At 30.6% G+C, this 71,528-nt stretch overlaps 6 protein-coding genes across 16 annotated transcripts in view; 3 read left to right on the top strand and 3 right to left on the bottom strand.

The window, feature by feature from the left end:
* The window catches only part of LOC131181315 (bZIP transcription factor 30-like), a 2,056-nt gene extending 1,348 nt beyond the window's left edge, over window positions 1-708 (top strand). The window contains exons 3-4 of the mRNA XM_058149343.1: window positions 202-334; window positions 655-708. Of these exons, the coding sequence (XP_058005326.1) occupies window positions 202-334; window positions 655-708 (187 nt within the window). The remainder of the gene's footprint in view (window positions 1-201; window positions 335-654) is intronic.
* A 13,423-nt stretch (window positions 709-14,131) lies between these two features.
* Window positions 14,132-17,904, top strand: LOC110649208 (peroxisomal membrane protein 13). The gene is made up of 5 exons (XM_021803690.2): window positions 14,132-14,340; window positions 15,071-15,307; window positions 15,595-15,890; window positions 17,114-17,206; window positions 17,369-17,904. The coding sequence occupies exons 1-5, from the start codon at window positions 14,316-14,318 to the stop codon at window positions 17,579-17,581; spliced, it is 864 nt and encodes a 287-aa protein (XP_021659382.2). The 5' UTR covers window positions 14,132-14,315; the 3' UTR covers window positions 17,582-17,904.
* A 1,113-nt stretch (window positions 17,905-19,017) lies between these two features.
* On the bottom strand, window positions 19,018-22,782 carry LOC110649207 (F-box/LRR-repeat protein 12). 3 transcript variants are annotated; one of them, XM_021803689.2, is made up of 3 exons: window positions 22,595-22,782; window positions 20,424-20,568; window positions 19,018-20,344 (listed from the first exon to the last, which is right to left on the bottom strand). In XM_021803689.2, the coding sequence occupies exon 3, from the start codon at window positions 20,213-20,215 to the stop codon at window positions 19,082-19,084; it is 1,134 nt and encodes a 377-aa protein (XP_021659381.2). In that variant the 5' UTR covers window positions 20,216-20,344; window positions 20,424-20,568; window positions 22,595-22,782; the 3' UTR covers window positions 19,018-19,081. The 3 variants fall into 3 exon arrangements, with proteins under 3 accessions (XP_021659381.2, XP_021659380.2, XP_058005938.1); XM_021803688.2 differs by having other exon boundaries at window positions 19,018-20,568; XM_058149955.1 differs by lacking the exons at window positions 20,424-20,568; window positions 22,595-22,782 and having other exon boundaries at window positions 19,018-19,991; window positions 20,072-20,218.
* Window positions 22,783-28,881: 6,099 nt separating this feature from the next.
* On the bottom strand, window positions 28,882-33,829 carry LOC110652263 (GPN-loop GTPase 3). Of its 4 annotated transcripts, none has more exons than XM_058149951.1 (10): window positions 33,697-33,829; window positions 33,168-33,293; window positions 32,846-32,954; window positions 32,669-32,750; window positions 32,269-32,354; window positions 31,492-31,595; window positions 31,272-31,402; window positions 31,075-31,168; window positions 30,697-30,752; window positions 28,882-29,082 (listed from the first exon to the last, which is right to left on the bottom strand). In XM_058149951.1, exons 2-10 carry the CDS (start codon window positions 33,210-33,212, stop codon window positions 28,986-28,988), a joined length of 804 nt encoding a protein of 267 aa, XP_058005934.1. In that variant the 5' UTR covers window positions 33,213-33,293; window positions 33,697-33,829; the 3' UTR covers window positions 28,882-28,985. The 4 variants fall into 4 exon arrangements, with proteins under 4 accessions (XP_058005934.1, XP_058005935.1, XP_058005937.1 ...); XM_058149952.1 differs by having other exon boundaries at window positions 33,168-33,234; window positions 33,697-33,793; XM_058149954.1 differs by lacking the exon at window positions 33,168-33,293 and having other exon boundaries at window positions 33,697-33,828.
* Window positions 33,830-36,947: 3,118 nt separating this feature from the next.
* On the bottom strand, window positions 36,948-46,131 carry LOC110652264 (ribonuclease 2-like). Of its 3 annotated transcripts, XM_058149950.1 has the most exons (9): window positions 45,848-46,131; window positions 44,679-44,707; window positions 44,149-44,222; window positions 43,694-43,795; window positions 43,566-43,569; window positions 42,350-42,441; window positions 41,655-41,816; window positions 40,050-40,146; window positions 38,042-38,334 (listed from the first exon to the last, which is right to left on the bottom strand). In XM_058149950.1, the coding sequence occupies exons 1-9, from the start codon at window positions 46,114-46,116 to the stop codon at window positions 38,279-38,281; spliced, it is 885 nt and encodes a 294-aa protein (XP_058005933.1). In that variant the 5' UTR covers window positions 46,117-46,131; the 3' UTR covers window positions 38,042-38,278. The 3 variants fall into 3 exon arrangements, 2 of the variants coding, with proteins under 2 accessions (XP_058005933.1, XP_058005932.1); XR_009150035.1 differs by lacking the exons at window positions 42,350-42,441; window positions 43,566-43,569 and having other exon boundaries at window positions 36,948-38,044; window positions 38,196-38,334; XM_058149949.1 differs by lacking the exons at window positions 42,350-42,441; window positions 43,566-43,569.
* Window positions 46,132-56,995: 10,864 nt separating this feature from the next.
* Window positions 56,996-64,204, top strand: LOC110650733 (mediator of RNA polymerase II transcription subunit 19a). 4 transcript variants are annotated; one of them, XM_021805850.2, is made up of 7 exons: window positions 56,996-57,456; window positions 60,436-60,499; window positions 61,439-61,728; window positions 61,896-62,126; window positions 62,435-62,494; window positions 62,680-62,823; window positions 63,793-64,204. In XM_021805850.2, the coding sequence occupies exons 2-6, from the start codon at window positions 60,469-60,471 to the stop codon at window positions 62,728-62,730; spliced, it is 663 nt and encodes a 220-aa protein (XP_021661542.2). In that variant the 5' UTR covers window positions 56,996-57,456; window positions 60,436-60,468; the 3' UTR covers window positions 62,731-62,823; window positions 63,793-64,204. The 4 variants fall into 4 exon arrangements, with proteins under 4 accessions (XP_021661542.2, XP_021661545.2, XP_058005931.1 ...); XM_021805851.2 differs by having other exon boundaries at window positions 57,001-57,456; window positions 63,798-64,204; XM_021805853.2 differs by lacking the exon at window positions 62,435-62,494 and having other exon boundaries at window positions 56,999-57,456.
* The last annotated feature ends 7,324 nt before the right edge of the window (window positions 64,205-71,528 follow it).

The following is a 71,528-nucleotide window of genomic DNA, read 5'->3' as shown; positions in this document are numbered from 1 at the left end:
ATATTTTTTTAAAGAAAATTAATTGCAATATATCTGTATATAAACTCTGCACTCACATAAAGTTGATCCCATTTAAATATATGAATTTTGTTTCACATGAAAATGATTTATTTCATTTGTTTTCTACGCTTGAATTCATTTTTCACTTCAAACATAAACACTTGAATTCATTTGTTTGAGGTAATTTGATATTTGTTACAGAATAATTACTAATAGAATGTCTGCTGTGAGGGCCAAGGAGAAGAAGAGGCTCTATACATTTATGCTTGAACATCAACTACAGACTTTGCAATCTGAATCAGCCGCATTAACTGCTCATTTCGCCTTATTGCAGGTAATCAAGACAGTAATTTGAATTATTCTTTTTTTTTTTTTATAAGCAATGGAATTATTTTATTACTAATTCAGGAAAAACTTAGCATAGTCGCTTCCATCTATACACTGATTCATAGGTCGCCCAGATATACCTAACTTAAAAATTGGTATTCTAAATGAAATAATCTGGATTATTCTTTCTCTATATTACCCACAACTGTTATTAACAACTATATAATAACCTTCCTAATTGATTAGCTTCATTGTGGAAGTTTTATTTTATGTATTTATGAATGATGAGCAGACAGAAAGCATAAGCTTGAATGCTGAAAATTTTAGACTGAAAGAACAGACAGGCCTGATTTTGCAACAGATGCGCTTGCAAGACAGTAAGGAATTTTTTATCTTTTCTTTTCTTTAATTATCTGTAAATGTATGTTATTTTTTCCTCACATTTTCTTGCATTGGATTGATCCATTCTCCATTTTTTCATTAATTTTTATGACAATTAAATTGGCTTAATATTGTATTATTTTTTTAATTTTCATCCAAAGTTTAAACTCAAGAACTCATAATCTTATAAAGAATCTAGTGCCATTATAAGATAAGCCAGAGTTGAATTAATATTGCATTAAATATTTCTAAAAATAAATAATAATACATTTTTTAATTATGTATCATAATAGAACTGAATGAAGAAGTAAGAAATGAGATTCAACATTTGAGATTGCTGGCACAAATGGGTCAGAATCAGGGAATGATGTTGAACAACAACAGTACGAGTGGAAATTATGGACAGAATCTGAATTTCCAAGTACAAGTTCCAAATCCATATCAGCAGCTTCAAGAGCTGAATAATGCTGGCCAACAGTTTCCATGGCAACTTCAACATTCAGATCATGAGCATTTTCTTCATCAGCAGGAGCTGCAAGATCAGAATCCACCATTTATGGAAGCAAACCCTAATATTCCAAATCCCATTCCTCACCACCAAGATGATCAGGAGAGCAGTAGTAGTAATAATAATAACAAAAATGAGTAGTGCCTTGTGGTTTCGCTCATTTCTAGTATGACTATGGTTTTTGAATAAGGACTAGAAAATCTGAACTGGATTTCTTTACTGTGGGTGTATTCATATTTTGATTGAAGTTTTAACTTCAGAACATTTTGCTTTGGTTAATTATCTAATAAACACTAAGCTTTGAATGATATATATATATATTCCTTATTATATGTGCTTTTGAGTAAGTTATAAACACAATGGTTTGAATATTTAAATGCATATTTACTCAAAAATTTTTATTATTGGTCCTTGAAAAGGAAGGCTAAGTAAATGGTCACAAACAATGGCCTTATGATGGCTAGGAACATTATTATTTGAGTGCAGGCAATGCACTCAGATTTGAAAACTTGATTTAGAGTTCCTAGAAATTGAGAGACAAGGAACAACATTTTCTTCCATCCCTCAATTTCTAGGAATAACGTTTATTTGATTTTTTCAGTTTGCTAAACTGAATTCAACCGATCGATGTTCACCCCAAGTGTTGAATGCATTTATAGATCATACTTCTATGCGTCTTACATACTATTGTATATCTTGTAATTATACCTTCATTTTCTTTCTTTATTCCAACTGTAGAAGTAATCAGAGCACTATTAAGAGACCAAGACAAGATTTCATGATAGCAATCACTTGTAATTAATCTTGTGTGTTTTGAGATGCAAAAAGTTATAACAAGTTGGTGCTATGTCATGTTATTTAATTTTATGTTTCTTTGGCTTATGTGCATGTGTGATCTTTTCATACACATGAGAGCAACTTAAATTTCTCATACAAACACAGTTAATTTAATTTTAAGGATTTTAATAATTAAGCATATATATGTCCCAAAGAATAAGTGAGAATTAAGACTCCAAGATCTTTATTTTTATTAATATTTGAGGTAATTTTTTTTATAAGAATTTTTAAGAAAATTGAAAATTAGATTTTCTTGTTCATATGTGCCAATTTTCTAAATGAAGAATTGGAAAATTAGTAATATTTGGAAAACAGTTTTGAGCTGTTTTCTACTTATTTCCTTAATAACAAATTTTATATTTTTCAAATTAAAAATTATGACTTTTTTATAACCAAAATTATGTTATATTTTTTAATTTCTAAAATTAAATAATTATTTAAAAATATTTATGTACTTCTAATAATTTAATATATAAATTAGTTATTAAACTATTAGAAAAATTTAGTGCATTTTTTTTAACCTATTACACCCTTGAAATTTGATTTTTGACCTATTGTATTCATTTTTTAATTTTATATCCAATTAGCATAATTTTTTAAATTTATTAATGAAAAATATTTAATATATCACTTTAAATTTTTTTCATTTTCTAATGGATTAAATTTAATAATTTATTTAATTATTTATATTAAGTTTGGAAAATTGTGCTTCCTGATTATTTAAAAAAAAATTAACAATATCATAAATAAAAATAAAAACGTACAAGGTAATAAGTTAAAATATATTTCATTTATTTATTTTTATTTATCGTATTTAAATTTTTTTATTAAAGTATTTAGAATACTAAAAAATATAAATTATTTTTTTAATTTTATTTTTATCTTTATAAAATTTAATAAATATTTATATAATTTTTAAAACTAATAAATTAAAATAATTAAATGAAATAAAAGATAATTTAATAATTATTAATATATATTTTTAAAAAAAAATTCAGATTAATTTTTTAATCATTATACAAAATATAAATATGACAGATAGAGTATATGATTAGTAATTGAATAGACTTTTCTCAAATAATTTAGAAATTAATTTGTGCATTTGGTCTACTGTTTAATTAATGGCTTTTAACTTAAATGAATTAACTTGTTTACTTAAATTTGACTGGTATTGATACTTTATATGATAATATATGGAAATTGCTGCAGGGATATAATAAGAAGAAAGAACAAGAAAAGTAACATTAGTAGTTTTGCATTTCTTATTAGATTTTTAGCAATTAGCACAAATTAATTATTAGAAAAAAAAAACAGAGGGAAAGAGTACGTTAAAAAAAAATTATTGCAACAGATATGAAAAAGTTAATAATTTTTATTTTTTAATAATTAAAAGATTTAAGATTGATTATGTAAGTGAGTAATATAATTTTAATTACTTGATCAAGTCATACTAATGGCTAAATTTTCACACACACACATATATAAGTTTAGATTAATGGCTAAATTTATAAAATATAGGAAGTGGGAGGTCTCGAGGTTAAGTGCCTATTTGGCATTGAATTTGGAGTGTCTATTGTTTTTATGAATAAATGTATTATTTTAGATACTGTTGAAAAAAGTAGTTTGAAAAAAAGCTATTTAAAAAAATATTTTATTATTTTAGTATTTTTATAGCTAAAATTTATCAAATTTAATTTTAAATTATTTTTAATATTCTCTAACTAATATATTTTGTAACACCCTCACTATTGTAGCAATTTCGCACATTCTACTGTTCCGGTGATCGATGTCGGTCTGTACAGTTATAACGCTTGGAAAAATATTTAGACTAGAGTGAGGAACCATAATTAACTCAAATATTAATAAAAAAAAATTTAGAAAAAATTTTAGAAATAAAATACAACCAAGTTAAATGAGCCAGTGCCCTTGTGATGGGTAACCCAGTGGGAAGTTGCGGTCTTCGCAACTAGAAGCCCTAAATCCGGGAGAAAATTCATAAATAATTTTTGAGACTTCAGAGAAGAATCATTGAGGTTTCTATGGCATTTGAATGCCAAAAAAAGGTTTGAAAAAATTTTTCAATCGGTACAGACAATTTTAGTCAGTTAAGCCAAACGGATAACATTTTGGTCATTTCGTCTTCAGAGATGATTTTTGACTGACTTGTCCAGTTAAGTAAATAATTATTATGACATAAAATATGAATAAATATTGTTAAAAATTAAATTAAAAATGAGTAGAAAAGAAAAGAAAAAGAAATAAATTAAATGGGAAATATGACATCACATGATGTCATTAGTTAGGTCTCACCCAATCACCTTGCAACAAGCCATTAAAAACCAATTAAAAAGGAAATAAATGAGACAAATTGACAAACCAATCTGCATCTTCACCATGGGCAGCCGTAACAAGAGAAGAAGAGAAAGTGAGAAGAGAGAAACTTCCATTGGAGCACACTTCAAGCTTGTGTTCTACCCCAAAACCACCTCAAAACCTTATACACTCTTCACAAAAATTAATCCCTACATCAAGAGTAACATTTTGATTATCATAAAGTGAAGAAAATTCTAAGGTTTCAACAAGCCAAGAGAGTGCTCAACAAGGTTAGTGTCTATACTCACTTCTATATCTTTTAATCTTTGTTAGGAAGACAAGTTAAATTAGAATTTGTTGTAAAATTAAACAAAACAATTATATTGAAGTGTGTATGAAAATTCGCAGCCATGGGAGAAAGATGAGATTTATTGATTTGTATGACTTGAATTGTTTAGAAGTGGTTTGTGATAAGATAACTTGAGTTAGATGTTAAACTATGTGTGTTGGATGTTTTAGATGACATAAAAAGCATGAAATGGACACTTGAGAATTAGGGTTTGTGAAAAAATTGGAGTTTGCTTATGAAATGGTTTATTAACCTTGTAATGGTCAATTAGTGACCATTTGAATGTGTGTGAGGAGGAATTGAAGTGAGTAAGGATAATGGAGTTGAGTTTAGGCATGCTGCCCTTGGTGACCTGCAGAACTGGTTATGAGTCCAGCAGGTTTTGGCAGCTATAAATGGAGTTGTATAGGTTCAATTGGTGCATGACAAATTGGACATAAAACTAGACATATAATGACACAACTTTGGTGAATAAACACTGCCCAGAAAACTAAACCAAGTTGACCTAAAAATTGTCCTAATCCCGGTGACTTGTATTCTGCCTAGGCAAAATGACTAAGTGAATAGTATTTATTCACTTGGTCATAACTCAGTGTAGAAAAGTCCAATTGACCTGAAATTTTACCAACAGAAAGCTGAGACATAGACCTGCAACTTTCATGAAGAACACAAATCCTAATTCTAACCATAACCTAGTCAAATTGCCAACCAAACTTAGGTCACCAAATCTGGCAGAACCAAATTGCCCAGAAATTCTGGGTACAGGTCAATCCGGCTAGTTATGGTAAAATGATCATAACTTGAGCTACAATACTCTAAATGCAGTGATTCAAAAAAAGAAATGTATCTAGACACAATAAGGAATAACTTTCATGAAGACAATTTTGCCAAATTCCTACTGTACAAATAACTAATGGAACAGTAAATTTAGTGCTTGAAATCTGAAAATTGTAAAGTAACCAACACTAAGCTTTGAAATGGTATTGACAACCAATACCAACAACTTTAGAATGCAAAATGTGGTATCTTGGAGAACTTAAGTTCAAGAAATTTATTATATATTAAAAAGTCAACAATTTGAGTGAATAGTAATGTGAATAGTAGTACAAAGACACAAAGTGTAAGAACTATATTGTTAAAGGGAAATTAAGGCCATAAATTTAAAATCCATGAAATGTTTATGGATTGCTTGAAACATGAAAAGTAAGCCACCTAATTGATGTGAATAGGTAGTTAGGGCTTATATGCCCATCACAAATAGAATTCATAAAATGAATAAATGAGAAAGGAAAAATATTTTGAATACAATGGTACATGTGAACCATTGTTTTGAATTATGATCAATATGAATAACATAATGAATGAATAAATGAACTATATTAATGTATGAATATGACATTAGTTCTCATTATTGTAGAAAGGAAAAGTACTTTGAGTACAATGGTATAAGAGGATAATTGATGTAAATTGTGATCATATAAATGATCAAATGAATGTATAAATTATAATTGAAATTTATCATGAAATAATGAAGTCATAAAACACAATATATTAATATTTAATGATATTATGTGCCCTTGTATTGCCTAGACATGTGTGTAAGATTGGATAGTTTGGCATGCCAATAGGGTATTGTTTTAGCAGTACTGCGAAAGGCTTTATGCCTGTATTCATGGCTTTATGTCTGCACTCATGGCTTTTATGCCCGATTATGTGTTATCATGACTTTTCAGCTATACTGACTGCATACGTGGTTGACGTTCTGTGTCCCATGGTATGACAGCCCGAGGCACCGCGGTGTCCAGTGCCAACGACCTGTTATCCAGTTTAGTTAGTCTGTCATAGGTTACTTGGACAGTCTAATTTATTAAAATAAGTTATGAATATTAGCAATTAAAAATGCTAGAAAGCAAATAAATGAGAAAAAATTTCTGAAATAAATTAGATTAGCTTCAAATTTTTGTTTCTTAGAAGGGTCTAAAGTAAATTAAATTAGTTCTAAAAATTTTAAATATTTTGAAATGATTATAAACAACTTAGAAAGTATCAAGGAAGTGATAAAAAGACTAGTAGAAGAATTATAACTTAAATAACATTACAAATGTGACTTTCATAAGAATATAAGTATAAGTATAAATTTTAGATTTATTTGTACATTATATAAATGATTATTGTAAACTTATGAAAGAAGCGATTCTAGAGAGAGCAACATAAATTACGAAATATATATTGTATGGAAAATTTCATATGAACCCAGTAAAATTCTTGAGGATAGAAAATATGCTCCAATTATTTTTACTTATTATATTATTGTACCACTAAGCAGCAATGCTTAGCGCGATGGATTTTTTTCCTCGCGCAGGTATTGAAGTTAAAGCCCGGTGAATACCAAACAGAGATTTTGGAGTTCTGATCTGCAGAGTGTTCAAGGTTGTCACCTCCTCAGCAATGCATGTAGATAGGGCCCATATAGATCATATTATATATTTTGTACATTATAATCAGTTATTATTTGTAATGTAAACTATGAATTGTATGTTGAAATATAGATTATAGAACTATAATTAATTTGTAGATCATGTAAATTATGAATTTATGTAATCAGTCTGTAAATCATGTAAATTAATGAAACTTGAGAATTTATATATATAAATTATGCATGAATGGAAATGCATGGAAATGAATGTGAAATTAATATATATAAATGAGATGTGAATTATGAGATGGCTATGAGAATAATTAATGAGATTTTTATTGTAAAATATTATTGAAAATTTCAAGCAGGTGAATGGTGAAATACGCCAACTAATAAAATAGGGGAAACTCCGCTGGTTTCTCCATAGAAAAATAATTGATATTAAAATATAACGAGATCAAATTATTAAAAGAATAAAGTAAGATAAGATAGGGTACTCCGGCACCGAATGTAGCACACTTTGCTCAGCTACACTGTAGTAAGATGAGGGGTGTTACATATTTAAAAAATAATTTTATCAATAATAATTTTAATGATAATAGTCTAAATTTATTTAATTACTTATTTCAAGATAATTCACCTAGAAAGAAAATGACTTTCTCCGGTCAAGTGGCTCATTAATTATTACTTTACTTATTGGTTTCCATTAAATTAAAAAAAAAGCATTTTTTAAAATTAAGAGCAGAAATGCTTACCAAAATGTAGAAAATAGTTCAAATGCAAATTTTTTTTTAAAAGGAGTAGAAATGCTGGCCAAAATACGTCAAATAGTATTTTGTGCACCTCTCTCTCTCTCTCTCTCTCTCTCTCTCTCTCTCTCTTTCTCTCTCTCACAATTCTCAACTTGTCTCCATTTCGAGAAGGTAAGAACAAGCTAAGAACTCAGTTGCTTTGGTTCATACTGGAATTATCTGTCTCAGCGGCGGCAATAGGTCATTTTGTTTGGAGAGATCTTTGGGCTGATAGATATGCCCTTTCGGTTGCTTTGGTTCATAGTGGGATTATCTGTCTCAGCAGCTGCAATAGGCCATTTCATTTGGAGAGATCTTTGGGCTGATAGATATGCCCTTTCTTCTCAAGTAAACTCATCGTCTCCTATTTCTTTATACTGATTTCTTTTCTCTCTCTCTCTCTCTCTCTCTCTCTCTCTCTCTCTCTCTCGCAATTGGCTTCACAAAGTCTTTGATTGTTTATGTTTTACATATGATGGACGAAGCAGACTTTTGATGCCCTTGAAGCTAGAGTTTTGAATCTCGAGTCTATCTCTTCCCAAAACTTAAATCCGACTCAGGTTGGTTTGTCTTTTACTTGCTATGCTTCTTTTTAAACCGTGAACCCAGAAAAGATAAGGGTGGAAAAAAATTTTGAAAATTAGACAAGATTTTAGATTATGAGTTGTTTCGGCATCAATCTAAGGGAGAAATCTTCTAGTTCTCTCTTCATTGTTTCAATAAATTTTGATGAATGCAATTTTGATGTTGTTGTAGTGTTAGAATTATGTTATGTTATGAGATTACATTATGTGCTGAAGTTGGGATTTAGCATTTATTTGTAGCTTGTCCTAAGTGACGGAAGGGGAAAATGCAACATGATACCAACCATAATAGGCATTAATCCTTTGCTCTAATTCAATTTGAAGAAGACTAATGGCTTTTTCTCCCATTTGTAAAATTACAATTTTCCTGCCAATCCTTTCTGTTAGTGAGAGAGTTATCAACAAATTGATGGAAATGGAGCAAGAGTCTACCAATAAGTAAGAATTAGGTTTCAGTTAAGAATACTAATAACATTACTTCTTGTTGTATTTTTAGAAAAGAAAAAAAAAATAAAAAAAAGGATGTGGTTTTTATTGTTGTTGATGTTTTTTTTTTTTTTTTTTTTTTTGGGGCGGGGTTGCGAGGGAATGCAATTTTACATGGATAAAGCTACATACCCATGTTTTCAAACCTTAGACTAGACTAGTTGGTTAAACACTTAAACTGGGATAACTAGAAACAGTTATGGGTATATTCATAGAAAACAGCTAAATACCTAAATGGCCAACAACTGGGCAAACCTGAGCACCCTAACAATTAACAAGTTAACTTGTGAACTTGGTGAACTCATATAAGAACTGACCTATGTAGAGTGATGTCTCACTTTACTAGGAAGCAGCATATGAGATCATTTTATCTTACTTAGCAGAAAATAACACTTTCTTTGGGTTGCGGTGGAAGGGTTGAACTTAGCTCAAGCAAGCTAACTTCGTGCACTTGTTGCCGTTAGGCATCCATGATTCCATGTACTGAAGCTAAAATAATTATATTTATTGTGTACATACAGTCTCTGGTTAGAATTTTTCTTTTTTTAAAAGTATTCTGTATGGAATCCTAATCAACACCTTAATTATTTAAAGGTAGTTTAACTATTTGAGGCGGAACTGTAGTAAAGACTATAACCAAAGGTCAATTATTAGTTAGAAATAGTTTATGAGCGAGACATCTCACAAAGTAAGTGGATCCCACATGCCCGACAGAAATGTGAGAGAGTTGTTCTTAGATAACAGTTTCTCACAATTTGAACACTTATGAAAGTTCAATTTAAACACAAAAACTTAAAAGAATTAGTCAGAATTTAACTACGCAAAATATATATCCTTTTTGGTGATAAATGGTAGTTCACCGTATGAATAAACAAATAAGCTGAAACAATTATACTTGTTAAATTTTACTTTCTACCAATTTCATCAAGTCAGCCCCTGATACAACTTCAGTTGTATTTTTGAGTTTTGACCTTTAGTTCTCTCCACGACTTAGTTCCAATGAATGGGCAGTTTTTAAAACATTAATTGATACTATAGAAAATTTAGAGAATGATGTGTGCATGTATGCATTGAAAAGGGGTGCAGGAGGCAGAGAGTTGGTCATTTATTTGTTTATTTTGACTCAAGGTAGGGGATTAGAATATTAGGGTTTGAACCCAGCATTACAAATCTAGCCACTTGGCTATTGATCTAATGGCAAAGTTAGTTGTTTATTTAAGAATTGCTTCATTTATAGGATATTTTTTGCGCTTCAATTTTGAGTAAGATGTTTATTGATCGAATCATACTTTTCTCTCTGGCAAGTTGAAGGCTAGATCTTAACTGAAATGACTTGGTGACAATTCTATTGGAGTCCTTTGTTGCTCAAGCCATTTGAGTTTATATTGTTATGTTAGGTTAGTGTTTATAGTTTTAAGTCATATTCATGTTACCTTTGAAATACTATAAGCCCCTTGGTTTTTCAGAAATGTTGCATGGTTGAATAAAAAAAAAAATCATGTTTCATAGTTTTTTTACCTTTTCATATTTTCTATATATTGGAAATTTTAGTTCAAACATGTGACCCAAATTATGACAGCAACACCAAACTTTCCACAACATTAATGGCTATAAACAATGTAGTCAAAAGCACTCACTAAAGCACAAAGGCATAGTGATATATAGAAAAGCACTTTTACATATGCAAAGCGAAGAACATTTAGTGAAATGAGGGCTTTTTGTTCTAAAAGTTAAAAAAAAAAAAAAAAAGGTACAATGAGCCTCAATTTCAAGGTCAATGTTGGAAGATGTTGAGATTGATTACTTTGATGGGAAATTTAGTGAAGATCTCGAGTTATAATTATGAACTTGAATGCTAAAAACTTTTAGATGTTTGATGATTTTTTAAAGGTTTAAATTTTATTTAGAGAAATATATTATTAGTTATTCCTTTAATAATTTTACGCTTCTTTCAATGATGTGGGTATTTTTTTTGCCCCCTAAATGATGGGGTGACTTATTACTTTGATTGCGCTTTATGCTTTTAACTATCTTGACTGTAGAAAGGAAGTATATTACACTAAATTGAGATGCATTAGGAAGTTGGAAGAATCCCATCTTTGTTTTGTAATGAATTCTAAATGTTCAGAGTACAAAAATGATTAGGTAGATGAGTATGAGTGCAAAAGAAGACAGGTGATGATCATAACTTTTTTATCCAGTGCACTTTCCAAAAATACATGGAATAGATCTTTCTTGTTGAACTAATTGCAACATTTTCGGTAGCTGAAATATCTAAGAGAAGGTAAAGTTAAAGGCAATCCACCCAACCATTTATTGTCTTGCATTGAAAACAAGCCTATATATAATTTTTTTTTGAATTGTTTGTGCACTAAAACTTCCCCTAGCTAGACAAGTACACATACGTTGTTTTCAAAATTGAATAGTACCGGTTGTTCGGATCGATTTAATCAGAAATTGGATTAATAACAAATTCAATTTTGATAACAACTTGAAATTTTAAAAATTAAGATTAACTTAATCAACTTGGCTGTGTAATCGACAAATCAATCAATTCGACCTAGTTTAAATAGTCTGATCAGCTTACTAAAATAAGTTTTTGAAACTTATATTCAAGGAGACTATAGCCTTATTTGGCATTGAGGTACTAAGTCAAAAAACATTTTTTTAGAAATAAATATAATTTTATATACTGTTAAAAAAATAATATCAGAAAATTTATTTTATTATTTTGGAGTTCTTATTACTAAAACATATCAAATTTAATTTTAAATTAATTTTTAATACCTTCCAACTAATATATTTAGAAAAGTGTTTTTTTTCATAATACTCTTAACAGTAATACCAAATAGGTCCTATATAGAGCATAAATGGCTTGTAACTATTTATGTTAATATTCGACCTATTTAATGATGTTACCATGTATTTAAAATCCTTGCATACATGTACTACTACTCTACAACTGGTTTCCTAAAATCAATACCCCATCCGATATATAATATATGTCTGTCTACTTTTAGCTGTGATTTAAAATTTTTATATGATAATTAAAAAAGTAATTAAATCATTTAATTATAACAAAATTCTCTATAATTTGATGAAATTATCCTTTATCTCATTTAATTAAGATAGAGAAGAGGAAATAATAAAATGAAATAAAAATTACAAAAATAATTATTGTACTTGATAAAAATATGAGAAAAATTAATAAAAAAAATTAATACATCTAAATTTTCTCAAAATGATAAATAATTATATACAAAATAACTTTTAAAAAGTCACACAAATAAATTAGATAGATGTAATATTCGTTAATAAATAAATAATACTCCTTGCCCTTCATATTTTTTTCTATGCATCAAAATTGTGAGATTCTATTCAATGTGGAAAATGCCAAGCATCCATCGCTAGGGAGTAAGGTAGTGACCAATCATTTTTTTTTTTTTTCTAATTTCTTAAATACTGTTTTAAGTACATTTTATTATACACAATTTAATTTACACCCCAAATACAAATAAAATAGAGTTGATTTTGACAATTTAATTTAATCTACATCTATAATTAAAGGGGCTTAACAGCTAATACCCCATTTTATTTTGCAACATTTTATTTGTTTTATATTTATTATTAAAAATATATATTTGAAACATTTTTCATATTTTGCATTTTCACAATTATTATTAAATCTATATACTTATATTTATTCAAAACAAATAAAAAAATTATTGTTTATATTTTCAAATTAAAATTAAAGATAAAAAGATTATAGAGAATTTAAAAATGAGAATAAAAAATACAGCATCTCATTTTTCAAATTATGATTATGTTTAATAAATATTAAGGATATTTGCTCCACTATTACATGCAGTTGATAATGGATAAATATTAAAATAATTAAATTAATATTTTTTATTTATTTTTTGAAAAAATAATTAATAAATATTCTATCAGCTGCTTTTTTTATTAGCTCTATAAATAAAATTGTTCATAAACTATTATACCATGTTTTCATAAACATTTTATTTGTTTTATATTTATTATTAAAAATATATATTTGAAACATTTTTCATATTTTGCATTGTCACATTTATTATTAAATCAATATACTTATATTTATTCAAAACAAATAAAAAATAAAAAAATTATTGTTAATATTTTCAAATCAAAATTAAAGATAAAAAAGACTATAGAGAATTTAAAAATGAGAGTAAAAAAATTCAACTATCATAATTGGCAATTCAACATCTTATTTTTTAAATTATGATTATAATTAATAAATGTTAAAAATATTTAATTCAACAATTAAATGTTGTTGATAATTAATAAATATTTAAATAATTAATTAATATTTTTAATTAATTTTTAAAAGGTAGTTGATCATTAATAAATATTTTATCAGTTACATTTTTATTAGCTTTATAAATAAAACTGTTAATAAATTATTATATTTTTTTATTGATTATAAAATAACTCTAATATTTAAAGCATACGCGTAAAAAGTTGATGGATCAACTAGAGCCTTTTTTAATGCTCCAACGACGTCCTCTGATATTATTAAAATATCATATAAAAAAGATTAAATAGATAATTATATTTTTTATTTCTCATTTTTTTACAAAATTTTATGATAATAAAAGATAAAATGATTTATTTAATATTATCATTAAAATATTATTACAATATTTATATATATTAATAAAAAAGTATTATAAATTAATTTAAAATTAAATTCAATATATTTTTTGAAAATATTAGATAATTTATTAACAAATTTTAGAATAATATGTTTAAAATATATATTTTTAATTTTCGTATAAATCTAAATCAAAATCAAAATTTTTTATTTTTTATTTCTTTTTAAGTTATTGAATTAATTTTTTTAGATTATTTATTATTTATTTATTTTTATTTTAATAATAAAATAATTTATATAACATAATAAATTAATAATTATATGTTTATCTCAATAAACAATTAAATTATATGGTAGATTTTATTAGTTATTTATATATTAATATCAATAAGATACAATTTTATTAAATATTTAATATAAATTAATTATCGATTATTAGTTATTATAGCTATATTTAACATTTAAATTATATATATATATATATAAAGTTAAAAAACCGGTGGAGGAAACTGAAGGTTAAGGTGGCGGTCAGGGGTCAAAACGCGGCACCGCATGGGATAAAGAGCATCGCCAATCGAAAATTCGGCAATATTATTGATTGTTCTCTCTCTCTCTCTCTCTCTCTCTCTCTCGCTATCTGGGTGTGAGGTGGGCGCAGAGATAATCGAAGTCCATAATTTTCCATCGTCCATGGACTCTACTTCCCAACCATCAGGTTTCTCTCTCTCTCTCTCTCTCTCTCTCTCTTCACCTTCTGCTTCGCTAAAGATTCATGCTCTTTTAGTTTTTCTTCTTTAATATCTTTTAATGTAGATCTAGATTAATTATTGTGGGGTTTCAATTTGGCGTTTGGAGTCCTTGTTAGGGTTTCTCTGTGTATTAGATGGTCCATCTCTGGGCTCGATTCTTCGCTTGGATATCATAGGGTTGTTACTTACCTTATCTCACGCTTACTTACCCCAATTTTCTTCGTTACCAGACTGATAATTCTCGTTTCAAGACTTTTGGCCCTGAAAATTAAGGAAATTCATTGCTTTATCGAAGGATGACTTGCCTGAATTTTCTTCGAATCAGATTGAGACTTCTTGTTTTTTTAATGAATTTGGCTGGCAAATTAAGGAAATTCCCAATGATAATGGAGAATACCAATTGATTTATCAAAAAATCAGTAATTCTAATAAAAAATTAATCTCCTAATTTTATTTTTCGTATCCACGTTGATGGGTGTTCCAGAACCCACCTTAGCTATTTGACTGTTTGATGTAGTTTGCCATTAGGCTTTTATAAGGGTAAGCTGTTTTATAATTGTATATTGTTTGATACGTGAGTACTGATCCTGATTTACTTCTCATAGAAGTTTGGAGAACTGTATTTTCTTATTCACTAGCATTGTTGGGTCATAGATATGTTCAACGGGTTGCGTAACTCCTTGCAATATATTGCAGGTAGTAATGCTCCAGCTAAACCTTGGGAACGAGCAGGGACCTCATCATCTGGCCCAACACCTTTTAAACCCTCATCGCCTGGCAGCACCAGTGATGTAGTTGAGGCATCTGGAACAGCAAAACCCGGCGAAATGGTTCCAGCTGTCAATAAGAATACAACTGTGAATGGAAATTCTCTTGGTAGGCCTGTACCGACTAGGCCGTGGGAGCAGCAAACATATGGGAGCACATATGGAGGTATTTTTTGATCTCTTTAAAAGAGTGTACATCTGCTGGCATGCGTTCAGGCATGCTTGTTGTCTTTATCCAATTTTGCTCATTCCTAAATGCAATGGAAACTAGGCAGAAGAATATATTTGAGGACTTTATTCAGTAAATGAAAATGCATATCACCATTAGAATATCAGCCTTTTTGGGCTGGGAGTGATCTGCAGCTTTCTTGGTGTGCTAGTATAGATGTAGCTTATTATTTTCTATTTCCAATGCAGGCTACTGTAGCTTATTATTTTCCATGTCCAATGCAGGCTATGGCTCTGGTCTAAATTATAATTCTGGTTATGGTTCTGGAATGTATGGTTCTTCATATGGTGGAATTGGAGGGTATGGTGGTGGATTGTATGGAAATAACATGTATAGAGGAGGTTATGGTGGTCTGTATGGAGGCGGTATGTATGGTGGTGGGGGAACGTACAATGGTGGTTTTGGTGGTCCAATGGGTGGTTATGGAATGGGCATGGGCCCATATGGTGATCAAGATCCGAATAACCCCTATGGTGCTCCATCATCTCCTCCTGGCTTTTGGATTTCTTTCCTTCGAGTGGTAAGGAAACTCTCCTTTTTTGTTGATCCTTCTCTCTCTCTCTCTCTCTCTCTCTCTCTCTCTCGTCCTCTCTGGCATCAACTTCTTTGAGTTGTAAGGAATATCTCCCTTGTTTTATGGAAAAAACATCACCAGTTCAGTGCCTGAGCCCTGAGCTTGTCATAAAGAGAAAAACTTACACTTCTTGGTGACATTTCTACATTCAACTTTAGATAGTAGTGGATTCTGCAACTAAGTTCTAATTTGGAGCTCTGATATACTTGAGATGAAGGAAATTTGAAAGGATGGTCCATAATATTTAAATGATAGTCCCTTGTTCTCGTATCTTTTGACAGACTTGTGCTTTTATGAGCAAGCCTCCAGTCTGAGTAAAGTTACTTATCATTGCTAGATCTTGCATTTCCGTGCTTTGTTTCATTACTGTTATCAATTGCAAATACAAAGATCATTTTACCACATGTATAGACAAACCCGAAAAAATAAAAAAAAAAAGGGAAAGAACAGGTGGGAATGGGTTTGACTACAAGTAAACATGGAGAAAATGCTTGCCCACATTCTCTATTTTGTTTGAATGCAGAATATTTCATTGAGAATAATTTGATGGACCATGATTAGAGTTTGATTATTTAAAGCATGATTTCAAATAGTATCTTTATGTGCTATTACACTGTAACAAGTTGACCTAGTCTGTCATCCCAAGCTATTCAGAATGTGGGAGTAACTTTTTGGAGCTTTTTATTATATATAAAAAAAAAAAACTAAATTTGATAATCAAGCTGGACATATTGTTTAATTTTGCTATCTAAACTACTAATAGCGGTAAAACTTGTCAAGCAATAAATAATGTTTTTCGAGCTTGGAAATATATATTTGATTCAGGTTGCAGGCATGAAATGCTTGCTAAATATCCTAATTTCCCATTCTCTTGGAATATAGAATATTTTTTATGGGATTTGTCTAATTTATCCTGGATTTTTATTGTTTCAAGCACAATAGTCATGGTATCTTGATTTTCTGTTCATGAATTTTTGTTGTATCAGACTATTGAGTTTGAGGGGGCAAATCCTCTAGGCTTAAAAAAGATCCTAAATGAAATCTTCAATTCAGATCTATAGCTTAATATTCTATCTGAACTAATAATGGAGAATCTGTTTATGGAATAAATAGTGTTTTTACAACCTGCAAATGTAAATTTCTAATCATTTGGTATGCATTGATGGCAGATGCAAGGCGTAGTGAACTTTTTTGGCCGGATATCGATTCTGATAGACCAGAACACCCAGGCATTTCACATGTTCATGACAGCACTGCTTCAGGTTCTGCTCTTTTTAACTATTATTTACCTCTCCATTCAGTAATTTGGACAAAAAATTATAATAAAATTAATGCTTCAATTAGTGTAACTGAATGTAATCTTGACTGAGCTGTGGCATCAGAATTAAATGTCACATATTGACACATGGTATTGTCTTGTGCAGCTCTTTGATCGCACAGGCTTATTGTATGGAGAGTTGGCCAGATTTGTTTTGAGATTGTTGGGAATCAAAACAAAGCCCAGGAAGGTTCAAGGACCAGGGCCTGATGGACTTCCTGCTCCTCAAAATCCCCACCGGAATCAAAACTACATTGAGGGTCCTAAGGGTGCTCCAAGCGGTGCATGGGATAATGTTTGGGGAGACGGTGCTAATTAAGCCAACAATTCACACCTCGTAAATGATAAACAAAATAGAATTGAGTGCTGTGGTACGCAAGGAGATCATATGGATGCAAAGCTGCTTGGTTAGCTCACTAAATTATGTCTGTTGTTTGCTTGAAATAAAACTCTCTCTCTCTCTCTCTCTCTCTCTCTCTCTCTGTGAAGATGGCCAGCGTCCACCATTTGTGCCAAAATCTTCCTGCTGATGTTGTACCAAAGTCATAGCAACCCCGAAATGTTGGAAAGGAAAGATGTTTGATAATTGGAAGTGACGATGTAACATTATATATTTGAATAAATGATTATTATTTGGAGCAAGACTGATAGCTTTGTGTGCCTTTTAAGTACATATATTTAATGCAAGTTATATGTGAAGAGTGGTTTGAGAGGCCTAATATTGCCTGCATCTTGTTATGCAATTAAAGTGGCGACAACTTTATTGTCTAGGAACTCTTTCCAGCGGCTAGTGATCCATCTCAAGTATCTACTTTTGAAGTCTTGCCCTGGCTGATCATGCAGGTTGTACAGGGAATGGGGCGCATTTGTAGAGACTGTGGAGTTGGGACTGCAGCTTAGAGTTGTGGTGGTGTTGATGTTGGTTTTTTTTTTTTTTTTATCTGATTTTGGAGTTGTTTATTTAGTAAATTGCTTGTGCGTGTTCAGCATTTTCAGACAAGCAATTACCCTCAAAGATTCAACAAGAATCTGGTGCAGGAAGCTCTAAGGCTGCCGTGCAACAAGCTAGGCCCACTCCGATTAAGGACACCAATGGGGACAGTAGCTCAAAGACAAACACTGACTGTGAGCCCATTCAACCACTTGCAATCAGGGCAAACCAGCCAAGAAGACAAAAACATGTTTTCTAGTTGCCTTGACTATCTTTTAGTGTGTTTTTACATTGTTATTAGCTATTGTGTTTGAAACGTAACTATCATGATTAACTTTGAGCATGTGTGTTAGCTATTTTGTGATTGCTACCCTTTTAAATGCTAACATAAAGGGTAGTGATATATGTCCTACGTGTATTTTATGGTTTATGTTAATATTATTGTGGCTGCCGTCGAAAACAAATGGCTTAATGTGTAGGGTGTTCATTTAGTTAAATCAAATTGAATTCAATTTTTGACTTGCCGAATTTGAGACATCGTTCAGGTTGCCTATGATATTTCAAGTAAATCAAGAATTTTGATGAACAAACATATTTTGAAAATGTTCTTTGATGATTGGAAATGCTTGAATCTCTTTGAAAAAGCTAAGAGTAGTGGGTAATTTCATAGGTTGATATACAAAGAAATGTTTCTGCCTATCATAGTAAATTCTTCAAGTCTTATTTCATTTTCAAGGATCTAGAATAATTTTAAGCCAAGCTTTTAATGATTTTGAAGGGTCAAAATTAGCTCATTAATTTTGCCAAACATGCAAACCTGTCACTTAAAAGAAAATTCAAGTTTCTAACGGCAATTTTCTTATCAAATAAGGGACGCTCATCATGGTTTCACATCTGAATGGTTAGTTTTTGTTCCCTGATGTCAACATTATTTCTATACAATTTGAACTCCTCTAGTGCAGTGGAAGAAAATTGACGACAATGCTTGCTGATATATAAAACTGAGAGCCTTTTGCACCCTTCTCTGAGAGCCTGCAGCCCATCATCACACAAATTCTGGCAGCGATCCACATGAAGTTTCTCCAATTTATTGCAGTTGGACCCTATAGACTTCCATCCTGAAATCTTGACTGCATCACACGATCCCAAATTCCATTCTTGAAGCAACGGGCAACCCTTAGCTATTGCCATGATGGACTTGTCACCAACAGTTTTGCAATTCCAAAGGTAGAGGATTCTAAGCCTTGTGGCAAAACCTGAACCAATTACTGCTAAACCATCTTCAGGAATGCAATGGCTTATATGAGACACATTTAGATACTCAAGCCCTCCTCCGCTAACAATTCCCACTATCCCATTTGGTTTAAGGTTACAAAAATCTGCATCTAAATAAGCTAAAGTTGGTGAACACCCTGTAAGGCCAATGCCATTTATTTTTCTGCAACAAGATATCTTAACTGTCTGAAGATGATGGCATGCTTGAGAAAGAGCTCTCAGTCCAGAGTCAGAAACAAGAGGACAGTACGAGAGACTTATTTGCTTCAAAGCTGAGCAACCATTTGCTAGAGTTTCTAACCCAACATCAGTCATGTTGCATTTAGAAAGATTAATAACCATTAGAGAGGAGGAACCTGTGGCAACCAGGGAAAGTCCACTATCTGTGATTCCAGAACAGCAATCCAGATGAAGGGAGTGCAACTTTGAACGATAAAATTGCAATGGGGTTAGGCTTGAATTAGGTAGCCTCGTACAACCAGAAAGCGACAGGTGGTGCAAATGTTGAAAACGGGTAAGCAGCCTATGAAGACAGTAGGAATCACTATGAAGGTAGTAAAGGCGTGCGAAACAGGAAGGAAATCGTAAGGAATGGCAGCTTACATTTTGAATATTATACCAGCGATGGCAAGTTAAGCCAAATGATTCACAATCAGAACAAGAGCCAAGCCATTGAAAAATAATAATGAGACAATCATCAGGCAGGTGCATGACAGAGGTAAGAACATCATTTGAATGATCTTCCATGCCAAATTTGTTAGCTCTCTTGTGAAGGTTGTAAAGCTCGAATCTTTATGGCAAACTTTTTATAAGCAGTGCTGGATGAGCTGGGTGAGTCAAAACTGCAGAAGGCAGCAGAATCTCCATAACCATAGCCTATATGAGCTCCACATTTACGGCAAAGGAGTTTAGTTTTTGATCAATAATGGCCCCAGTTGAAAAGAAGACAATTTACCTCATCAACCTGCGTGAACCGGCTAAGATCAACAGAAAGGAAGGAGATGAAACCTTTCTTTATGGATTTGTGATATTCAGAACCTATGTTGGAGGTGATTCGATCGGAAGATGTTAAGCTCAAAGGATATCCACAAGACCCACAGCTGCAAAGGAGAAGGGAAAAGTTATCACAAACAAGTATTAAGAAGCAAATTATAATGTATATCATCAAGAGAAACAAAACTTATCATGAGCATTTTATAAATACCACAACCAATGAAGGTCACATGGACATAGCAGAAAAGAAATCAATTTGCTAAGATGTTTTTGACTGTCAAGTATTTTAGTCTTATTAACTTTTTATAATATATTGGGCCTTCAAGACGAACCACAATTTGTCCAAAAAAAGGGGACGAAATAATGTGTCAGGGGACCACTTTGTCTGAACATAGGTTTCTAACTTCCAAGAGGTGGAAAGATTGCAGAATAATGACACAATAGTTTCTGGAACCACATTTTTTATTCTCGGCAGACTGAAAAATCAGTCAGCAAAAAGGCTAGAGAGGTAATGAAAGGGCTCACTGGAACTACATTTGAAACTAAACTGAAGGCAGATATTAAAGAAAAGTAAACATGAAAAATATAAATAAAAACTACCAAATCATGAACCTAAATAGGCCGCTTGGTGTTGAAGTTCAAAGGAGGAAAAACCTAGTAGTACTTTCTCCCTTCAATTTAGTCGGTACATTGCCAACAGGACTTGCTCGCAATGTTGGATATCTCATGCATTAAAATGGTCTTGAGAAACCTCCACTATGTCATTTTAGATGTAGAAAAGATGTTGACCAGAATCTTTGAATTGAGTGGTAAAGGCTGGAATGTGTAGCAGAAAATCTATTGTACGTTGATACACCTCAGACTCAACCTTAACTATGTGTCAGCCGAATACTGCTGATACATTAGAACTATAAAATTTGACAAAAAATCAGTAATTAATTTTTTTTTAAAAGAAGACAAAGTGATGACTGCCAAGTATAATCTAATTGAATCACTATTCCATCACTTAATCAGTAATTAAAGTAAAATTAAAGTCCCCAAACCATTGCTCAAAAGGTTTATTTTTAAAATATGAAACAATAAAGGACACCTTAGGGATCAAAACAGCACTTTAATTATCGATTATCAAGCAACATTATAATATACATTGCATGTTAAACAAACTTAGTGTATTCTGACGATATACACACTTGCGGATTTAAGAACAATTACTTGCAGGTTCTTCCCTTGAGAAGCATAATTTATTACTGCAAGGAGATTTGCAGTAATTATTTTCTACAGTTGCTTATTCTGCAGAAACATCAAGCACTGATTGTGGATAACCACAGTTATGATCTCAGAACCCCAACTGTTCAGTTCATCATAAAGCAACAAAAACCTTTATAGTTCAATTATTCATATAACTATATTTGTACATAAGCTTAACAATAGCTTGGTTCCTACAGATTAACTTGATTAGAGAATCTTATGCAAAAATCCTTCATCAAGATATTGCAGATAAAGATCCTGATTTTCAAAATTTAAAACCCAAAGATCCTAGCTTTTCGTTCTTCAATAAAGCCCATTGCAGTAACATATAAAAAGGGTCCCATATTAACAGAACTGTTAACAAAATTGGATACCCTGTTTCCATTCTATTAAAAGCCCCAAAAAACCCCATCAAGAAATCACCATCAAAAAGTCAACCAGACATTAGTGATTAACCAAGCCAGTTTATGAGAAGACTTGAACTTCCACTTAGAGATGCCTCCAATTCATCCAAAACAGCAAATGCAGCTAAATCACACTAACAAAAAACTACATCCACATTTTCAAGACTTCAAACTACAGGATCTTCTATTGCCTCCTATCATTTCCTTTAGTGAACGACTATCCATCAAAAACAACCAGTTAAACATGCAGAGAGAATAATATCTTGTTCCCTTTTTCCATTTGCAGGATTTTTTCCCCTCCTCTATACAAATCAATTCTATAAAATGACAAAAATTCTAGCATTCAGCTTGAAACCCTTTTCACGAATAAAAGCAAAAATCCATCTTATGAACTGAAATTACCCACACCATCAACAAAAACCCAGAAACCCAACAAAAAAAAAAAAATTGCAGATAACTTCGAGAGGATGATTAGATTTACCTGTAAGAAACGTCAGCTTGGGACATCCTACGTTAGACGATCAGAAAATGGTGTTCTGGGATTCCATGTGAATCAAGTATTAGTAGTAGCAAGTTTAATAGCAGTGTGGTGTGGGATTTGTTTGTTAGTTTTGGTTAGGAGAAGGAATGATTTCAACCAATGGGATGTAAAAATTTTGTCTTTTTCAACTTTAGAGGTGCAGTCTGCTTGGATTTGTTAAAAACATAAATTATATTTTAAAAATAATTAAGTTTTTATGTATAATAATTTACAAGTTAATCTTTAGATATGTAAAAATTATGGATAAATTTTTTATTTTTTTATAAATAGATAATGTAATTCCTTCAATTATATACAGTAACAAAATAATTATTTCATTTAAGGTCTTAAAATTAGTTATTTTAAAATAATTTTTTTATTTTATTTTATGTATAACTGATAAAGTATAAGTATTAAATAAAAATGACTATAAAATTAATTATTAAATATAAAAATAATTATATAATCTTATTGACTTAATCAAAATATTCTCTCAACTTTTAAAAGTTAAGAAATATATTTTCACATAAATCACTCTTTCAATTTCTAAGCATTAATATAAACATTATATCACTAATTAAAAGAGATAATATTTTTACTTAAATCAAAACAATATATTAAAAGATATTGCCCAACTGAACCTAAATTATTATTAATTTGAAACAATAAAAAATAATTATGTCCCTTAAATTTTACTATATTAATAATAATATCGTTTAATTTAAATTTTATTTTTAAGTAATTTTATATAACTAATTATATATTTTGAATTATTATAGTTTATTATAAAATAAAATAACCAAGCTATAAAACATTATTTAAATATTTTATTGACTTTTTATGATCTATAATTATTTAAAAATAAAACTATTCTTTATCAATATAAAATTATTTATATAAATATAAATATTCATTTATTGATAAAATTTCTTAATACTATTAATAAATATAAGTTAAGAATTAATAATAATTTATATATTTATATAAATTAAAATATAATTTCTGAAAAATATTTATATGTTATAAATTAATTATAAATTTAAATGATCTATATATAATTATGTCAAAATAAATTATAATAAATTGCATAAAAATTAATTTTTCTTAAAAAACAAGTTAAAATTTTTTAATAATGGTTTTTGTATTGAACAGTAAATCAAAAAGAATTTATATTATTTAATCATGTTAAAATTTTTTCTTAATTTTTGAATAGTAAAATAAAATTTTTTTATACAAAATCATAAATCTTAATATAAAAAATTTAGAATTTTAAGGCATATTGTTTATTTACTAACTATTTTGAAGCATATAAAATTTTTTTATTTAAAATGCAAAAAATATATTATTTTTCATATAATTTTTTTGTAGTGTCTTATATTTAAAATAATTATACATTTTAATTATTTAATTATTCACATTTTAATTATTCTAAAACTTATATTTAAAAAATAATTATATAAATAAAAATTTTAATTGATAAACTATTTTGTAATAAAATAAAATTTAATAAAAATTTTAATTGATAAACTATTTTGTAAAAAAATAAAATTTAGGGGCATATTTTAAATTATAAATTACTGGTAATTTGATCTAAAAAAACCAATTTATTACTAAAATAAATATCAAGGACTAAATTTTTTTTCCAAAAAATAAATGTTCTGACTTGTGGTCCTCAAAAATTAAATTGTATTTTATTACTTTTAATTATATATATATATATATATATATATATATATATATATATATATATATATATATATATGTGTGTGTGTGTGTGTGTGTGTGTGTGTGTGTGTAAAAATTAAATACTTAAAAACATAGAGTCAAAAGTTGACACTTAGATCCATTATTATTTGACACTTGATTGAAAATAATAATTTTATTCAAAATTTTCAGGTTAATTTATCCTTTTTCTAATTATAAATTTAATTATTAATTTTAAATATAATTTAACTAAATAATTTTATCTTAAAAAATATAATTTCAATTTTTTTCAAAACATATATATCTCATATTATCACAACCTAACCTATGGGCTGGATCAACACTAGGATTTGGGCCAGTCTAAAATTCCGAAGCCCGTAATAAGCCTAACTATTACGTAACCCAATCCTAAGGCCCATTTTAAGCCCAATTTCAAGAATTCAATCGGATAGAGTCCGACCATAATATGAACCATACAACAGGGAGTTTTTTTTTACTCGCCTGACCTGTAAACACAATATATAACAATTTGGGGAGCTCAGCTCATTCTTCACGTACTCATTATGTCATAAATCAAATGGGAGCTCAGCTCCCTCATCCATTACAATCACACTCACACATACATGCATTTAATGTTTTTACAAATTCAACATAATATTATATTACAATCTCAAATTAATTAAAATACTCCTAACACATGCGGAGTCTAAAATTTTGGCTAAATTATACAAAATACATTAGATATTACTAATTGACCTGCGAAGAAGATGAGCAAGTTAGTCACAACAAGTAATCTTCCTGTAGCCTGGAAAAATAAGGTGAACAGGAGTGAGCGTTCGACTCAGAGAGTAAAATACCAATTTTAACTATAATTTCTATAGCTACCTAGAGTTAATGCATCCTAAGGAGTGGAATGCAATACCATCGAAATTTTCATACACATCATAACAGTAAAAAGGTAATTTAGAGCACTCACACACCCAATAATGTTTAAACCGTACATATATGGGAGCTGATTTCCTATACAGTCTTAATCCAACCTCTGCCAGCGAGCGTCTCTTAAGCCGAACTTTCGCCTGATAAACCAAATGGGGGGGCCAGCGAGATCATCTCAAGCCATGCCTACCCCGACTTATCCATAAAGAACCGGGTCCCAGCGAGTGTCTCTCAAGTTACGTCTACCCATCCCATCCATATTTAATACCACACACCACACACGCCAACGTACGCACACTGCTCCAAATTACTATAAACAATATCCATGGCACTTTATCAATTAAGAATGCAATATAAAATGTGCCTAGTGTTTAACTACATAGATATATATTTATAAGTGATGCATGGGCTTGCCTGAATATATAATAATATTGAAATTATAATTAAAATTAATATTTTACTCACAGACTTGAACTGAGGTCACTGTGGTGGCTAGGCTGAGGAGGAAGGCTGTCCCGGGGTTACCTGACAATTTTATTAAAATTATTTAATATATTTGACTCAATACAAGTTTAAAAAGGACCAAAAACGCCCTAAGTCGTGCCGAAAATCCGGCAGAGTCTCCCCTATACTTAGGACCTATTCAACCTGTAAAAGGGTTCAAAATATACTTCTATATCCATAAGTCACACATTCACAACTCAATCACATCACATGGCCCCTCCTAGGCCCATTCAAACAGTCAACAGCAACAATTTGAAAAATTATAATTTAATCCCTATAATTAACCATTTTACAAAAATCATCCAAATTAGCTCTAAAAATTCTAAAACTTTACCCCGCAGTCCTTAGCAATATTATTAAGCTAATGCAAAAGGAATTATATTTTTCTAACCTACCACGAATATTTTATAGATTTTTAATCAAAATCAGGCACTAGATAATTAAGAAAAAGTAAGGTTCGGGTTTACCTATGCCAATTCTGACCTTGAGAACGCATCCGAAACGTCTGAAAACGGTGAGATAGCCTATAATTTTGATCTAATTCTAAAACTTTTTGAATAGCCTGTCTGTTCGGCCTGAAATTGCAAACCCAAGCAACTATTGAATTTCTGCAGATTGAAGGTACTTATGAGAAGCCCACAATATGGGGGTTAGTACATAATTTTTGCAGAATTTATTAAGCTCATTTAGTGCTCGGAAAAACACTACGAAGTTTCGTGGGATCCACCGAAAAACGGTGTCTTAAAAATTCGAAATGGATATTGTCGTGAAGCTCTCGCCGTGGGGAGCACTCTAGTACTATCGGATTTTTCTTGGGGTTCACTGTTTACGAGAAATCTAGCCTAAAAATTGAAATGGGCTAAAACTTTCCGGACAAAAATTAGACAAACTGCTCAATGGATTTTGGTGTTCTTAGCGTCTATAGAAAGCTCTCGAGGTGTAGATAGGTTTTGGGATAAGACCCGGTATAATCGGTGGCCGGATCGGCCGGAATCGACCCGGGAAGCCGAAGCGTCGTGCGGCGCGTTGAAGGGACTGTGTGCGCATTTTTCCGAACACTGGAGCTGTGGCCGGTGATGGGTAAGGTCCCTGGAGGCGCACCGGTGAGCTGGGAAGGGAAGGGCGGTAGTGAGGCGATAAGGGGAGGAAAGAGGAGAGAGAAAACGAGGGAGAGAGGGAAGGCATTGGGACGCGCAGGGAAGAAGAGAAGAAAAGGAAGAAGGCCGGTCCGATTTGGCCGACTCGACCCGGTCTGGTTTAATTCTACCGGTCTGACTCAGGATACTCGAAATTAAATTTTTACTCGGCCCTGTGACAAAAAATGAGGTCCAAAAATTTCGAAAAAATTTCAGAAAACTCAAAAAAATTCGTAGAGTCTAAATATATTTTTAGTTTTGCAATGTGGTCTTTAAATTAATTTTTTTAAAAAATCACCAAAGTTTTATATTTTCAAAAAATCAAACCCGATTTCCAAAATTCGAAAAAATTTCAAATAATTTTTCAAAATTTAAATAAAATAAAATATTAATAGCTATCGATAAAATAATTAATTTAAAAATTAGGGGTGTTACACACACATATATATTAAAATTTTAAGAATTTATGTTTTAAAAATAATAATAATTTATATTTATATTATAATGCATATAAGATAAAATTAATATGAATTAAGACTTCATTTGTTTTACGGAAAATAATTTATATATGAAAAATATTTTCCATGAAAATATTTTTTATTGTTTGAGTACAATATTAAATTAATGATATGTATTTATTTAATATATGTATAGGTGTTTTCACATTTTAATAAGATTATTAAAATCTAAAAAATGAAAAATGACTTTCATTTTTTAAAAATAGAAGTCATTTTTCTTAAAAAGGACTTAATTTTTCCTTTGATCAAAAAAATATTTTTCATAAACCAATTTTTTTAAATGTCCCAAATACTAAAAAATACGAAAAATATTTTTCTGAAACAAATAGAGCCAAAAGTTATATTTATTTCTTATATTTAAAATTTTCAAATTTTAATATTTTTTAATATGTATAAATATTATATATAAAAGAGTTCGACATAAATACTTCACCAAAAATACGATATTTATACTTCATAGTTTTTAGCACTTGAATATATGCTTATCACATGTGAACTTTTAAATTTAATTTTTGTTTAAAGCATCATATATATATATATATATATATATATATATATATATATATATATATATATATATATATATATATATATATATATATATATAAGCTGTTAATAAAAAAATTGAAATAATTAAAAATTTTTAATTTTATTATAAGATATAAAATATTTAAAATTTTATTTTAACTTAGTTTTTTTTATTATTATTGTATATAATTGAAAAATGAAATTAATTGAGATAAGGTTTCAATGAGTTTGAAATTTATTTTAATTGTAAATTTAATTATTTACATTAGATAACATTTAATTTAATAGTTTAATCTGATTTTGAATTTTATTTTTAAGTTATTTTTTTAATTATAAATTTAATTATTAATATTAGATAATGTTAAACTTAATAATTTAATCCAACATATTTAGAATTTTGAATTGAAGAACATGCATAAAATGACACAATTTGATATAAATAACAATCATTGATTAGAATAAGTGACAAACCTTATATATATATATATATTATTTAATTTATATATTTTGACGACTCAAACACAATAGCACTATTAAAATCAAACCGAAAAATCAGAAATTTAAATTGAAAAACTAAATTAAATCAACTCAATTCTTTATTTTTTTTTTCCAAGTTAAAACCAATTTCTGCTATGCCCATTTCATCATTCTTCCTCTTTTTTTTTTTTTTTTTTTTTTAATTTATCCACAAAGCGAAAATGCGTATTGCTCAAGTGAGTTCGTTGTTTAATTTAAAGGAACAGCGGCTTGAAAGCCTGACCTGTTTGATATTACTGTTGAAAAAATTACTTTTTTAAATATATTAATTAGATAATATTTAAAAATAATAAAAAATTAAATTTATCAATTTTAATTATAAAAATATTAAAATAACAAAATTATTTTTTTAAATTATTTTTTTCAATAATATTTAAAATAATACTTTTCTAAAATAATACTTTTATTTAAAAAATAATTTTAAAATCTGAAACTCAATATCAAACAGGATAAAATAAGCTATAATTCCAGCAATTATATAAAACAGGTCTAGTCTTCATCCTCCGGATCAAAATCTCTAACCTTCACGTCCGCATCTTCTCCATATTGAATGCAGTTGTCAATTTGCGCCAAAACATATTGTATACTGTAAAATTAAAACAAGCAACATTAGTAGTTACGAGGCATCAGCCTAAATCAAATAACATATAAAATTTTCTATGAGTAGACAGTTTAGGCTATCCTGCTATTCATTTTTAAATTACAATTTATAAGCGCCCCATCCAATGATGCAATGGCAACAGCTGCTTCTTTGGAAGGTCTCATTTCCAGATATGCTCTCTTTTCTTTTATTAAAAGACGATTAATGAATCATTTATTTCAAAAGGCAAGTACATTAATGATTGAGACATTTGTAGCAAAAAAACCCATTTAATCTAATCACTCTCAGACATTAGAGAAAGCATAGGTCAAGCGACAGGCAAAACGTCAGGTACTAGTTTCCTAGAGAGAGAAATCCTGTTTCGCCTTTGCTTCAATTTTTTGCAGCTTTTAGTCTGCTCTCCCTGCCAAGTTTTGCCCCTTCCTCTTGCCATCCTAAGCAGGGGACAGCTTCCTCATTGCTCCAAGAGTGAGTTTTTTCCTCCCCACCTCTATGGGGGGCCTTAGATAGGTTTTAGGTATGGTTTTTGCATATAGATTGAGCTTCACCAGGGAGGGACGATTTTGATCTACTTTGGATTAGCTTCATAAAGCTTGTAGCAGTGGCTTGTGTCTTGTTTCTAGGTGATGCGTTAGCTCTATGAGAAGATGCTCTCCTTTGATGCTTTAGAACAGTACCTCAGGAGTCATTTTCGCCAATCTGCTATATTTTGGTCGCCAGACCCAAAAGGCTACAAGAGATTGAGATTGCTGGTGAGCTCTGTCATTTAGCTTTCTCACAGATCAGTGCTTGTGCCAATTTTGGAGAACCGAGATCCCGATGTGCTATTTCTGCCTTTCTGGAATGTCGTTTCATATTGCTTCTACTGCAGGAAACCACTCTGAGACATTCCAGACAGCAGAATTTGGTGGTGGTGCAGCCGCAGCAGTTCATTCCCAGACGACAGAGATCAGCAATGGAGCAGCTGCAGCGTTTCTCCTACTACCCGGTTGAGTTGCTAGGGTTTGGTTGGTATGGGCTTATGGGCCCTATGGTAGTAAGCTAGCTTGATGGGGGCCTGGTGTAATTTTTTTCTCTGTTCAGTGATATGAGGCCTGCTTCTTAGAGTGTGTTTTTGGCCCTAGGCTTATAATTTTAACCCATTTCATGAAATCTCTACCATCTGACCACCCCGCCCCCCAAAAAAAAAGAAAAAAAAGAGCAACAAGCAACATATCTCATATGAATAAAGTAATAATTCTATAAAGGTGATGGATTGACACAAAGTTCACTCTAAAGTATGAATAATAAATACAAGTGTAAATACCTGCATGATATTCATCTAAAAAATTAGTTGGTCAATGACAATTATACAAAAATAAAAATATATGCATAGAAATTCCAATGATCTACACATGGAACATAAATATTGCAGTTGTTTTGGATATAAACAGGTAAAAACCATTAAGCCTCCCAAAACGGAGAAGCAAAATGTTCTAGTAACATAAAAAACAATGATTCTAAGTATATATGAGTGTTGTAAAATAAATAAATTCAGTATTCTAAACATGCACATTAGAGAGAGAGAGAGAGAGAGAGAGAGAGAGAGAGAGAGAGCACCTGCTCTCCTTCTTCAGGTCAAGCGGCACAAAATTCACCATGCTATACTCATCCACCTGACAGTTAAAATTAAACATTAAAAAAATAAATAATAAATAAATAAGCATCAGCAAAGATAATAAAAATATATATCCAAATTCTACAAGAGGTAGAAATTAATTTGTCATCTGTGGAAATAAACTCAATAATCTAGTTGACCTCTAGGGTAGAGATTCACAATACCAGAAACCTCTGGGTTATGAAAAATTATCCTTCTTCCTCACAAAAACATTTTTAACTAAAAAAGTTTTAAGGAGTTAAGATCATGCAACCAAGAGGTTGTAATAATTAAACATGAAAAGTGCATTGTGGAAAACAAAGAGATGCTTAATTACTTACAAGTTCAATCAAAGCTTTATTTAGCTTCAAAAACTGAGGGGCCATGCGCTGATTCAGTTCTGACAACAAAGCACGAGGCTCCGGATTCAAGTAACTGAAAACAAAAGGATAGAAAATATACCAGTACATTGGAAAAAAAAATAAAGTGGTAAAACATGCATAAGTAGGAAAGAGGAATAGAGGATTAAGGAGCCCACTCTTCAATATCCTTTTTGTTGGTTACGAGGTCCATTTTGGAGAGGACATTAACATGAGGCAATTCAAGTTGTACCATTGCAGAAAGAGATGCCATACATCCACTTATAAACTTGGTCACATCCGTGATGAACTAAAACAAATACGATTAGGAACTGTGACAGAGTGATCAATGAAAAGGTAGCAGAGTGACAAAGCTAAAAAAATAGAAGCATAACAAACCTGTGAGTCAATTAAGTACACAGCACAGACATTGAAATTTTTACGCTTCAAATGCTTCACAAAGTTTCGAAGCACCGGCACATGTGAAAAAAGTTCTATCTGGCCTATAAAACATCTGAAGGACGTAAGAACTAACATGTTTGCCAATAAAAAAAAATGCATAAAAATTACCATAGCAACTATCAAACAAATTACATGTTAAGAACATGTATTGCGTTGCATAAAAGTATAAATAAGAGAGATAGAACATTGAATTTAGGGATCTTTAGATTCGTTCTCATGGTTTTCCATAAACTAATGCCATTATGAGAATTCCTGATCTCAATTGTATGGATTTTGTATAGTCTCCAAAAGAAATGAGACAAGCAAAAATATTTAAGCGTGATAATGGTAGACACCCTTTTTCTTTGGATAATCTGTAAAGAATAATTAAAATGAAGTAAAAAAGTGCATCCTCTATAAGCATAGTACCACATTTTGGTTTATAAAAAAGTGCATCCTATATAAGTATCAAGGCGTAACAATTGCACCATCAGAACGTGGATGCCAATTAGTCCCTCTACTTCCCATACAAATTAAACAGAACAACAATCGAAATTAGAAGAAAGTTGACCAATTGATAATCAATGAACATGCATGCAGCCATGCACACATGCATTTATGTCTTCCAATCATCTTGAAACAGGTCCACAAAGCATCATCTAACATTCCCATTAGAAAATAAAGAACTCTCCCGTTAACAACACAACAGAAAGGAGGGAAGAAGTATCGACACACCTGGGCAGTCAAAAACTAGATAGTCATCATCCCTGTAATTATCCAGCTCTTCCGTCAACCAGTCATCCAGATTGTCTTCAAGCTCTCTATCATTCAGATTAAGGGCCACTCAAATGGCTCCAAAATTCAAAAGAATGAAAAGAAAAGCCCATTCTCATAATATTTAAGGTGCAAAGAAATCCCACATGCAGACAGCCAACAAGGGGAAATCAAATGGTGATCCAAGTCTGTAACTCTCACACCATGCACCAAGCAAATCCTATAAGCTTCTTTACATGGAGAAAAATTCTATGTAGAAATATTAGATAAAATGAACTAAGCGAAAGAAAATTTTTAATTAACAGGAAAAAGAAAAAAAAAGGAAGACTCCAGCAATTGATGACACAAAGAAAAAGGATACTCCATGCAATAAATAAGAGCTCCATTGGGACCAAGACCAAGCTCCTCCATAACGTCATCCAAAGAAATGAGTTCCCTGATATCTGCAAGGAAACATGACTTGAAGCTCCAAAACTAAACAAATATAAAAAACTACATCACCAAGATATCAATCAATTAATAGATGGACTCTACTCACCCATAGCCACAGGATAGTCAAAATGTTCTGCAGCAGGATCTAGGTTCACAATGTGTATTGACCGCCCAACTATTTCACAGTGTTGGTACAAACTAGAGCAATAAGTGGACTGCATAATCAGAAAGACATATATAGTCACTGGAGCGTACAACACCAAATCATAAATAATAATTCTTGTTAACCAAGCAAAAGATTGAAGCACTTTTCTAAAATCTCAATAAATGAACCAAAACAAGAAGGGGCCAGAAATTTTTTTTAAAAAATGAAAATGGGTAACAACAGATGAGTAACAATAGCAAAATGTTATGTTTATGCAAATCACCTTCCCACTGCCTGCAGGGCCAATTACAAGTTGTGCATAGCCCATTATAGCCTCTTCAAACTGATAGCTGCGCTAATCAGAAGGCACACAGAGAGCTGAGGACTCGGAAATAGGAGACGATTGCAACTGTAATATAAGCAGTACACCAAACACCAACGGCACAAAACAATTTCAGGGCATGAGAGGAAGCCATTAACAGCGCTGAGGGAGACGCAAAATATCAAGAATCTGATATATCATTAATAACAAATATAAAATTGATTTCCAATTTTCCACCAAACGCTCTTCCAATGAAATTACTCTTAATATGTACTAAACGCAATCGTTTTGGTGTTGCAACTGTAAAATCCTAATTCAAACACCAAGCCTCGCAGATATGATCCCGACTATTCAAATTCAACGAAAACATTAAAATGCCTTAGTTCAGATTAAAGAGGGTAAAAAGCGTAAAATTATAGACAATTAAAACGAAATTGCCATCAATCAACAGAGAAAAAACATTAGACATCGAAGCTTGAGTAGAGGTTACCTAAGGAAAGCAAGAAAATTGTAGATGGGGAATACTAGGGTTTAAGATGAAGATGGAATGCTAAAGCAGGAAGCGTTTAGGAGCTTTACTTGTAGTTATAAAAGCGACATGCGAGACGCGTCGTTTTCCAAGAAGGAGACACTTCAAAACGCACCGTTTAATCGTTCTTTTAGACTCTGGAAAACTGGCGTCCGTTTATTTTCTGTTTTTTGGTTTTTGTTTTTTATGAAAAGTAAGGGAAAATATAAAAAATATATTTACTTATAAACAATAAAAGTTAATTTTTTTAATTTACAAAAAATAATCTATATTTTTTATAGTTAAAAAATAAATCAGTGTAAAAAAATTTAAAAATTTTATTTTATTTTTAAATTTTTTATTTTATAACAATATGATTAATTTTTTGCCATTATAAATAAATATTTTTCTAAATAATTATTCAATTTTAGATATTAATAAGTTATAGTATAATTTTAATTATAAAAAAGTCATAATTTTCTATTTATAAAAAAAAATTGAAAAATAGAATATCTATTATAAAGAAAAATAATGAAAATAATTTAAAATTATTTTTCAAATCTTAATTAAAATTTAAAAAATTGAAAACTGATTTTTAGTTTTCCATGATGTAAAACGAAAATATATGAATACGAAACCCTGTTTTCTAGTTTTCTTATAAAACTTTTTCACAAAGTTAACTAGTTTTTCACAAGTGAACATACCCTTAATGTCACACTTGCTCTCATGATCTAGATAACAAATTAGATAAGATGCTTCTTGTAACACCCCAAATTTTATTATTTATGAGTATTTTTAATATTTTAATTTTATTTAAATTTTAGGAATTTTTTTGAGATTTTTCGGATTTTAAAAATCGGGTTCGATTTTAAAAATAAAAACTTTGATTTTTTTTAAAAAATTAAAAAAAAGACCACAAAAAACAAAAAAAAAATATATTTTTTTTTTTTTTTTTTTTTTTTTTTTTTTTTTTTTTTTTTTTTTTTTTTTTTTTCATGGGGAGAAAAAAAAAAAAAAAATTTTTTTTTTTTTTGATTTTTACGATCGACCGGATCGATCGGGACCGGTCGAATCTCGAATCGAACTTTTTTTTTTTTTCTTTTTTTTTTCCTCTCCTCTCTCCTCTTTTTCTTCTTCTCTTCTCTCTCCTCTCCTCGCCGCTGTTCTCCGCCTCTCATCCTCCGCCCGCCCACCGCGATCGACCGGCCGATTCTGTAAAAATCATATACTAAATATAGAGCATAGATAGAGCTTTCATCAAATCCATCGAATTTTTTTTTTGTTTTTTTTTTTTTTTTTTTTTTTTTTTTTTTTTTTTTTTTTTTTTTTTTTTTTTTTCGAAAAAAAAGACGGCCAAAAACCGAACACCAACAGAGGCATGACGCGCCCGAGATTCGCGATTTTTTTGTTTTGTTTTTTTTTTTTTTTTAAATTTTTTTTTTGGTTTTTTAATTTTTCAGCAAATTTAAAAAAAAAAAAAAAAAATTAAAAAAAAAAAAAAAAAAATTTATGTATCCGTCCGTTATATTTTAGGCGCTATCATCCGGTTCGGATTTTCGGACGAACAACGGTTCGCGAAAAAACGTGCCGGCAAAAACTTGCGAAAAAAGGTTGTTTGGAAGGCTTTGTAAATTGTCCCAATGGCCCGGCCCCCCCCCCCCCCAAAAGTCAAATTAAAAAATTTACCTTAAATTTTTTTTTTTTTTTTTAAATTTTAAAATAAATAAAAAAAAATTAAAAAAATAAAAAATAAAAAAATAAATATTTTTTTTTTTTTTTTATTTTTGTTTTTTTTTTGTTTTTTTTTTTTTTTTTTTTTTTTTTTTTTTTTTTTTTTTGTTTGATTTTTAAAAAAAAAATATAATATGATTGATGAATGATTTGATTGATTTGATTGATTGATTTGATGATTGATGGATGCTGATGGGAGATTGTGAGTGTAATTGTGAATGTATGGATGTTGATGTGTTAGAGGTGTTTTTTTTTTTGTTTTTTTTTGGTGTTGTGTTTTTTTTTTTTCTTTTTTTTTTTTTTTTTTTTATTTATTTTTTTTTTTTTATTTTTTTGATTTGATATAATTTAATTTAATAAATGTAAATATGATTTCAGTTGTGACCTTCTTCCTTTCCTCTTAATTCAATTTTAATTTTTTGAATTATATTATTAATTATAATTTTAAATTTATATTATAATTTTATTTATTATATATATATATATGCATATATATATGATATATATATATTATATATATATATATTATTGGATTGATATGCAATGATGATGTGTGATGTGTATGATGTTGTTGTGGTGTTGTTGTGTGGTGCAGGGGTGTTGGGTAGTGTGTGTGTGTGTGTGATGTGGATAGGGGGGGGGATGGGGGGGTAGGACTGTTGGTGAGTAATTGTTGTGGGTAAGTGAGGAGTTGAGACGTTGAGTAATTATGAGTGATTATTAAGGGGTTATTTGTTGGTTAGTGAGAGTATATGGTTGGATAGTTAATAGAGGGAGTTGATGATAATACATGATGATGGATATGTGATGTTGATGCTTTTGATGCTATTTTGATGATTGATTGATATGTTAATGTGAATATGTTAATGATTTTATTTTTAGTTTAGTTAGTTTAATTTAGTTATGATTTTTATTTTATTATTTTATTTTTATATTTTTTTTTTTTTATTTTTTTTTTTTTTTTATTTTTTTTTTTTTTTTTTTTTTTTTTAATTTATTTTTTTTTTTTTTTTTTTTTATTTTTTAAATATATTTTTTTTATTTTTTTATTTTTTATTTTTTTATTAATATATTTTTTTTATTTAATATTATTCATGTAATATTTTTATTATGTGATAATATGTTGATGAATGATGAGGATTATTATTATTGGAGAGCTCCCATTTATTATTATGTTGTGATGTTTGAGTTATTGGTTATTTGGTTGTTGAGTGGTTTGTGTGGTTTTTGGTTTTTATGGTTTAAAAGTCATTTTGGTCTTTGATTTTTCGATTGAGTATTGGAATTTTTTTTTGCTGGGGAGTTGAATTTATGCCTTTTAGTTGAATGGATAATATAGGTAATTTTAGCCCTCTATGGCCTACTCGGGCTTTAGGTTGGCGCCCATAGTAGGGGTATAGGTCCTTTGGCCTAGGCCCCCTGTGACATTGTAAGAAAATTTCAGATGGGAACACCATATAGATGAGGAAAACTTTCTTTTTGTTTATGCCACTTTGCAAAAATTTTAGAAAAATAAATTGCAGGGGAAGGAATGCTGTGGCAGGTTTTATGCATTTGTTAGTTTCATTTTTATCTTCTTTAACATTTGACAGTCAATTCTTTTCCAGGTGGTGAATATCTTGTTGAAAGCAGAATTCTTTGCTCAAATGATTAACTTAGGATCTGCTGATGAGGGACATGCCAAATGTTGTGTTAGATGTTGCTAGACTAGACTTCGAATCCCAAGATTTTTAAGGATTAAACTTTGCAGAAATCTATTCATCAGCAATCATTACTACCCTTAAGGTTGGACATTTGTGCTTTCTATGGCTATTTTGAGACCAATACACACAAAATTTTCATTTTTTTTTTCTCCTGTGGCTAGGTTTAGTGTAGGCTTGCATATTGATCAGTTAAACTTGATATGGGATTTGTTCAGAACTTGCCGTCCCAGCATCATTTCTTTTCTAATATTTACAGCTTTATGATCGGTTTCCAAGAAATCTTCTCTCACCAAAATGTCACACTTGACTCGATTTATGAATGCTAAAATAAGCTTTCCAGGAGGCTTAAACACAAGCACAAAATGGTCTAATGAACAGTTCTTGTATCTATTCCCACTGTTGAAAGCACTCTCTGCTCTCTTATCACTTGGTTATTTCACTTACTTGTTTGTTGACATGCTTTCATTTCTTCAACCTCTATTTCTCCTTCACTTAGGATAGGATGAGAAGGGGCCGAAAAATCAACCTGCATGTTTGGTAATGCACTCCAATAGGCAGCAACTTAATTATAAAACCAATTCCAATGATCTATGCAATGATTAGCGTTTCACTTCTCACAACTAACATAACCACTTCCATGCCTGCCCATACCAGGAACAGAAGTAATAAGGCAATACGAGCCCTCACAATCAGACATCAGATGCATTCATATCAAAAGGAAAACACATATTACCATATGGTTGGTGGTTCTTGCTAGTGGGATCATTCATCTGGATTTTGTTCTAAGCCCTCAAAACGGGTGGGGGGTGGGAGAAGGTGTTCTTCTTTATCAAATGCCCTAATGCACATCTTTGTTAAGGGAAAGTCAACTACCACACAAGGTGCCCAACAAATACCTGGCAAGTGAATGTTCAGATTCGTATTGTGAATAAGATAATATTCCAAATAATTTGGTCTATGCTAATTTGTATCCAGCTTTGTAATTCATGCATAATAAACAATAAACAGCTATATCTACAATTCTGCCAATGATGACATATTCATTACTTGTAGAGAGGCATCATATGTTGTGAATAATGACAGCATGTATCAACTATTGGGTAAGTGTACAACACGCATGTGCCAACATCTCACATGGCTTCATTATCAGGTACCCATGGGATTGCAGTTTCTGCGACATCAAGGCCTACAAATACAAAAATAAACATAAAGGTTAGTTGAAGTGCATCTCACAAAACATTCTTCCAAGCGTTATTTAGCATTGTTATGTATGGGTAGATACTGAATGTACTGATGGTAGTCGGTAAATAAACAAATGGAAGACTAGTTGGCATCCTCTTAGATACAGGAGACCTGAAACAGTTGTTCATGCTCAAATAAACTCTGCAATTACTGTTTGGACTTGCATTAATCCAAATATAGCTGTTAAAAATAAAGCAAAAATATAATCCACTTTAGGGAAAAGGAGGAAGAAAAAAAAAATCTTTCCTAGACCTACTTCAATGCCTTCAAAATAGCAACGCAATGCAATTCTTAAATGAAACCTTACAACTTCTAGGGGCTTGGAGTGATGCAAGGCCAAGATGCTTTGTAGGGCTAGCCACCCACCATCCAGATGATGGACCAGAGAATTGTTTCGCTAAACAAGAGGCAGTGCAAAAACTAATTCATGAATTCTCATATAATAGAGAGAACTATTGGATTGTCTTAAAAACTCAAATGAACAGACTCATGAACAATCTGCTTCACCTAACAGAAAACTAGGTCAAGATATGGTCCTTTAACTCCACTAAGAAGTCTTCAAAATAAAGCCTCTTAGACACTCACAAATGCGATGATGATGAACCTTAAAGAAATGGACACAAGTGGAGATTGTTTGCAGAATCTCACAAAGGCATTCTGATAGATGTCTTACAATTTGGTTATTCTTCTGCACTACAATTGATACTTTAGTAACCTCTCAACCCCACTGTTTCCCATCACAGCAGATAAGTGAGAACTAGTTTTCTCTTTCTTGCTAAGTACAGATAAAAAAAGTCGCACAATGGGAACAACTAAGTACGTGGTATACAACAGTAGCCCAAAGGACAGAGCAGAAAACTCCTGACTTTTTTGAGCCTGCAACTATTCAAGAAATCCAGAAAAAGGAAAATACAAAAAATAAAAACATGAATCCAGCTGTACAGAAATATCAGAAACAGAAGCTTCCATCTTGCAAAGGACAAGTTGCATGATTTTGGAGAGAAAAAGGCTCAAATTCCACAAAAATATTAATTAATGGCTTGATTCCCCACAACATGAAACATGTACCCATTTCCCAAATGGGCAAACCCATCATTGAGTCAACCAACAAAAAAAGGCAGCATTAGGAAAATTATTGCTATACACCCAGCAAAGAACCATTGGAAAGAGACATTCCAGAAACCTTGGCAAGAAAGAAGAAGTTGACCAACAATTTACAGTAGGTAGGAATGAGATGGGCAAGAAGTGGCAAGCATAAACTGTTCAATTAAAGTATGTCATATATAGGAATGAATGCCATTGGTCAAGATACAATTCCACTCAATTGAACTAACTTTTGATCCCAAACTATTTTCATCCCATGCAAACAATCAACCAGTCACTCTTCAATATTCCAAATTCCCAATCATCGTAAATATTCATCAGATTATTTACATTTTAAATGGGAAGTTCAAAAGAAGAATTATTTTTAACAGTTAAAAACAAAATGTTGCAAATGACGCCAGGAATTAGTTAAAGGCACATGTTCCAAAGAAAAGACCTATAGATAATTTGTGTCAACATACTAAATTAGTAAGTAACCATAATGAGAGAAATGACTTTTTTGTGCTACATCTAATACTCAATCAACAGTAATTACATGACATATCGGAGGCTTACCTGATGAAAAATATAATGGCAGGCTAACGTACTTTGGACATGAGCTTCTTGAGGAATACATGTCTTGAACTATTGATCCAACTACACAGTCCCGTGGCTGCAAAAAGTAACAGTCAAAATACAAATCAATTTTCAACATGAAAAGGAAAAAAAAAGTAGAAATATATGTCACTACACAGAAAGGACAACTATACAAACACACAAGTACATGAATCATGCAAGATAAAGTTTTACCTAGAACACCAACATCAGATTATTTTTATCATCTAATTCATTGTTAACTGGAATGATTACATCTTGGATCGTGGTTTGGACACAGGTACGCAGTACGCCACTTAGTTAGATATAGATTATGTTGGGTTAGACTTAGTTGGTATGCCATTTCAGAATGTGGTATGTGAACTATATTAATTTGATTTGCAGTTCGTGAATTACACTTATCTAGTACAATCCCTAAGTCTAAAAACACCTAATCAAACAAAAATTTCCTGATTTATGTATTTTACAAGATTTATTTTAGTAAAAAGAAAGCCCCAAAAACTTTTCACTATTAGACTAGGGGATACACCAATATATTAGCCAATTGAAAATTTATTTATTCTAAATTTTAACAAATTAGTAGTTAATATATTGGCAAGTGGTCTTGAATAAAAGACAATAGATATAGCAGGACTTCCTTTTCTCAGGTTAATTGGCCCCTAAGCAATAAATTAGTCAATTTTTTTTATAATTTCTGGGATTTACACACTAAAAATTAGTTCTCAATCATCTAACATTAATTTAATCAAAGTCTTTTTCTTCTACAGTCTACATCAATAACTTAGCCAATTGAAAATTTTTTATTTTAAATTTTAACAAGTTAGTAGTTAATATATTAGCAAGTAGTCTTAGATTAAAAGCAATAGATATAGCAGGACTTTCTTCTTCTTCTTCTTCTTCTTCTTCTTCTTCTTCTTATACACCTATAAATTAGCCAATTGATTATTTTTTATTTTGAATCTTAACAAATTAGTAGTTAATATATTAGCAAGTGGTCTTGGATAAAAGACAACAAATAAAGTAGGACCAACTTCTTCTTCTTCTTCTTCTTTAATGCGCTGCTACTACTCTCCCTTATCAAAACTTCATTGTCCCTCATTCTTTTTCATTTTCATTGCCATGGGAAAAGTACTTGCTAAGTCAAATGGAAAGCAAGAACCAGACCAGAATACTAGTTTTAGCAATCCAGATCCCACACAAGGGGATCCAAAATGCCAACGTTACAGCATTCCGAGAAGTGCAATCCAGCTCGTGGTTCATAGATGGGAGTAGTGAATTAGACAACTAAGATCTAATTTGTCAACTACTTGCAATAAGCGGGAAAGAATTTTAAGATTAAAGTATTGAAAATCTTGGCATCATAAGATCCGAGATCAAGCAAGCATAAACAGTCACGACATGACCTATGCACAAATCAAACTGTTGTAATAATCAAACAGCCGTAATAACTTTTTATCCAGTCCTCAATCTCTACAATATAAACAATACATAAATATATATTCTTAACCAACTGGTTAAATCTAAGACTGAACATATAAATCTAGGAAGCACAAATAGAAGTCTAACCTTGAAATCCTTATAGAAGCACAAACGGAGTTCCTCTACTGCATCTCTTGGACAAATCAATGATGGGGTTGTATGGAAAGCATTCTCAATGGTAGAGACAATACCTCCAAGAGGATATTTTTCAGTATTTGAAGGAATATATCCCGCTTCATTCAGCACTTTCTAGTATCAGACATTACATAAAACAATCAGTGGTCAGTTGGATAAACCAGATACTTTTCCAGTGCAAATACCCAAAAATACTACAGCATGAAATAACTACTCTAAGCACATGAAGATGACGTAAGATGGTAAATTCAACTTACATAATCCAAGTACTCCAGTCAGAGATTGACTGTTTATAGAATAGATTTGCAACTACAATGCAATAAGTAAATCAAGGAAAGTTGGCAACAAAATTTGTTACCAGTAAAAACCTAAAACGGTCTAGGCACTGATTTGATTTGCTATGTAGATAAAACTTTATAGTTACGGTGTGAGGGAGTATCTAAGATCCTGACTTTGCAAATATAAATACTGATGGACAAATTTAACTTCTTAGGAGCACTACAACATAATATGTACTTTCTTTAATCTTGCACTTTGTTTTCTGCTATGATGCCCAAGAATCTATATTATGTTGCGAGTGAAAATTTCTCTGTAAAATGAATCATATGTTTGTAGGTAATGGGCAAAATTGGATTCCGACAACTTACCGTGACATTATACTTAAAGAATAAATTAAGGACTGTTACAAAATAACTGTATTCGTCTTGGACAATAGGAGAGGAGCAAGTCCCATGCTTCTCTGCAAGAAGAAAAGGTAGCAAGAATTTTACAAATAAAAAATATATGACATTGGAATTTCAAACAGAAATCCAAATTTCATACAGATTCTTCAAATATATACATGTGCAGAAACTCCATCTAGTTACCAGGTGAAAAATCATTAAAAATAATAGTGCACATGCAAAGGAGACTAGTTCTTCTTGTTGACCTTCTTTAAGGATAAAACCATACCATCCCAAACAGATTATTGTTTTCACAGTTTTAAATTATTTCATAACATTAAAGATCAATCATATCTTTAATAATTGAACACATGTATAGTGTGAAATTTTCATTTCTTTAATAATTGAACACGTGTATAGTGTGAAAATTTTTTTCTCAATACAAAACAGAAGCCAAACATCGGTTACTTTTGTCCTCTTTATTTTTCTGCCTAACAGTCCAATAAAATCAAAAGTTATTATAGAGAATTTAAAGTAAACATGGTTCAATAATTTATTTTTTTTCAACAACTTAGTAGAAGAGAAGGAACACTAGCTTGCAAATGGCCCTTTGGTGTCTAAAGTCACAACCTTTTCAGATATGATAAATGCCTAAATAGCTAACTTTTGCATCCCCCCATGAGAAGGTACTTGATAAAGAGGGCATTTCTTTGTAGGGATGACATATAGGAGGTGGGCTTAACAAGTCCAAGAGGATGAATGAATTTCGGCAGCTGCAGCTCTATTTTTGGGATTGCTGTAATTTTTGTTGTAGTCACATGTTTTCTTATTTAGCAAAAACTCCTATTATGGTTATAGCTGTTGTTAGACGGTGAGAACATCCTATATATGTCATTTGGAACAAATTAATAAAATTAAGCAGAATATTTATCAATACTCTTGAGATTGGAAGATCTCTCATTAAATTAAATTCGAGGTACGAATCTTCAAAAGTAGCAGCATAGGTTCCTCTAGAAGGGGGGGAAGAACAATAACAAGGGGAAATCTTCCAATCCAGAGGAAGATTATCTAGTCCATAGACCCATGATGAGGTCCTTAACCCTAGATCATATCACGCTCCCTTCAGTTTATGTCCAAAAGAAAAGGTAGACGGTGAAGTCAATTATATCATGTAACAGAGCAAAAGTTGAAGATGGTTCACCCCACTGCCAAGTGCCAATGCGCATTTCCCCATTCAGCCATCATCAAGAATGGAAAGCAAAGCACATTAGTTTTGAATCATGGTATAGGATGACTTAGCAACAAACAGTGACTATATTTGATAACCACCTCATGTGCCCAAAATGATCCTTTTGTACCATGACAAGTTGATGATGAACCACAACTTAAGGATGGCCAATACTTTTGTAGACCATCAAGCAACGTTGAGATCTGCATGTTGCAATTTTCTTAGGCTCAACACATGGCAAGAACTTATATGATAACTAAATCTAATACATAAAACAAGACAGAACTATCATTCAAAATATTTAGAGCAACTGATATACATTGCACAATCACTTAAATGTTTTCTATTCTCAATAGCAATGTGCATAAAATAGAATATCACCATAATTTTTCAATAATTATATCACTTCTCAGTCACACCATGCACCTTCAAGATGTTTCTTTCTAAAACTATTTCCTAATATCTAAAACTCTACCAGATAGGCATAGTCCGACGTACATGTATCAGATAAGAATGAAAAAGTTGTAATACAAAATAAAGTACAATAAAAACATGCCTCTTTTTCATCAAAATCCAATCGCCTACAACAGGCAGGCCAAGTTCCATCATTATAGTCAGGCCACAGCCCATCTGCAGTACAAGTATAGTTAACTTAAGCAAATTCCTACTGATGCTCCCTATGCATTTATTTAAGAGACGCATAAGGCAAAGTTATTGTCATACAACAGCAAGAAAGACTAAAACTAAAGCCAACCTCCATCCACGACCCAAAACAAACATTTTCTTGAAATGGTTTAAAAGAGGAAAAATTTGAGAGAAAGGAACTAATGGCAAGTTGTTTTCAATAATGGGCCATGATGAAAACACAGAACAAGTCATTTGGACATTTCAAAAAAAAAATAATAATAATAAAAGGGATGATGAGCAAGTAAATAAAAAGGCTGCTCCAAAGACTCCGAACAAAGATTTTTTCAAAATGAACAGGCGAAAGCCTTCTTTACTACATATTCAACACACACCAAAAAAAAAAAAAAAGAATTATTCAATGGTTTGCGACAAAAAAAAAGTCAGCAGAATAATACTTACGGATTGTAAATTCAGTTGGAGCATTTGAACTGGGAAATAAAAAACAATAGAGATATTAATTCCAGGCTTGCGATGCATGATTTGCACTGCAAAATATACATAAACTATGACACCACCTTGTTAAATAATCAACTTAAGAATATTGATAATGTAGAAAGAGAATGATAGTAATAATCAAAACAAGTGCATGCCAGGCCATATAGGAACACATGGACCAAAATTACCAATTATTTTCAAGAAGTGCATGCATTGAAACAAAAGCGGAAGTGTATAAACCTTTCTATTTTAAATGATAGTAACAAATCTTTTCAAACGTTGCATGTGCATTAAATGTTATCCCTTGTTCACTGAAAGTAATTGAGTGTTCCTCTGGTTATATATATATATATACACACACACACACACACTGAATAAAATAGCAAAAGGCAAAAGCAAATTTTGAAGGGCTAAATTATGAAGTACAACACCATTCCAATTGACAAGTTCTTGACTAGGCAAGTAGTCAAAATTTCAGAATTGGAAAAGGTAATCCTTTGGCCCCAGGTAATAATTGACCCTAAAAAGAAAAAAGAACAAGCTTTACTTCTTATATTCATACATTTTCTTCTTTCTATCAAAAGGCGGAGCCAAAACTAAACTAATACCTGAAATCAACATAATCAATGCGAATTAGAAACCAATAAGATGTGCTTGCATTTTATCCCTCTTTATTTTGACAAATATACCATATAGCCCATCTATTTTTAAGTCTATAGTTCAGTCAAAGGAGAGATAATAGTTATAAAGAGGATTAAATAGTCAATGAATTTAAATTACAGGACTAAATTATAGTCGTATTCTTCTTGCTTATACTGATACCTATACCCAAATTGTATGATAGGACCATGGTATGGTGGATTGTCTAGGCAATAATTTCTCATTCAATCAAGTTACAAGGCTCCATAATTGAGTAGAAAAAAAAATTACTTTTAAATTAACGAAGCCCCTAAACAGTCAATAGAATAAAAAATTTAAATAAATAAATAAATAATATATATATATATTTATTTATTTATTTAAATAGATGATTAAGTAGTTAGTTTCCTTGTATATGCAGACAAATGGTAAATGAAAATTAGATAAGAAAAAGAAGGGCGAAAAAGAAAATTCAGTTGATCCCAAACGAATACCCTCGACAGCAAGCATTAGAGGAGCAGCAATGGCAAGTGCGCTGGCAGTAAGTGCCAGGCCATTGCAGAGCCAACATGAAATAATCGAAATCTCTCTGTCCTGGTTTCCCTCGAACCTCCTCAATCATGCAAAATGAAGCCGTCAATAAGAGAAGGAGAGCAAGCTGAAGATGAACTATTGTTGATTTGACAGAGAGAGACGCCATTGAAGAAAGGTTGTTCGTGGAATTTTGCTTGCTCACAATGGCATGGGAAGAAGAAGAATCCATTGCCAACAGAGGAAGGGGAAATATAAAACGGTGTAGAGGGTATAACGGTCATTGCAGTAGTAGTTGCAGGATAAAGTGGTCCCCACACGGAATATGCCTCGTTCGTTTCGAGCTACAATGATTGAGTAGCTCGCTTCCAGGATTAATGCACTCACTTCCCAATTTCAATTAAATTAACCCTACAAGCTACTAAGAAAAAAACCCACAAGATCTTTTTTAATTAAAATTCATTGTAAGGTTAACAAAATTAATTTTTTTTTTTATCCTTCAAAAATTTTTTAAACTTTATTATAAATCACACACACATATATCTAAAAAATTAAAACATGAAAAATGATTTAAAAAGTAAGTCATTATAAATTAAAAATATTATTTAATATAATTTTAGTTTTGAAGTATAAAAAAAATAAAAATAATCTTCCCATCCCCTCGGTGCAGGGGACAACAGTTTCCTCATATGAAGAAGTAGGTCTTATCCCTCTCCAACCTCCAGTTAGGGTGTTTGTGTATAAATAGTTTTGGTTTTGGAAAACAAATTCAAAGCTAAAGGGAGAGGGTTTCCTTTAGATATGTCTAGTTGTTGGTTGGTTTTTGCATGCAGGCTGTGGGTTGTTTATTCTGTTCTCTGTTCTTTGGGATGTGCTTCGCGTTGGTCGTTAGTCGTTACGAGGAAAAGAGATCTTTAGGGTCTAAAAGTTGGCTCACAAATCTATTTACTGTGGCCTACCTCCCCCTTTGGCTATATGATAATGAGATGCCATCTGGGCTCTCTCTCTCTCTCTCTCTCTCTCTCTCTCTCTCTCTCTCACCCTTTTCTGCTTCTCCACTATGGTGTTTGGCTCTGAGTCTTGCGATTCTCATCTGATTATTGTGAAACTCTCCGTGCTTGTCTGGATTTTTGAGACTTATTGTGCTAGGGCGTGTTTGCCATATCAGGCCTAGCCAGCTGTTTTGGTGTCTATTTGACATTACATTTACATTTGAAGGTTAAAAAATATTTTTTTAAATAAAAATATTATTTTAAATTTTATTAAAAATTAATTTCAAAAAATAATTTTATTATTTATATAATTAAATTTTATTAAATTTAATTTTAAATTATTTTTTAAATAATATATTTAAAAGATTATACCTAAAAAAATGATTTTCTCAATGATAATTTTACTAATAATATTAAACAGGCCTTAATAGGCTCTTCACTCGCCTGGTGGAGGGGATTCGGCGAAGCTGTAGGTTCCTTTGGTGTGGCGCTTCCTCCATCTTTAGACAATGGGCTTGTTCTCTTTAATCTGTATTATGGCTTTAAGGGTTATTTGATTTACCTTTTGGGTGTAGTTGATAATTGATAGACACTTAAATAGATAAATTATGGTGTTTTATAAGTTTAAAAAAATAGAGCTGATAGTTGATAGGCAACTGAAATGATACCCATCAGCTGCAGTTTGTATCAGCTCTATTTTTAGAGCTTTTTCTCATCAACTGATAGTTGATCTGATTTTATTTTTTATTTTGACCATATTATCCTTTTTTATTTAACTTAAAAATTAATATTATTAATATTTTTATTTTTTTATTTATAATTTTAATATTTTAATTTCAACTTTGTAAAAATATTTTTTATTAATAACATAAAATATAAAATATTTATTTATATCCAAAAACTTAAAATTAATTATAAATTTTTCTATTAACAATAATAATTATTTTATTGTTTTATCTATATTTTTACAATTATTTAATTATCTTAAAAAATAATTATTTTTTTATTTCAATAATAAAATAAATGATATAATATAAAAGATTAATAATTATATATATTATTTAAATAATATAATATATTAATTTAATAATTATATATTTAATTTAATAATAAAATAAATAATATAATGTAATAAATTTATAATTTTATATTTATTTAAATAATAAAATAGATTATATGATATATACCCTTATTAGTCATTTCACATATTAACAGCAACAGCTAAATATAATTTTACCAAACACTTAATATAAAACAACTATCATCAGCTATCAGTTATCAGCTCTCAGTTAACAATAACAGCTATCAACTAACAGTTATAAGTTGTATTCAACGGTTAATCCAAACAGGCCCTAAGTCTTTCCTGTACTAGGCTTCATGCGCATTTTATTAATGAACCAGCTAAATGTTTGTGCTACTTAATAAAAATTTATTTTTAAATTTAATTTAAATTGTAATATTTTATTTTTATTAAAATTATCTCTAATATTTTTTTAAATAATTTGATTATTAAAATTTATAGCATGAATAATTCTCTCACTTAAATGTTTTATTTTTAATCTTCAAATATTTAATTTAATTTTTCCAATAAAATTACATTTTTATTATTTTTTTTTATAGTATTTTTTTATGAAAAAATGAATTAATTGACATATATAATTAAAATATATCATCACTCATAAATTTAATAAATAAAAAATATTTAAAATATATAAAATTGTTATCATGATAATCAGTAAATAAATAACAAAAACAACTAAAAAAATAAAGACAAAAAGAAACATATGTAAAATAAATTTTAGAAGTTTATCTTCATGTACATTTAACATTTGCCTTACTATTATTGGTCTTTTTTGTAATGGGTGTTACTTAATTTTTTTAATTTTAGATTCAAAGATCTCTTTTTAATATTAAAGAGAATTAGCAATAAGCGAAAATGTAAACAAATTTTGAGAATCGAAATCAATAAATAAAATTTATATAGAAATAATGTAAAATAAAATAAATTAAAGAATAATTTAAAAAATATTAGATTATAAAAGAAAGTTTTGTGGTTCTCAAATTACGCAAAATAATTTATATTTCAATTTAGAGCCAAGATGATAAAGAACAGCTCAAAATAAATTTAATTCATTCATTAAATAAATTTAATTAAAAAAATTACATTGCTAAATTTGGCATTCAAAGTTTGGCCGTTGAATGGTTGGTCTATAAGTTACAAATCAATAATTTATTATTTTATTTTTAATAATAAATATAATATAATTGATTAAAGAAAAATTAAAATATTAATATAATAATATTTAAATAAAAAAACAAAATTCATAATTAGCAAACCAAGCTCTTTTTATGAAACACCATATGACGGCCTTTAATGAAAACTTTACTGGATTTATATATATATAAAAAATAGATAGATATACATAGATTTTGCTTTTTATAAATATAAGCTTAAATTATTTTATTAATTTTAATATATATATATATATATATATATATATATATATATATATATATATATATATATATATTCTTATTAATTAGATATCAATCATTTTCAAATGAATAATATTTTGACCGATTATAATAATTAATAAATCTCAAAATCTTAAGTTCAATTGTATTTAATTATTTTAATTTAAGTTAAATTATTAATTTTTTAAAATTAGTTCAATGAAATATGATTAAAAATTTCATGATAAAGAATGTATATTATGAGAGATATGAGTATTAAAAAAAATTATTGTTATTTTTAATAAACTAAAAAGTAGTATAATAAATTTTTAAATAATAGATTTGATTGTCGAGGGTATTGAATTTGAGGAGAATGAGGTTGCGGCTGTGGAGGAAGATTTTTCGCTATGCCTTGTGGGGCGATTTCTTACCGACAAATTCAATACGTTTCAGCTTATGAAATGCACCATGGCATCATTATGGAGGCCTCGAGTGGATGAGTGCCAAGGAAATTGCTGAAGGTCTGTTTTTGTTTAAGTTTTACCATGCTGTTGATCGTGATAGAGTGCTGGATATGGGGCCCTGGACGTTTAATAGCCATTTACTCCTCATTGATAAAGTTGATGGCTATGACGATCCTAGAGATGTTCCTCTGCTTTTTATGCGTATTTGGGTACAGATTCATGGTTTGAAACCAGGGTTCAACTCAGATCATGTAGTGGAACGATTGGGCAATGCGATGGGAGAATGCTTGGAGCGTGATGAAAACAATTTCACCAAGGTCAAGAATTTCTCTAGTTCCTGGAAATCTTATGCAAGAGTGCGGGTGAAGTTGGATGTCAGAAATCCATTGTGGACAGATTACCATCTTCGCAAAAAGGGGGGAGAATGGTTTAAGGTGGAATTCCGCTATGAGAAGTTACCTAACTTCTGCTACATCTGTGGTATCCTTGGCCATGGAGAGAAATTTTGTCCTAGCTTGTTACATCTAGAAGGGAAACCGGTTCGCCGTTTTGGTCCAGAAATGCGTGCAGGACCGCGTTCACAACAATCCATCATAGGTGCACGGTGGCTCCGGGATGATGATGGAACGTTTCACGGTAGGGAAGGTGGAGGTTGGTGGAGACGAAACGAAGATGGAAACTCCTCCGGAATTGGACATCCCATGAATCAGGATGTGGATTCAGGAGATAATGGGGGCGTCAAATCAGGAGATGATGGAGGCGTGAAATTAGGGGATAATGGGGAGGATAACAAGGATGGAGACGTGGGTCAAGGAGACTTAAACTCTAATGATCTAATTCCTGGTGAAATTGGACAGGAGGGAATTACAATTAATGATACAAAAAAAAGAAGGATGAGCTTGGGCAAGCAATCAAATGTGGACCTCAATACTTCTTGGATCCAAAAATGGACACGGTGGGCCTCCAGGAGAGGACCCGCCGAACCCAATGAGTTGTTTAAGCTGGAACTGCCGTGGGCTGGGCAACCCATGCGCGTTGGAGACCCTACAGGAAATAATTAGGGAAAAGAGGCCTCATTTTATTTTTCTTGTTGAAACAATTTCTTCTTCTTTAAAAATTGATGAAATAAAAAACAATTTGGGTTATGATGGTTGTGTGGCTGTTGATAATGTGGGCCATAGAGGTGGCCTGGCTTTATTATGGAAATCTGTTCAAACTGTTTCTTTACTTAGTTCCTCGTTTTGGCATATAGATGTGTTAGTAGAAATTGCTATGTTGGGTGAATGGAGGATTACGGGCTTCTATGGCAGGCCCAATAGGAATGAAAGGAGAGCTTCTTGGGCTCTCTTGAGGGAATTAGCTAGTCAATACTCTTACCCTTGGGTTTGTTGTGGGGACTTCAATGCCATTTTGACCCAAGATGAAAAAAGGGGTGGTAATTTTTATCCTACTTATTTGGTTCAAGACTTTAGAGATGCAGTACTTCAAGCTGGGCTTTCTGATGTCAACATGAATGGATACAAATATACTTGGGATAATGCAAGAGATGATGATGATTGGGTGGAAGCCAAGCTTGACCGTTTTTTGGCCAATGATGATTGGAAGCGGCGATTTACTGGTCTAAAGTCATTCTGGACTACAGCTCATCTGATCATTTGCCCATCTTATTACAGGTTCGTATTTTCTTGCCTCGCCATTCCCCTCGTTTATTTCGTTTTGAGAATACTTGGGGCGCGGAGAGTGGTTGTCGCGAAATTGTTGAGGAAATCTGGTCGGATCCTTCCCTGGGTTCGGTTTTGGAGAAGTTACAATTTTGCAGTGTTCGTTTGGGTGAGTGGGGAGATAATCTGCGGAAACTTTATAAGCAGGAGATTGACGATTGTAAGCGGGTAATGAGTCTCTTAAGGGGTAAGAGAGATGCTCATAGTCGAGAAAGCTTTAGGATGGCCAAAAGCAAATTTCTAGATCTTCTTCGCAGGAAAGAATCTTATTGGCGTCAGAGAGCAAAGGAATTTTGGTTGAAGGAGGGCGATCAAAATACAAAATTTTTTCATCGCAGCTACTATCGACAAAGGAAAAAAATGAATTGATCGCTTGAAGGACGATAATGGGAACTGGTGTGATTGGTCGACAGGGTTGGAAGCAATGATTACGGATTATTTCAAAAATATTTTCACTTCTAATGCTGGTTCGTCTAATGATATTATTGATCTTGTGCCGGCTCTAGTCACAGATGACCAGAATGTTGATTTGATGAAGCCGTACACCGTAGATGAAGTCAGTGAGGTTTTGATATCCAAGCCGATAAGTCTCCTGGGTTGGATGGTTTCAACCCCGGTTTTTATCAGAAGTATTGGACTATCATTGGGGATCAGGTATCTAATTTTTGCATCTCTTGTATCAGAGATAGAGAATTTCCTAGCGAGCTGAATGATACGGCTATTGTCCTAATCCCTAAGAAGGAGCACGCAGAACGTATGTCGGATCTACGCCCCATAGCCCTTTGCAAAGTTCTCTATAAAATAATCTCCAAGATGATTGCTAATCGGCTTAAGGTAGTTCTTCCTTCTATCATTTCACCCTCTCAGTGTGCCTTCGTACCTGGTAGAAATATCCAGGAAAATTCTGTAGTTGCTTATGAAACTTTACACTACATGAGAGGTAAAAGGCGTGGACGAGATGGTTATGCAGCTTTAAAAATTGATGTTAGCAAGGCCTTCGACAGATTGGAATGGAAATTTCTGACGGCTATGTTGATGAAGCTTGGCTTTGACACAAATTTTGTAGAGTTCTTATATCTCTGCGTTTCTTCTGTCTCTTTTAAGGTTCTTCATCAAGGGATGCTTACGGATGCTATTTTGCCGGGAAGGGGATTGCGGCAAGGAGATCCCCTCTCACCTTATCTTTTTATCCTTTGTATGGAAGGTTTGTCTCGGTTAATTCACAACAGAGTTGCTATTGGTCGTCTGAATGGTGTAGCTGTTTGTGGAGGGGCCCCGGTTGTATCACACTTATTTTTTGCAGACGACAGCCTTTTCTTTTTTAAGGCAACTCAGGAACAAGCTTTAGCCTTGAGAGAGGTGCTTCATGTTTATGCCATTGCAGCAGGCCAGCTTATAAATTTTGACAAATCTCTGATTTGTTTTAGTGCTAATGTGCATGATGAAACTCGCCAGAATATTTGCAATATCTTGCAGGTCTGTGAACAAGATAATCTGGGCTCTTATTTGGGTCTTCCCACAGCAATTGGTCGAAACAAACAGGAAGTCTTCCAATTTGTGAAAGACAAATTCTGGAGGCGCATCAACTCTTGGAAGAACAAAGCCTTGTCTAGAGCTGGCAAGGAAATTCTTGTAAAGACGGTCTTACAATCTCTGCCAAACTATGTCATGAACCTTTTCCTTCTCCCAAAAGGTATATGTGATGATTTGCAACAAATTATGGCAAGATTTTGGTGGGGGACAAAGGTTGATGGAAGTAGAAGTTTACATTGGTTGGGTTGGGATCGCCTTGCTTGCCATAAACATTTTGGCGGTTTAAGTTTCAAGAAGATCAGACAATTTAATATCGCTATGCTTGGTAGGATGGGTGGCACTTGTATATGAACTCTAATTCTTTGGCTAGCCGAATACTTAAAGCTAAATATTATCCTAATGTTTCTTTCTTAGAGGCTCCTATTGGGAATAATCCCAGCTATGTTTGGAGAAGCATTAGAGAATCTCAAAGTTTAATTCGTGATGGTCTTCTATGGCGTGTTGGGGATGGCAATGATATTGCTATCTGGCTAGATAGTTGGCTGCCAGATGTTGCCTTCCCTATGGTTACTACAACCTTTGACTTTAATTTTGGGGTCTATATGGTTTCGGATTTGATCACTGATGGTGCTTGGAACATTGATTTGGTGAATCGTGTGTTTAATGAAAGGGATCGAAAACTTATTCTGTCAATCCCTTTAAGAAGGAGCTCTAGCATTGACTTGCAATTTTGGAAACATGATAAGAGAGCGATTATTGATTAGCGGTGCTTACAAATTCTGAACTCGAGAATCGACACACCGTTGGCAATAAAAATTCGAAGAAGCTTTGGTCTATCCCAAGTGCACCAAAAATCGAAACTTTCTTTGGCGTCAGATCCGGTTCTCTGACCAGATCAAGACTTTGTTCTCGGCATGTTCCGACCACGAGGTTTGTCCATTATGTAATGTTGATTGTGAATCAGAAAGCATGTTTTAGTTGAATGCTCCTTTGCAAGGCATGTTTGGCTTGCCTCTCATCTTGGTTGGTTTTCTCCTTCAACCCATTCCTTTCAAGATCGTTAATGCGAGCTTTAGCTCTCTTCAATCAAATGACTGCAACTTTGGCGTACCTATGTTGGTCTATATGGGAGGAACGCAATTCGGTGGTTTGGAAATCGCTCGACTGCCGCTAACTCCTGCAGATTGAGAGGCCTTCGTCTCAAACGAGAATGGGACGATGCTCGTTAGTATACGGCCGCTATTCCACCGATCGCAGATTTGCCTACACCACGGGAATGGAAAAAGCCAGGCCCTAAGCGGGTGAAGCTCAATGTTGATATCACGCCAATGTCAATTCGGATGGACAGAATCGGAATGGTGATGCGTAATGAAATGGGCGCTTTGTGGCTTGTAAGATTTCGCGCATGGTAGGATTATTCTCACCTACAATTGCTGAAATTATGGGAGTACTGAAGCTTTGAGTGGATAAAGGACAACAATTGGCAAAACGTTATTGTGGAATCTGATAATTTGCAGGTTGTTAATGTTCTCAATTCCATGAATGTGGAAAATTTCTCTATGATGGGTGGTATTGTTTCTGATTGTAGATCTCTTATTAATGAGATTAGTTGTGAGATTCTGTTTTCTCATGTTTTCTGTTCGGCGAACGGGGTGGCTCATGCCCTTGCTCAAGCTACTCGTTCCTTTCCGAATGCTATGGAGTGGACTCTTTCTCCTCCTGAATTTGTATCTCTTCTTTTGCTTTAATGAAATCCCATTTATTATAAAAAAAAAAAAAATAGATTTGATTGTGAAAGTTTTGAGATTTTACAATCTTGTTAAAGAAGAAAATCGTTTAACCATGAAAATTAAGATAATAATGATAATGATAAAAATATTTAAAAGGAAAATAAAAATATAATTAAATAAAAAAATATTAATTATTTAGCATAAAAGATAATAATTAATATAATTATAAATCATAATAAATTTTATATGTTGAGTGACACATAGTAACACTAATGAAAAATCTGTCCACATGACAATACTTATAAAAAAAATGGCCTATTTTGTATACATGAATAGATGGATATATTATGAATCATCTATCTTTTGGGAAAAAAAATTCATTTATTTTAAAATTAATTTAAAATTAAATGATACATATTTTTATATTATTTGTCAAATACAAAATTATATTATTTGTTATTAAAAATATAAAATATTATATTCTTATAAAAAATATATAAAATAAAATAATTAATAATCATTTAAGAAATGAAAATTAAAATATTTGACTTAATATAATTTAAAAAATAATAAAAATATTTTATTAATCAACTTATCAATTTAAAATTAAATGGTATATAACTTTATAGTATTTACAAACTATAAAGTTATATTAATTGCAATTAAAAATATAAGATATTATCTTGTTACATTCTTATAAAAAATTATTTAGAAAAAATTAATTAAAATAATTGAAGAAATAAAAATTTAATTTAATATTGATAGCTATATAAAATATTTAACTTACTATAATTTTAAAAAAATAAAAATAATTTAATAATCAATTTATCCACTTATTTCAAAATTTAAAATTAATTCATAAATTTATCAAATAAAAAGTTATATTAATTTTTAAGAAATTATTTCGTTAACTTACTATAATTTTAAAAAAATAAAAATAATTTAATAATCAATTTATCCACTTATTTCAAAATTTAAAATTAATTTATAAATTTATCAAATAAAAAGTTATATTAATTTTTAAGAAATTATTTCGTTACATTTTTATAAAGAAGTATTTAAAAAAAATTAATAATTATTTAAGAAATAAAAAAATTTAATTTAATTTTAATAATCATATAATTATTCAAAATTTAATATAAATTAAATTATATTTAGTCTAATTAATTAAAAATTTTAATATTAATAAAATTTTAGCATGATTTTAAAGATGTAAAATATAAAAAATAAGTATTAAATTATATTATTAAAATAAAATAAAAATTAATTCACATAATATCTGAATAAAATGACTAATTATATATATCTATATATATAAAATAGTAAATAAATATTATTTTTATTTTTTTTTATAATAAATATGCTTGTAAACGAAAAGAGTGCTATATACTTAATTGAAACCATAATAATAACATTCTATATGCTCAGGCTTGGCCACCGGTTCAGTTTCAACTGAAATTCATAGTTGCTTGAGATGGATTGAATTGGAATAGAATTAGACCAGTCTGATTTTAGTCCATTTTAAGTCTATTCTAATTCAATTTTGATCTTATTCATTAACATTTCCAATTTTGATTTTTAACTATTTTGATTTTGATTCAGCCCCAAATTTGTCCAAGTGAAGCTACCACATAATTAAAAAAAAAATTGATTTGAATGAGTCGAACCGACATTTAAAACCGTTGATTACAATTATGCTCCAATTTTTCAAAGAGATGGCCTCTAATCAGCCCAAGTAATTGGTTCAAACCCCAATTCAGACCCAAAATCATTGATGTGAACCATTTATAAATTTGATCCAAACCTAACCACCCCTCTCTCTCTCTCTCTCTCTATATATATATATATATATATATATTTTTTTTCTTTTTTTTCCCCGAAAATAATCCCTATAAAGATTTAAACCCATATTTATCAGGTAAACAATAGACTTTCAATATCAAATCAGGTTCGGCTACGATATTGTTATTATTATTATAATAGATTTATTATTATAATAGATTTACTTGAAAAGCTTAAATTAAAATTAATTAAATTAAATGAAAAATTAATCAATATTAATTATGTTTGATGTTTGAATTAACTGGAGTGTGATGATACTGTGCAAGAATCAAAGTTGTGAAAAATAATTAGGATATGAGAAGAGCTGCTGAGCGTGGAATCACACACCACAACATAATAATAATAATAATAATAATAATAATAATAATAAAATAATGAGCAAAGGAAAGAAACGGGAGGAGAAATACCAAATCCTGAAAAAAACTTAGTCCTCTCCTCATTTGCTCTCCGCCCCTTCCCAAACCCTAGTGCAACCGTTCCTCTTCTTTTTTACTCCTTCACTATTCAAATTATTCCACTTCTCCACTCTTCTTTGATCTCTTACTCTTCACTCTTCGTCCAATTTCATCAATTTTTCACCTCAAAGGACCACACTTCCCGAATCCAACATTGCACCATTTGAATTCACTGCTCGAATTCTCTCTTTCTTGCCGTCAATTTAGCGATTCGAAGCTGTGTTTGCTGCTCGATTGAATTTGTTGGGTTGTATATAGAGTATAGAGTTGTGGTCCTTGTGGAGGAGAAGAAGGAGAAGAAAAAGGGGATTTGGGATTTTAATTTACCAGTTTGCCCCCCTTGATCTTTCAAGAGGAAGAATTCTGGTATCCATGTCAAAGGTATGCTTATTTTTGCTTAAGCTTTGATGTTTGACCTGATGTTTTGTGAGAATTTAGTAGGTGTCTTCTGTAGCAAATGTTCCTCCTTTTTGTTAACATTAATGTTGTTATTTGTTTGATTATTAAAAATAAAGGGGGAAAGGAGAATAAAAGAACATGGTCCAATGCTGTGTGCCCCCTTTTTTTAACTTTCTGGATTTGGTAACTATGAGCTGACACGAATTATAGGGAGGATATGAGAAGGATGGGGGAAAGTATCCTAAAAAAAGACATTTTTCGCATTTTTGAGGGATAATTGATGATAATCACATCCAATTTTGGCTTTTAGTTGTCAAATAGCAACGTAGTGCCCTAATTCAGTAACTAAAGCCATAAAGGGCCACAGGATAGTAAGAATATAGGTTATAGCTTAGCAATTTTATCACCTGATTTACACCACGAAATTTCTGTTCATTGGTAATGCGAGGAATGTACAAAATTCAACTAAAACCGTTGTTGGTAATATCACATTTAAAATTTGAACCATGGCTACTTTTGGTAATGGTAAGGAAATGTTAACGGGTTATTTAATGAAATCAAATTTGTAAAAAATGCAAGTATATGTATTAAGCATTACATTGCCTTGTTTGGAAGTTACAAAAATACTATGTAATGACTATTCCATTGTCATGTTTGTTTACACATATTTACGAAAGGTAATCAAATTTATAGTAGTTATGGAATCCATAAGAGTGAACTTGCAGATTTAGAGGAGAGGAAAAAAATTGTGATAGGTAAATGGCAGAGAAAACCTTCATAGAAGTTGCCCAAAAAAAATCGCGATGGAAAAGTGGTTTTATCGTAATCACAATTACATCAGTTTTATTGTGTGATGAGAATTGCATCAACATAGGTAATAGGGAATGTAAGAGTAATACCAATACATTATAATAAAAAAGAATTTACTTAATCAAACACAGTAGATAAACAAGTAATGTAATTCTTACTTCATTACACTGTAGATTGTGGTGTACCAAACATGGCCTAAATTTGAGAATAGCTATTATATTCCCATTCTTTTCCATGAACTGAACAAATTTTAAAGGTTGCTGACATTGAATTAGAATATTGTCGTGGTGGTGGTAGATTTTTAGGTGAAAAATTGAGACATGGTTGACTAGTGACTCATGGGTTTCAGAATATGGTCTTAAGTGTTTTGGAGTGATTAGCACGAGTACAACTCAAAAGTTGAAGAAATATTGTTAATTTTTTCATGCTTGTTCCAAGTTCAAAGTACCATTTGTACAAATAAGAATCCCCTTCATTACGTGATTTCTTCTTTATATAGATAGATATAGGATTTGTATTGTTTCCTAAAAAATATTGCATTACATTGATTCCTTTAAACTCAATGATTAAATAATAATTTATTATCATGATTTCGAGCAAGCCGCTATGGTGAAATTGGTAGACACGCTGCTCTTAGGAAGCAATGTTAGAGCATCTCGATTCGAGTCCGAGTGGCGGCATAACATCCTAGCATAGAGCAAGGTAGTTAAAAGCATAAGGCGCACTCAAAGCGATGCATCACCCATCGCTTAAAGCACAAAGTGCAAAAAATGCCCTTGCTTCATTGAAGGATGCACAAAATTATTAAAAAAAAAATGAACTAATAATATAATAGGCAAAGAAAATACAATACTCTATATAAAATTCAAACCCTTAAGAAATCATCAAACATCCAAAAGTTTTTAGCATACAAATTCATAGTCATAACCTAGAGGTCTTCACTAAATTTCCCATTAAAGTTCTCAATACTTTTTTCCTCATCTCCAAAATAAGATCCATTTCTATCAAAATCTTCATCTAAATCAGTTTCAGTATCTTCCAACATAGGCCTTAAAGTTGAGGCTCTTTGCGCTTTTATTTGTGCTTTAAGTGCAAAAAGCTTAGCATATGTAAAAACGGTTCTTATTTGTCGCTGCTCTTTTGTGCTTTAGCGAGGCTTTTTGCACTTTTGCACTTTAGCGAGGCTTTTTGCGTTTTTTACTACACTAGCATAGAGATCTTTTGCATCCAACTTTTTAATCAAACTATGTCATTGTCGATATCTTTTGTATCCTTTTGTCTTGCTTGGAAACCAAAAGCAGATCTCTCTCAACCCCTTCAGGACTCTTATAATTTGTTTTCTCCTTCTTCTTCTTCTTCATTTGGAGTTTAATACCTGTCCATTTATTGGCAAGATTAAATGTGAATTTCATGCTGCTATGTGGCCTGAACTGTTGAATTATGGGCTGCTATGTGGCCTGAACTGTTGAATTATGGGTTCCTCTTTTGGGTATATATGTTTATTAGAATACCTATAAATGAATAATGAGATGTGAAACGATGAATTTGTTGTACACTTTGCTGCATTGTGCTGAAGCATAATTGTGAACAAAGTAGCAAGAGCATGAACCCTAATATAATCTTTGATGGGTGTGTTCAATTTTGTCAGCAATGCAGAATGGTATTGAAGATCTTTAAACATTAAATGTCATGGATGGCAGGATGGGGTAATGGGGGACTGGGTTATTTAAAACGTTTTTAAGTATCAGTTTATCACCACTTTTGTTGCATGTCATTCTATCGTATGCCCAAAAAAATAAGTGATTAGCATAGAAAATCAATTGAATTCCCATATTGATGAAATCAATCTTTTGTAACAACAGTATGCTGCTTTTTGGTTTGGCATGATAATATTGAACTCGAATTCAGTGGTAAATCTGTAAATGTGAACATGTAAACATAATAATCCTGTATAAAACATTAGAATGGGCCAATCGTGAGTGTCTTTTGCTATGCATTTGGTATGGTTGTATCTCTTTATATAGGCCTAACTGCCTAACTTAAGCAGAACTTGGTGAATTGCTTTCTTGCTTGCTTTGTTTATTTCTTGGAATTTAATTTGTTGATATTTGATGGTAATGGAGTTTTCTTCCTTGTGTAACTTAATTGCAGTTAATGGTTCACCTTCACATGAAACACTGATCCATGGATCTTGAAATCAAGAAGTTTGAAAGAGGTAAGAACTCATTTTTTAAAGATTTTTGTTTGTTGCACCATTTGGTCTCCTTATTCCGCTAAATTGATGGACCTTAGATCTGGTAGTTGTATCATTATCCATTTTTATGCATAGAAAAAGCTCCACAAGTGGATTGTTCTCTTTTGCACATTTACATGTTTTAATCTAATGTATAAATTTGATATACAGTTCCATCATCCATCGTATTGCCATATTAAAACCTTATATCTTCTGTACAAAAGCTGTAATTTAAACAGGAAGTGGGTGGTTTTTGTGTTTATACCTGACCCTAGAGGTGTTGTGTTTTACCCAAAACTATATGTTCGTATGGGAAGGAATTTTGCATTTGCACATGTTTTCCAAACTAAAAAACTAGAATTAGAATTATAACCTTTATTGAAGTACACTTGTCTTTAAGAGCAAAAGAGATTTGGAATTTATTGCTGAGATTCTCTTGCTATCTTGAGTGATCCGTAGGTTTTACCCTTAGTTAGCTTATTAAAATGCCTTCTCTTCATCATCTTTGGGCACATTTGTTATATATGATTAAATTCAGTTATTGGGTATGTAATTGGCTTTATAACTCCCCTCCCAGTGTCCCTTCCACACATCCACCCTGCACCCACACTCACAGATTCCCCCTTTATCTTTTATGGCAAAGTCATTTGTACACCGAACAATTACTGAAAATTGATACTCTGTACAGGTTGGATATTATAATCATTTTATTAACATGCACAACAATAAAATTGTCGTTGTTATTATCCAAACAATCTGTTTCCTTTACTTTTCTTCGGACAATTAAAAGAGGGGAATGGTGAAATAAGAAAGAGGGTAAAAATAAAATATACATGTGCCAACCCTTGAGGTTGAGGGTAAAAATGATGTTTTCCTCATCTTTTGTTGCTTATACTGATGCTGTCCATTTTGAAACTTTAGGACCAAGAGAGCTGACTGGTGCTGTTGATCTTATAAGTCATTACAAGTTGTTGCCTCACCATGAGTTCTTCTGCAAGCGATCACTACCTTTGTCAATTTCTGACACACATTATCTTCACAATGTTGTGGGAGACACTGAAATCAGAAAAGGAGAAGGCATGCAATTGGATCAGCTTATCCAGAATATTCCCTATTCCAGAGATAGCAATACACGCATACAGTCATTTGACCTAGATGTGCTCAGAGAGGCCTTCCAATTTAAGGAAACCACTTCTATAGATTTGCCTCATGTAAGAAATATATCGCCTTGAAATTTTTCTTTTTCTCTGTCGTGCTAATTGTGTTTTTTTGCTCCGGACAATTATCCAAGCTGCATGGCTTTTTTTTTTTAATCACTGTTGTTGAGATTGTGAATTTTTGTTTTTGGTGATTTTTTTTTCCTCATCACCTTGTTTAGGCAGAGAAGGGGACTCCTACAATTGCAGCGAAATCAAAAAGTGAGTCCAAAGACAAAGAGAGGAAGCATAAAAAGCACAAAGATAAAGATAAGGAGAAGGATAAAGAGCATAAGAAGCACAAGCACCGTCATAAAGATAAAGATCGGAGTAAAGATAAAGACAAGGAGAAGAAGGATAGGAGTGGACATCATGATTCTGGTGGTGATCACTCTAAGAAACATCATGAAAAGGTTAGAAGTTATTGCTTTCTTGTACTGCTTGAACACATTTTAAAATTTGTGGTAAATCGGAAAGGAAAAAAATTTTTGGACTCCAATTTGACCTTGTATGACATAAATAGTGAACTGGTGAACTAATTTATGCAAGAACTCTTATTTCCTCTCAAACTTTAAATGGGGCAATTTATGTTGGCTATTGGAAATGGACTGCTGTTGATGTATTTTTGCAGTGCTATTTTAATGAGCGATGTGTTTTCCCATTTCTTTTAAATGTAATTGAATTTCAATGCATTGCCAATATATACCTCTTATGATTTCAGAAAAGAAAGCATGATGGAGATGAAGATATTAATGACGTTCACAAGCACAAAAAAAGTAAGGTAATATAGATTAATTTGATTTTTGGGTACTGCATGTTCAGTTTCAGTTCCTGTGATTTTTGTTATTATGAGTTTATGACACCTTTCATTCATTGGTATCTGTTCCTCTAAACATAACAAGCCCTCACGCCTATTTCTTATTTTTAATTTTTCATTTCTGTTTCTTATTTTTAATTTTTCTGCAGCATAAGAGCTCAAAAATTGATGAGATTGGTGCCATAAAGGTGGCTGGCTGAAGCCTTTGACATAATAGTGTCCATTTGTTCTTTGAGTGGTTGTTGTTGAGAATTTGGAAGGGATTTTCACTTAAAGTAGTCAAATTGTATGAGGTAAACACCGAACTTGCTCTTTATAATTTCAACTCTGCTTTTTATTTGCCTCATAATTTTGGATCAAATGTGTGAACTTACTGAAAAATAACAAAATAATCTCTGTTTTCCTCAATAGCCTTGCTATATTTTTGAAACTAATTTTATTTAGCATCCTTGTGGCCATAGGTTGCCTCCTCCTTTTGTGCCATTTATTTGTAAAGGTTTTTTTAGGTAAAAAGAAAAGATGAATTATTTTAGCCTTTTTTTTTTTTTTTAAATGAGTGTGATGTTATGAAACTTGAATAGAGTTTTTATTTGTGTACATTGCATTGGCTAAACTAGCATCCTTCAAACTACGCCCTTTATGTTCTTATGCGCCAAACTGAGGTTAATGTGACATTTAGTTACTATTACCTTTAAATTTAATTGAACATTCAAATTCAATCCCTAAAAGCTATATATATTTTTGCGATCTTTGGACGAAGAATGATAGATCTTGCTGCCAAATTATGTAGATAAACTTTTCAAACTCTGGTGGGAATCCCTTAAATTTAATGGAACCTCTGGGAGATTAAGTGTCACCTATCACCTTTAAAACCACAAGGTTACCAAGTGTAAATGGACCTACAATTGCTTTTTTTTTTTTTTTTTTAATTTCCTTAAAATTTTTTTGTTCTGTCATTGCGTGTCGTGAACTTTTATTATTTATTTGTAAAAGAGCTGCTTTCCTTAGGCATTATCCGAAAGATATACTGGGTTCAAGGCTTGTGGGAACTGTCTAAATTGGTTGATGTTCAGTTCTATGTTATCCAAACAAAATAACCTCCGGTATTCAATGATATAAAAGATTGTGTTCTGGAAGTTGCTTTTGTTTGTATCAACGTCCTTTATCTTCTTACTAAACTTAACCAAAATTGGCATTTATGAATGTTTATTATCAGCATTGAGACTCTTCTGATTTTTTTTTTCCTTTCTTTTTTTATGCAGAGTAGGTTCTGAACTGACTGAAAAATGTGAAGATGGTGAATTTGCTTGACACAGGAAAATTTGGATGCAGGGTAAAAATAGCTGAAAATGAACTTTGTATCATAACAATTTATATATTTGCTGGTAATAGGTTGAATTTTAAGCCTTTCTTCTTTTTTTCTCAGTTTTTATGGTGCCTTGGATATTTTGGCATTTATACATTATTGTAATCATTTGTCCTTTTTAGAGTAGTGGTGGTCTCAAAGCCTAGCCCCATAATTAGTTTCAAGTAGAATCTCTAGTGTCGAATTGTAGGAAGATCAGGTCTGAGATATAGGATTTTTGTAAATCAATTCCTTCCTTACCTCATTTTTGTGGCGATGGCCAACATAAACTAGTTCCTCAAAAAAGGGCCTGGGTTTTTGTCCTCTCACTTGAATGTTCTACTTTATGGGGTGATCATTACAAATTTTTGTGTAAGTACAGCACAGAGAAGCAATTATTAGGACACTGGGAGATCATAACTGGTAATTAAATTTCTTGAGGTGAAGAATGATAATTTTGTGCTGTTCTGTTCATCTATATCGAGTATTTTTTTATTACAGAGTTGGATAGAAGAATGTACTTAAATATGGAAAATCCAGAAGGGACGGATTTAAGGGAGTGAGTTTATGGAGAATTTATTTAGTGTAATCATTGTATGAATAATGAATACACAATGAACGTTGATTATAATAGGATCTATAGATCCATTATAATCAATTATCATGATAAACTGTGTGACTTACAACTGCTGTATTTTAAAATTTCTCAGGTTTATGATAGTCGTAACACCTATGGTTCTGCTGGAAAATGAGAATTTGTTCTTTGTAAGAACAAATTATCCTAAAACGAATCGGAAAGCCCCACGGTGGGATCTATTCTGTCCAAGGGATGTCTAGTTTGAGTGTCTATTCTCTCCAAGTGAAGGCTAGCTTTAGAGTCCGTTAGAAGTTTTTAAAATATGTTAGGGAATATTAAAAAATAATTTAAAATTAAATTTAATAAGTTATTATTATTAGAACATTAGAATATATATATATATATATATATATATATATATATATATAATTTTTTTTTTCTATTAACTTTTTTGAACAATGATATTTTTTTACTAAAGAGCAATTTTGCCTTTCAAACTACAATGCTGAAGGGCACTTGTGGTTTGAGCCTATGTGAGTGAGAATATGCCAATATGGTAACCATAATAATGGGTTATTCTTGACAACATGTGGGAGGCAAGTAATTTCCTTCAGGAGTAAAGCAAAATAATTACACGAATATGAGAAAGATAGCCTAAGATTTGCAAGTGGATCTTGATCCTCATGCCCTAGTATTAGGGGCGTGCGATTTTGATTCAATTTAAGGCCTATTTAGAAAATGGAATCGAATCAAAATTTTGGTATGATTCTGGTTCGATTTTTCATTATTTTGATTTTGATTCGATATGATTTTTGATTTTTTAGTTTCGGTTCAGTTCGGTTCTTATTTAGTTCTAGTCCTTAAATCTTATGTAATTATTTTCTTAAAAAATCATGCTTAATTAGCATTTAAGTTTTAAATTGGTTATTAATACATAATATATCATATAATATAACTTTTAGTTATTTTTAAATTCTTTAATATTTAACTATAAGATACATATATAATTTAAGATTAAATTTATTATATTATATAATAGTATAAGTCATATAATATACATTTTAACTATTTATTAATTATGTAATATTTAATTATAAAATATAAATATAATTAAGAATTAACATATATATACTATAATAATATATTTTGAATTAAGAATTATAAGGTAATTTAATATATTTATAACTAAAACTATTAAAAAAAATATAGAGAAATGAAATATAATATTAAATTGTATTTAATTCATAATTATATATACATATATAAATATATAATTATACTGAAAGTATATAATACATATAAAAAATAAAAAAAATATATGTATAAATTCAGTTTCAACTTTGGTTTTGGTTTGATTTTGGTTTGATTTAATTTTGGTTTAGTTCTAATTTCAGTTCAGTTCTTAGTGAAGAATTAGAATCTAATCGAAATAATTTCGATTTTAGTATGAATCATGTTGATTCGGTATGATTTTTTGGTTTGATTTAGTTTAATTCTCCTAAAAATCATACACAGCCCTACCTAACACGGCTTAATTTCAATGGTCAATGGCATAACACAAACTTGACAAATATTAGGTTAAAGTCTGTCAAAGTACCTTTGTAAAATAAAAAATCTCATGCTTCTTTTTCTTTTTAAATTTTTTATTCAATTTAATAAAATAAAATCAAATGGCAAAAAAGATAATAGGTTTATTTAAACAATATCATTATACCCCAAGTTGGCAAGCTGCACAACTGTACAGATTCCGCAGTCGAAATTCACCTGGGTATGCCCATAAATTTTTGTCCTTAATAGTTATGATTTAAAATATATTGTGTGCTAAAATCAATAAATGAACCCTTCAATAATCGAAAGTTCTTTTTTGAAGAAAAGAATCGAAAGTTCCTTATGCCCAAGATATTTGTTTATAGGGTAGACGACACATTTCATCTAAGGAAGTGCTTCCTCCACAGCAAGCACACCCATCTAGTGAATCTTCATGGAGGCATGTAAAGACAAACAACAAATGGAATCAATAGCTTAGCCATCACATAAAGCAAAATAAAAAAAGCATAAATAGTTGTAACCCATGTGAAGAAGAGAGGAACTTCATTATTATTAGCAGTAGTGATGAATAAACGATCAAGAAATCATCACAATTGAACCCCCAATTCTTCATTTGTTTCAGTTTATATGTACCTATCACCTATTTGGTTTATAATAATTATGAATTCACCTTCTTTCTCTAAGGGTCTTGTGTGCTAATAATAGTCCTAAAGGGACCTCATGAAGTAATGTTGATTACCTTCTCAACTAACCCATTTTGGATATCATTGTTGCAATAGCCCAAACTAGTTTCTTTCTCTCTCTTATTTTACCCTTAAAATTCTAGGTATTCTTTGACATATATAGCAAGTGAATTCCATCCTATGACAAGGGTTACTATTAATGTAAATTGTTTTTGTGTTTGCTTGAAAAATATAAAGATTTTGGATTTTTACCATAAATTTTAAATATGTGCACTAGGTTATTTCTTTGGAAACTATAAAATCCGAGAGAGTTAGAATAAATATGTAAGGGTAAGCATTCATCGGTTTTAATAAAAAATTGAATTTAATAAATTTAATTTGGTTTTTTAATTCAATTTGTTAGTTGATCGGTTCAATTCGATTTTATTTTCCAAAATTTCGATTTTTCAAATCAATTAAGTTAATTTAAAAAAAAATTGAATTAACCGAATCCAATTAAAGTTCATGAATTCAGTTTTTTATTTTTTTAATTTTGATTTGGTTTAAAACCGAACCAACCGATTACGTACCCTAATTTTGGATATGGATCATACATTTTAAGAGTGAAAGACCATTTGAAAGTATAGGTTATTGGATTGTTCCGAGGGACTTTATAAAGAATAAAAATCCTTTGTTGTACACTTCATGCCAATAAACCAATCCAAATATGCCATTGAGATAATATTTCATTGGGCTAATACTTATTTCATAGTGTAGGAAGTTAAAAGTTGAATTTCTGATTATCCTTTTTTTATTATTATTAATTTAGCTATAATTAAGGTTATAATTAGGATTTGAATTCCAGAACTCAAAATCCCTAGCACATAGCTGGGTTGCTTGCTAGGAATGAAATCATGATGGGAATTATGCAAGGTCCATGAACTTCAATTCATTCATTCTGCTTTTCTTTTCTTTTCTTTTTTCACCTTTCTTTTATGGGTATCCTAAAAAGTTAGCTCCTACAAGATACTATTACTGAAAGCTAAGAGGATAAAACAGTGCAAACCAATAAATGATTCCAACATCCAACTAGGAAAGGTAGACTTTACCCTATGTAATCTTGGTTAATAGTTAAAAGAAAAAAAGGTTTGTTATGTCAATAATTTGGTGGGTTTTAACATGTTATGATTCTTGTCCCATATGAACTATGAAAACCCTATTCAGCGATAATTTTTAAAATGATGTTTAGTATTTAATCAGGATCAAAATATTATTTATCTATTTATACTATTTGGTATTTATTTTAATATTTAGAGATTGAAATAGTAGCTTATGAAATGTTATTCTTCTAACTTTTAGAGATTGAATAAATGTTTTAATTATAATAAAAAAGATAATATCACTATTTTTATATTTAATAATTAATCTAACAGTTATTTTTATTAAATATTTTTTTTAAATTACTGTATAAATATTAATATATAACAATTAATAACTATAAAAATAATTTATAATTATTAAAATAACTAATAACTATTAAAACAATTAATATCGTGAAATATACTTGAAATGTGGTATAGCAAAAAGGAAGAAAGAATACATTGCAATAGAAGTTAATGGATATTGCAATATAAGTTAATGGGTTAAAGCTATCCAAAAGAATAGGAAAGAAAAGGCATAAAATAAAAGCAGAAAAGAAGGAAAGGTATAATCTTTGCCCTTATACTTTAATGACCTTAATTAAAAATTTACTAAGAACTTTTTGAAAGGCTTTTGGTGTTTTCTAAAATTTTAATTAAAAGTCTAAAGATTAAGAAGAAAGTCATAAAGATAATGCATATCAATGCTAGAAAAGGTAATTTAAGAAAAGAAAAAAAAATCATCAAAAAATAAAGAAAAAAGATTTATGTAAATTTGATCTACTATGAATTCAGTATAATAGATTTATATATTTATATCTTTGAGTGTAGACGAGGATTAAATAAAATTTTCCTTATAATTCTTGCAAGAATTAGAAGGAAGATTATAAATTAAACATGGGTGGTGTCTACTAGCATTAGATGCACTATAACCAAAGGCTGGAGAGGCTCACGTGATCGATTGAACGGTGCTAGAATTCTACATTGATCTTTCTCTCTTTTTTCATACCAAAGTTTTTTTTTTTTAATTCCTAGCCATTGGACACTAGTGTCTTACAAGTGGTTCCCATTAATTATTTTATGGTATGACATTTAGTTTCACACAAACAATCCCTATATATATAGGCCTCAATTATTAATTTTCATATTTTTTTTCTTTAGAAAATAAAAGATTATCTTTTTTCAAATACAAAATTTTATGTAACGGTTGAGCACGGATAAGCATGCTCACTTGAGAGAAATTTTAAGATGAGTAATTTCTTGGGAAGTTCTCTATTTCACCTATGGAATAAAACCGTAAGGCTTATGGCCAAAGCAACAATTATTCTAGTGTTTGGAACTCGACCGTTACAATTGATATCAGAATCGTTCACGTGTTCTTTTGGGCGATGGTGAGGCAAATTTCAGTGAGGACACTGAGTTTCGAAAGAGGGAGAGAAATGCCCCTTAGGCAAATCTCACATCGATAAAGCACGAAAATGATCTTGGGTTAAAAAATAATGATATATAAAATAAATGAACTAATCACTAATGGCGCCTTTCAGTAGAATGACCTGGAGAGTTTGAAGAACTCCAGAGTTAAGCGTACTTATTTGAGAAAAATCCTAGAATGAGTTGTTCTCCATTCCACCTATGAGACAAAACCATGAGACTTATGGCCGAAATGGATAATTCCTCTAGTGGTTGGAGCCCGAACGTTGCATTTTATATTATTACAATTTTACATGAGATAATTTAAGATCAACTACTTATATAAAATATAATAGTAATTATTTTAATTTAAAGGATCTAATTGTGTTGATTGATCTATTTAACGATTTAGTGAAAAATATATTCCACTCGGTAGTAATCTATCACTATTATAGCATTTCTCTGAATTTGATATGGAAATTATCAAATTTTGATATCATTATAAAGGGAATTTGTACTTTCTATCATTTATACTACTATAAAAATAGTAACACAAAATGCCTAACAATTCCATAAGAAAAAAAAAATCTCATAATGGAGAAACTGTAAATCCTTGCAAAGAAAGGAATACTAAAAACTCAGAAAAGAGAAGATAAAACTCAGATCTATTAATAAGAATAGACTGAATACAAATATAAATCTACTCTAAAAGGATACAGATATAAAGATTATTGGAAAAAATATAAAATAAATATAAAATATATAAAAAGAAAAAAAAAATGTGAAGGGTAACCACAGTGAAATTACCCACTAGTTGAATTACTCACCGTCAGCCACTCCAAAGAGCTTGCATAGGAGAGAGAGAGAGAGAGAGAGAGAGAGAGAGAGAGAGAGAGATGTTTGATAATTCACCACATACTCAAGCCATGGCAAATTATAAAAATGAAAAATTCACAAAAAGACAAAAAAAATTGAAATATAAATCATTTATGATATAACTTAAAATAGAACTGTAATATAAAAAATTTACAGGATATACCCACTTAGCTAATGTAATAAACTTTAATATTTTTGGGCATGCTTTTGCCTGCTATAAGTATTATTTTAAATATTATTAAAAAACTTAAAACTTATTTTATTATTTTTCATAATTAAAATTAAATTAATTTAATTTTAAAATTAATTTTTTATTCTCTCAAATATATATATATTTTTTAAAAAATTTATCTAATAATAAATTTTATAAAATTCTAAATTTCAAACAGAGGTATATATTTTTTAAAATGCAATTATTATGATTTCAATTTTAATAAAATGAGTTTAACAATCATTAAATTAAAAATTTATATTTACATTATATGTTTATTATATACATATTAATTAATTTTATACAAATTTTAATATAAATATTTAATTTAATAATTATAAATTTATTTTAATATAAGATTGAATTTATATTAGATGCACACTTTTATTATTTTAGTGATATGTGCAAACACAAATAGAAGTAAACACATTTTAGAATGAAAATATATAATATAAATTTAAATATATAATATCAAATTGTCAATAAAAAATTCATTTATTTGGTATCTAATACCAATTTTCAAAGTTTGGGTTCACACTAAGCCTAGTCAATGCAAAATTTGACTAAAATAATATAAGAATTAATATAGTGACACTTAATATGTAGCAAGTAAATAGCACATGTAATTCTTCTATTTTATAGTTTCTATAATGCCACCAACCCAAAAAAAAAAAATAATAATAATAATAAAAAAATTTATATTTACAGGTATAAATTCAAAAAATGAATTACATATGAGTTGGATTCAAGATGCTTTTAATGATAAAATGTATTAATGGTAAATTTTTTTAATTGTCAAGTAATTATTTTATTTAAAAATTCATATTTGTAATTGAAAATATATATAAAATTGAATTTTAATATTTTAACAAAAATCCTCATTCTTCATCAAAAAGCTTTCATTTTTGTGTCATGAAACATAAAATTCACTAATTAATATTGTGTCAGGAAGAACTTTCTTATTTTTTATTTTGATTAGAATCAATTTATAAATTTATATTTAAAATTTTATTTATTTTATGAAAAATAATTTATATATAAAAAATTTATAAAAATATTTTTCATCATTGAATTATAATATTAAACTAATGATATATATTTATATTTAGTATGTATAAGTGTTTTCATATTTTAGGCTTTATTTATTTTTTTATAAAATATTTTTTATATTTTTCTAGCACCCAGAGCACTCAAAAAATGAATCAATAAAAAATTAAAAAGAAAAAATTA

The sequence above is a fragment of the Hevea brasiliensis genome, chromosome 7, assembly GCF_030052815.1.
Source record: "Hevea brasiliensis isolate MT/VB/25A 57/8 chromosome 7, ASM3005281v1, whole genome shotgun sequence".
NCBI classification, from domain to species: Eukaryota; Viridiplantae; Streptophyta; class Magnoliopsida; order Malpighiales; family Euphorbiaceae; genus Hevea; species Hevea brasiliensis.
This window is presented reverse-complemented; position numbering and strand designations above follow the sequence as displayed.

What these genes read in the sequence shown, in the direction of transcription:
- LOC110649207 (XM_021803688.2), bottom strand. Translation starts at nt 20,215, where the DNA reads ATGGAAGATCATTCAAATGATGTTCTTACCTCTGTCATGCACCTGCCT.
- LOC110652264 (XM_058149950.1), bottom strand. Translation starts at nt 46,116, where the DNA reads ATGGATTCTTCTTCTTCCCATGCCATTGTGAGCAAGCAAAATTCCACG. An exon ending in TCTTTAAGTATAATGTCACG is followed by an intron (nt 41,817 to 42,349) that starts GTAAGTTGTCGG and finishes GTCTGATACTAG; the next exon opens with AAAGTGCTGAATGAAGCGGG. An exon ending in GCCATTATATTTTTCATCAG is followed by an intron (nt 38,335 to 40,049) that starts GTAAGCCTCCGA and finishes TTGTATTTGTAG; the next exon opens with GCCTTGATGTCGCAGAAACT.
- LOC110652263 (XM_058149951.1), bottom strand. Translation starts at nt 33,212, where the DNA reads ATGGGCTATGCACAACTTGTAATTGGCCCTGCAGGCAGTGGGAAG. An exon ending in TCTAGTTTTTGACTGCCCAG is followed by an intron (nt 31,596 to 32,268) that starts GTGTGTCGATAC and finishes GATGTTTTATAG; the next exon opens with GCCAGATAGAACTTTTTTCA. An exon ending in AACAAAAAGGATATTGAAGA is followed by an intron (nt 31,169 to 31,271) that starts GTGGGCTCCTTA and finishes TTTTGTTTTCAG; the next exon opens with TTACTTGAATCCGGAGCCTC.
- LOC110649208 (XM_021803690.2), top strand. Translation starts at nt 14,316, where the DNA reads ATGGACTCTACTTCCCAACCATCAG. An exon ending in ATATGGGAGCACATATGGAG is followed by an intron (nt 15,308 to 15,594) that starts GTATTTTTTGAT and finishes TGTCCAATGCAG; the next exon opens with GCTATGGCTCTGGTCTAAAT. An exon ending in GGATTTCTTTCCTTCGAGTG is followed by an intron (nt 15,891 to 17,113) that starts GTAAGGAAACTC and finishes CATTGATGGCAG; the next exon opens with ATGCAAGGCGTAGTGAACTT.
- LOC110650733 (XM_021805850.2), top strand. Translation starts at nt 60,469, where the DNA reads ATGGATCTTGAAATCAAGAAGTTTGAAAGAG. An exon ending in AATCAAGAAGTTTGAAAGAG is followed by an intron (nt 60,500 to 61,438) that starts GTAAGAACTCAT and finishes TTGAAACTTTAG; the next exon opens with GACCAAGAGAGCTGACTGGT. An exon ending in CTAAGAAACATCATGAAAAG is followed by an intron (nt 62,127 to 62,434) that starts GTTAGAAGTTAT and finishes TTATGATTTCAG; the next exon opens with AAAAGAAAGCATGATGGAGA.